Source organism: Lissotriton vulgaris, chromosome 6 (genome assembly GCF_964263255.1).
Source record: "Lissotriton vulgaris chromosome 6, aLisVul1.2, whole genome shotgun sequence".
Taxonomy (NCBI): Eukaryota; Metazoa; Chordata; class Amphibia; order Caudata; family Salamandridae; genus Lissotriton; species Lissotriton vulgaris.
In genome coordinates, this window is record NC_141694.1 from 280,507,721 (window position 1) to 280,579,809 (window position 72,089).

At 44.9% G+C, this 72,089-nt stretch overlaps 1 pseudogene; it reads right to left on the reverse strand.

The window, feature by feature from the left end:
• Window positions 1-10,045: 10,045 nt before the first annotated feature.
• LOC147707141 (uncharacterized) lies at window positions 10,046-33,764 on the reverse strand (annotated as a pseudogene).
• Between the last annotated feature and the right edge of the window lie 38,325 nt (window positions 33,765-72,089).

Sequence of the window (72,089 nt, forward strand, 5' to 3'; positions counted from 1 at the left end):
GTGTGTCTTTTCCCAACAGGACTGTCACATAAATTCTCTCACTTTGATGTAAGAGAAATACAAGTAAATGCCAAGCTCCCTTGGAAGACACAGCCTCTTCTTTGAATGTCTTTGTATGAACTCTAAATTAGACAAGATAAGAACAAGATTTAAAGGCCTGTTTACAGAAAGCGAGAACTTGAAAGGTGTTGGACCTGGCTTCTTTGCAGGGTCACCCCCCCCAACGTTTTTCCTTTCTTCCTCATGTTTCTTGCTGAATTCATTTTTGTTGGCCTTAGGACTCTGTACACTGTAACACTGCTAACCAGTACTAAAGTGCTTGTGTTTCCTCCATAAAACATGGTAGTATCATCTTACATCCTGGTAGGATAAGATAAAATAGCAATAAAAATGTCTTAGGGTATACCCAAGAGAATTTCCTTTATTGGTGGGCAATGGTCATTTTGGGAGATATGTAGATTTCAAATGCAGGCACAGCTACCTTGATGAATGTGTGACTACAGGAGCATGCCTCTCGTCTGACTGCCATGACTTCTGAATTAGCCATAATTAGGGCTTTCGCCAAGAGGGGTTTTAACAGAAGGTGAGAGCCGAAGGCCTCATTTCTATGCATGGTATGAATGAGTAGATAGGCAGCATGGTATGAATGAGTAGATAGGCAGGGATGTTAACAGCCCAGACGAAGGCCTCGGTCCAGGATGGACTTTAAAGGTTGGCTGAAACATGTTGGCTTACATTGGAGCAATCAAGTCATTGCTACTCAAATAACCTCCAGAACAAGTTTGTAATCCTGTCTAGGGCACTAGAACAATAAAGGAAATTCCCTTGGGTAACTAAGACATTGTTATTACTATTTTCTCTGTGTCCCTGCACCAAATCCACTAGTAATTTAAATAAGACCTCCTAACCTCCAGATACCTTCGGGCACGTATCGGGGGTCGTTCCTTCAGGTGCAAGCGGCAAAATTGTAGAACAATCTACCAGTGTTGTTCAGGAAATCTCTAAAAACTTGGTGGTTTCAGCAGTAATTTCCTGAGCTTAGCTTCCCCACCTGGCTTGGCCTTCATCCTGCTTCAGCGCCGGGACACCCAATTGAGTAGCTGTGCGCTCTACAAATAATCATTTAACATAAAGTAACATAACCTCGGTTGAGCCACCATGGCAGTATTATCCTACCAGGGTGTGGATAGGCACCGATGATGAAGCATGCCACTATACCTAGTGGGTAAGGCATCTCCTCGAAAATCTTTGGATTCTCTCCAGGACCCATCCTTAAAATCTAACCTAGTTGCATGAAGGTGTTTGAATTTGTGCTGTGGAGGACACAACTAGGTTTCCTACCCTCTCACTCTCTCTTTTTGAGCAAAGAATTGGCTTATATCCAATTGGCATATTTAATTTACTTGTAAGTTCCTAGTAAAGTAGTGCTACATGTTCCCAGGTACTACATGTGCCTAGTGGATCTGCAACAATTATTGGGCAACCTGCTCACGTAGCTCCTGTAAACAAGTCTCAGGCCTGGTACTGCAACCTGTGTGTGCAGTTTTAAACAGTAATTTCGACCTGGCACAATAAGCCTTTTTCCAGGCCCAAACCTTCCCTTTTTATATATATATAAGTCACCCCTAGGGTAGGCCCTGGACAGCCCAGAGGGCAGAGTGCAGTGTATTTAAAAGATCGGATATGTACTTTTAAGTTTTACATGTCACGGTAGTGAGAAACTCTTACATGCATTTTCCAGCACTCCAGGTAGTGAGAAACTCTTAAATTCATTTTCCATTACTGCAAGGCCTACCACTCCCATAGAGTAACATTGGGGTTAACTTATTACATTTAACAAGCTATAATTTCCAAATAGGAACAGGTACCAGTTCATGTTTGGTGTCTTGGAATTGTAACAAACAATCCTAATTTATGGTCAAGTCAGATTTTAAATTCCAATTTTAAAAATGCCACTTTTAGAAAGTTGTAAAAAGAATGCAAAAAGAACTGGGATGGCAAAGTGAGCTAAAGAACGATGATGGATTCAACCCAGATCTGTGACTGGGGGTGAGTGCCTGAAAAGTTTCCATTGCCACTCAGTCTCTGTGTTTTTTGAACACTTCTTGATGCTGCACAATACTGAAAGCAATATAATAACGTAAATAGTCTCACAACAATGCCAGATGTGACACCGCTGCAATAGCCCCAACATATCAACACCACTGAAGCTTCTTGGAGCAAACAACTAATTTCGGATGGGCAAAGGGCTAATGAAGGCTGGGCAACCAGGTCTTTAAGGGACCCGATTTTGAACTTGGTGGAAAGAGGCTGTAGCTTCCCTCCAACAAGTTTCCACCACCTGCCACAAAGCTGCTAATTACAAAGTGAGGGCTGACGCCAATCAGATGTCTGTATCCACACTTTCGCCACCTCTTACCATCTGTCACAGCCTTTCCAAATTACATTCAGTGGAGGTATTCATTGCCCGATTTTCAAATGGCCTGGCAGGAAGGAAGGATGATGGTGGAGTGGTGGAAAAGCATACCCAAATGTGCCTTGCCAGGGTTCATGAAAATAAGTGCTAGTGAGGAGAAGACTGTTCCTATCAACTCCACATGCCACTGCACAATGGTAAACCCTAGGATTACCTTCAATGTGGTATGCAATTATCACCACTGACAACATTAATGCCAGGGATGTGTTTGCTGAAACCATGTCCCTCATCTGCAGTGTGTTGGGAAATCATAGATTCCAAGGTCTCAGTTGTCTTCACCTGTTGAAGTTCCTGCAAGGCCACCATCTGGTTCCACTGTGCAGAGACAGTCAGAATATCTTTATTCGACTTATTAAAGTCATACAAAGAGAAAGACTGTGCAGAGACATCTGCAATACAATTACTACTGGCAGCTGTACCAGTGGAATTACAGGACTATGGCAGGGCGGGGCAGTGTCTCTGCGATGTCTACATTTGGCACTAGCTGCGCGTGAAAAGATCAGACCAGAGATGAGGTTCGCACAGGTATGTATGTATGTATCCATAGGATTTATAAAGTGCAAGAATCACCCCCGGAGGGGTATCTCCACGCTATCATAAAGGGAAAGTCAGACAAACATGTGCACACAGAAATTAAACTCTGAATAATGCAGTTCTCAGGAGTTTCCTGAAGCGTAGAAGATTGGAGCATTTGCGCAGGTACACAGGTAGGGTGTTCCAAAATTTTGAGGCCAGATGGACAACAGTTTTGCCGCCTGATCTAAGCTTCTTAAACCGGAGGACCACTAACAGCCTTTTCCCTTCTGATCTAAGATGACGATTCGGACAGTAGACTTTGAATTTATCTGCCTGGTAGCTTGGGCTTGTGCCATCAAGAGCTTTATGGGTGAGACAACCGAGCTTGAAATTAATTCTCGGGCGGATAGGAAGCCAGTGAAGCTGTTTTAATAATTGTCCTAAGGAGGTTTTTTAGGGCCAGGCGAATGGCCACATTTTGAACAATCTGCAGTCCGCTGAGAAGGGACTCATTAGCAGATGCCAGCAGAGCATTGCAGTAATCTAAGAGGCCAATAATCAATGCCTGAATCAGGGTTCTTCGCACAGAATGAGGCAGCCAGCAAAACACTCTTCACAGGAGGCTTAAGGTAAGGTAACAGGTCCCCGCCGTAGTCATAACTTGGTCCTTCATGCATAGTAAAACATCTACGCGAACCCCCAAGTTTTTTGCCACTGATGTTGGAGAGGTGGTCGGACCTAGTGTAGCAGGCCACCACCTAGGGGACCAGACGGCATGAGCTGTGCCAAACAACAAGATTTCCATCATAGACGCATTTAGCTGTAGACAATGGTCCGTCATCCACTCTGATATAGCTAACATACCCTTAGTAAACGCTGCTCAATGTCCTCAGAGTCCTTCTCAAAGGTCAGAAGCAGTTGGGTATCGTCAGTATAAGAGAAAGGAGCAAAACCGTGCTCCCTGATAAACTATTAAACAAAGTTGGGCTCAAAGAAGAGCCCTGGGGCACACCCTTAGTAAATTTCAAGGTTTGGGAACGGAATTGACCCAAGTTGATGGTCTGAGTGCGCTGGTCAAGGAAACTGTTGAGCCAGTTGATTGCCTGTCCCTGCAGGCCAGCCTCTCTCAGTTGAAAAATCAGTTTCTGATGAGAGTCTATGTCGAAGGCTGCTGTCAGGTCAAATAAGACCAGTATCACTGCTTTATTACCATCCAAAGCCATTTTGATATGACCCATGACCCCAATAACAAATTGTCTCTATGGAATGGTTGGGTCTAAACCCAGATTGTGAAGGATCCAGAATGGCGTGGTTATCAAGGTAGTCCATTAGCTGAGTATTAACATAGCTCTTCACCATTTTACTCATCAGCGGGAGGAGTGAAATGGGTAATTTGAGAGCGTATCAGCCAACAGCTGATCATTTTTCTTAATAGGAATCACTTGAGCGGACCAGTCCAATAGCAGAATACCTTCATGTAAAGAGGTGTTCAAAATCTCTGTGATAGGGGCGGCTAAAAGAGGGGCAAGCAGGGCATATTTGTATGCTGGCATAACATCTTGGGAGGAGCCTGATTTCACTGTACTAAGCATGGTTTCCACCTGAGAGATCTGGATAACTCTGAAACAATTCAGGCCCACATTTAAGTCCTTAACTACTCGAGAACTTAGGTCAGTGGGCTCAGCGTGATCAGAGTTTTGAGGAAATTCATTGTAAACCAGATTCATTTAAGGTACACAGCTATGCTGTCGCAAAGACTCTGAGAGGGGGTGATCAGTTGGACTGTAGGCTGTGGGCTTAGTGAAGGAGTTAAGAATTTTATATAATTCCTTTGTCGAGTTTCCTACCCGGTTCAGTTTTAATATAACATGATTCTTCCGTGCACTTTCTAAATTCTTGTGGTAAGCAGCGAGGGCCAGTTTAAAACTACGTTTTTCATTTTTAAACTGAGATTGCACCATATTTTTTCAAGCACCTTACATCTGGATTTTTCCCTGCGTAACTCTACAGTATAACAGTCATCATTTTTATTTCTAGATTTGTTCATACAGTGTTTCAACAGGGCCAGCGTGTCAACTATTGTGCTAACATTATCATTAAAGACCCTCAGCTTCATTGTACTGTCCATGTGTTCCTTGAATATCAGGGGCATATATACTTTGCTAAAAGAGTCATACGTGACTCTTTGCCATCGCCTTTGAAGGACAGTCTCAGCCCCTTCAGACGATTTCTGTCTGATGCAGCAAGTGACCCAGAAAGGGATCATGGAGTGATCCGACCACGTCAGTGGGCAGGGAGGATCAGCGCTTATGAGGGGGCAATTAGTGAATATAATGTCCAGAGTGTGTCCGGCCAAATGTGAGGGGCCATTATTAATCTTTCCCAGTTCCAGGGTGGCCATGTCAGCTAAGAAGCTAGCAGCCTCATTGTTCTCTTTATCCTCACAGTGGATATTGAAATCCCCTAGCAGCAAAAAGTGATTAGAGGTAACAATATGAGTGGCGACTTTCTCAATTAATTTTTAATTAAAATCTTTAAGTGGCCCCGGGGAGGCGATATATAAGTGCACTTTTTAAAATTTACTGCAATGATAACTCAATTTTAAATATACACATTTTCATTAGGCTACCAGAGACGGAGTCAGTAACTGTAAATTTCAGTGCCGTTTTGAAGATAATGGCAAATCCACCGCCCACTTTCCCTACTCTATCAAGTCCGAGAATTTAGTAGTTCTCAGGGAGAACAAGGAAAATATCAGGCGTGGAGGTCGCTTTTAGCCAGGTCTCTGTTAAGAAGCCAAGGTCAGGAGAGTCTGAACTAACCAGATCCCAGAGTTCAGCGGCATGTTTCGGCAAAGAGCGTATGTTTGCTAACAACCCCTTCCAGGTACACAACTGGTTCATAGTGTTAAGTCCAGCTGGGCTATGAATCCCACCGCCCACCCCTGTCACGTTCTCTCCGTGAAAGCCATGTGTGTTAGGTGTAATATCGCCGCAGTTATAGTGGCAACCCAAACAGGCAAACGGACCTTCAAGATTGTTAAAGGTACCACTATGAGAGCATGGTGTCACATCCATGCTGTAGAAGTTGTAAGGACGTGTAGGAGAGTCTAGACATGTTACCTGGTAGAAGTTGGGCAGAGTTCCTAGCTCCAGGCGATGGTCTGGCACAGGCGGGAACAGACGGGCTTGCCTTCGGCACGCCTGCTGCGCATCGGCACCACCTGATCCTGAAATAGGCAGGATCAGTTTCCAAGTGCTGAAGACTAGAGCGTCTCCTCGCAGAAATGGCCGCCCAATGTGTGCCACCGGAAGTGAGGATTTACTGACTATCCTCCCTTCAGCCCGTGGCTCCCTCCACACAAACAGCACAACCAGCTGTGGTGGAATGGGGAGTAAACGGGTGAAGTCTCTAAACAGGAGACGTGATCACGAAAAATGTCACGGAGGTAAGAGGAAGCAGGAGAAGGATTAGTTACTTACCTGTAATCCTGGTTCTCATCCAGGGGTATACTCATCAAAGTCATAAACTATGAATAATCCCTGCCCATGTGCGGGATCCCGGAGCATATAGAAAATACATATAAATGTATAAGTCTATATATGTGAAAACATATATTTGCAGCCCAACACATTTCCCAACTGGCAAAACTGCCGCAAAATTACATGAATTAGCATACACACAATAGTACTCTCCCAACCCCTAAGGAAGAGAGAAAGAGCAGTGAACATTTGCATACAACAATGCTTTAATGCCATTGGAAAAACCTGTAATTGCAGGCATTTACCAGTAGGCTGCAGCAGAGTATAAAGAAACAAAGAAAAACTCACACCTTGCCTTTAAGGCATTAGAGTAGGGGTACTGTGCCTTTAAGACCTGAAGGCGACCCCCTGCTCCCATGGTGCACCACAGGTGGCAGTTGGGTCAGTTATTTTTGGAGGTGCATAACACCTGAGTAGATCCACAGTAACATCTCATAACTTTATGAACATGCTCGTCCGGGGAGGTGAGCGGGAGCTTATGACTTTGATGAGTATTCCCCTGGATGAGAACTAGGTTTACAGGTAAGTAACTAATCCTTCTCATCCAGGGGATACTCATCAATAGTCATAATCTATGAATAGATTAGCAAGCTCATACTCAAAGTCTCGCGAACGAGCAAAAAAGTATACATAGAGACATTGAAAAATTGTACATTTCACATACAACGTATGCAAATAAATTCCTCAAAGAGGGCTGTCCCACTTGGGCACTTGGGCACTTGGCATCGGTCTGTGTATCTGAGTCTAGGCAATAATGGGGGGTAAAGGTATGCACAGACCGCTATGTAGTCGACATTAGACGGGACATTACGAAGGAGAGCAGTAGTAGAAGCTTTCCCTCTTGTAGAATGCGCATGAGGTCTACCCTGTAAAGCCTTGTTAGCTAATTGATAAGACAGAGCTATACAGGAGACTATCCAGCGAGAAATAGATCTTTTTGAGGCTGACAGACCGGTATTAGTGGTTCCATAATTAACAAAAAGCCGGTCAGATTTCCTAAGTGGAAGGGTTTTAGCCAGGTAAAACTTCAGAACCCTCTGGAGATCTAGAGAGTGTAAAGACCTCTCCAGGGGAGTGGTAGGTTGAGGAAAAAAGGTAGGTAGGGTGAAAGACTGGTTGATATGAAAATCTGAGACTACCTTAGTCAGAACACCTGGGTGTATCATCAGTACCACCCTGTTTGCGTGAAATACTGTGTACGGTTCCTTACAACACAGGGCCTGGATTTTGCTAACCCAATGGGCAGAGGTAATTGCGACTAAAAAGGCGGCTTTACAGGTCAAGTGCTGCAAAGAAGCCTTATGTATAGGCTCGAAAGGAGCACCCATCAGCTTAGTAAGTACGATGTTAAGCTCCCAGGGAGGAGAGGGGACCTCACTGGTGGAAACACTTTCTTAAGCCCCTCTAAGAAATCTTTGACCACAGGCATAAAGAAGAATGATGTCTGAGAAGGTGACTTCCTATAGGCTGTGATCGCCGCTAAGTGAACCCTGATGGAGGGGTACTTGAGGCCTGACCTTGCTAAATGCAACAGATAGGGTAGAATCACCTGCTCCTGACCGTGGATAGGGTCAAGAGAGTTGTCAAGATACCATATGAAAAACCTCTTCCACTTGAAAGCACATGACTTCCTAGTGGATAGTCTCTTGGCTTCTTTGAGAATGTTCATGCAGTCTGCTGGGAGGTCTAGGTGTCCATACTGTATGACCTCAGGAGCCATGCCGTCAAGCGAAGGGAAGGAAGGTTGGGATGAAACACCTTCCCCTGGTCCTTGGTCAACAAGTCTGGACGGCAAGGAAGTCGCTGGTGCGGGACTTCCGACAGCTGGAGGAGATACGGGTACCACCACTGGCGTGTCCACTCCGGCGCTATCAGGATCATCCTGGTGTTGGTCCTGTAGAATTTCTGAATCACTGCCGGGATCAGAGGCAGGGGAGGAAAAGCGTACAGCAATGTCTGCGACGAGCTGATCAAAAGTGTGTTCCCTGTTGGGGGAACCTGGACGCGGAGACGGGGCATTTTGCATTAGCGGCACCTGCAAACAAGTCTATGTCCGGTACGCCCCATAGATGAAAGACCTCCTGTGCAACTTCTTCGTTGAGCACCCAATCGTGCGCTTCTATGAAGTCTCTGCTTATGCAGTCCGCTTGGATATTTTGTATTCCTGGTAGATGAACTGGAAATGGAAAGACCTCTTGCCAGGAGCCAGTGCCAGATGGCTTGCGCTTCCAGGGATAGTACTCTTGACCTGGTGCCTCCCTGCTTGCTCAGATAGAACATAGTTGTCGAGTTGTCCGTCTGAACTTGGATGTAGTTGGTGTGCAGTGACGGGTAAAGAGATTTGAGCGCCAGATGAACTGCTCGAAGCTCGAGGAAGTTGATGTGGTAGCCTCGTTCTACTTAGGACCAGAGGCCTTGAACCTGAAGCTGGTCCATATGAGCACCCCAGCCTTGAAGAGAGGCATCCGTGATCACTGACTGCGATGGAGGAGGGCGATGGAATGGAACTCCCTGGAGAAGGTTGGAGCGTTTCATCCACCATTTGATTGAGTCTTTTGCACCTTGCGGAAGAGAGACACGGTCCTCCCCGTGACCTGACCTCTGAGACCATTGGTCCTCGAGAGCCTGCTGCAGAGGCCTCAGGTGAAGGCGTGCATTGGGCACGATGTAGATGCACGAAGCCCTCGATCCCAGGAGAGAGGACACTTGCCTGGCTGTGGGACTGTGATTGTCCAGTAGAAGATGACACTTCAGGAGCATGGATGACAATCTCTCCTCCGAAGGACACACGCTTGCTTGAACGAAGTCCAGGGAAGCGCCCAGGTAATTAATCTGTTGGGAAGGATTGAGTACTGATTTTTTGAAGTTGACCTGCAACCCCAATGAGTTCATCATGTTGAGACAGAACGAAAGATGGTCTTGAAGCAGAGCCGGAGTGGAGCTTTTCAGCAGCCAATCGTCTAGATAAGGATAGACGAAGATCTTCCGCCTGCGAAGAAAAGCAGCCACCACCGCCATGCACTTTGAGAATGTCCGTGGTGCGGATATGTGAAAGTAAGCGTTCTGCATGTCGATGGCACACATTCAGTCCCCCTGATGGAGATGGGGAAAGATCTGATGCAGGGCTAGCATGCGGAATTTTTCTTTCCGGATGAATCTGTTTAGTAGTCGTAGGTCTAGAATGGGCCTGTATTCTTTGACTACTCCTCTTTTTTGGACAAGAAAATAGCGGGTGTAGACGCCTTGATTCCTCTGCATGGAAGGAACCTCCTCTATAGCCTTCTTCTTGAGGAGGGCAGAGACTTCATCCTGCAGCAGCTGACTCTGGAAACGGGGAAGGAGCTTTACTTGAGGAAAGACTTGCAGAGGAGGTGACTTGAACCTCAGCAAGTAACCATAATGAACAATATTCAGCACCCATCTGTCCTTTGTTATGGATCTCCACTCTTTCAGATGATGAGAAACACTCCCTCCCACCGGAGTGGCGAACAGTTGCAGAGGAAGCAACAGCTCAGGGATTTGGAGGCTGTTCGGAGGCAGAGTGCTGCTTGTTATTGTTGCCTCTGCCAGGACGTCTCTGCTGAAATTAGGGTTTCTGTTGAGTTTGGGAAGACCATTGAGGGGTTTGAAACCTCTGCTGGTAAGGTCGCTTATCCCCCTGACGGAAGCGCTTCTTAAATTCCTTACGCTTTTCCAAACCCACAGCCTTCACAGTGTCCATTTCGGATTTCATTTTGGTCATCTCATCGTCAGCGTGTGAACCAAGGAGAGAAGAACCATTAAAGGGGAGGTTCAAGATTTTCTTTTGAGCATCCGGTTTGAGGCCCGTGAGGCGGAGCCACGCCGAATGTCATGAACACATTCCATGGGAGTAGCCATGGGCCGCGAGGTCAGAGGCGTCTGCTGCGGCACTAATGACCTGGTGGACTACGAGTCCTCCCTCCTGTAGGATTTCGTCAAAATCCTGTCGGTCTTCTTTTGGAAGCTTCTCTGTGAAGCGAGTAAGGGAGTCCCAGAGGGACCTATCGTAACTCCCAAGTAGAGCAGAAGCACTGGCCACCTTCATATATGAAGCAGAGGTGCTGCATACCTTCCTGCCAAACAAATCCATGAGTTTGCTATCTTTCTCTGGGGGAACCGAAGATGAGGTAGAAGCCAAATGAGACTTCATGGCAGCCGCCACGATAACTGAGTCAACCGGAGGATCTGATCTTAGGAACAAGGGGTCCTCTGTGGGCGCCTTGTACTTCTTGGCAAGCCTTGACGGAACAGAACCTACCACTGCAGGCGTGAGGAAGGTAGCCAGCGCCGGTTCAATGAAGCCGGGCACCAGAGGTAGCAGAGGTCTAGGCGCTGTCCGGTAATGAAGAGTGTAAAAAATTATAGAGGTAGGGACCACAGGAGTATGCAGAGAGATGTTCAGCTTCTTTGCTCCCCTGCCCAGCACATCTGTGAAGGTTGTGATGTCATCAATAGGTGAGACTCTTGAAGAAGGAGTGGAGGAGAAGGTCGGAGAATAGTCCCAGACCGTAGACCTCGTGGAAGAGGACCAAGTTGGAGATCTAGGGCCCGATTCACAGAACTAACTTAAGACAAAATCCTAAACTTACTACCATTTTCGTATTCACAGAAGGCACTTACTCATTTTGGTATTCACAGTAGACACTTATTCATTTCGGTATTCACAGAAGTTAGGACTCCTAACTTTAGGACTCCTAAATGCCTTCTGTGAATACCGAAAGTCATAAAATTAGGATTTTTCTCAATTTAGTAGTAGTAAAGTTAGGACTCCTAACTTTAGGACTCCTAAATGCCTTCTGTGAATACCGAAAGTCATAAAATTAGGATTTTTCTCAATTTAGTAGTAGTAAAGTTAGGACTCCTAACTTTAGGACTCCTAAATGCCTTCTGTGAATACCGAAAGTCTTAAAATTAGGATTTTTCTCAGTTTAGTAGTAGTAAAGTTGAGAAAAATCCTAATTTTAAGACTTTCGGTATCCACAGAAGGCATTTAGGAGTCCGAAAGTTAGGAGTCCTAACTTTGCTGCTACAAAATTGAGAAAAATCCTAATTTTAAGACTTTCGGTATTCACAGCAGGCATTTAGGAGTTCTAAAGTAAGGAGTCCCAACTTTACTACCACTAAACTGAGAAAAACCTTAATTTTAAGACTTTCGGTATTCACAGAATGCATTTAGGAGTCCTAAAGTTAGGAGTGCAGAGGGTTAATATGCCTGCTGCAAAAAATGTGTACTGTGCATATCAAAATACAGGGCCTCATTTATGAGCCCTTGCGTCACTTTTACGCCACCGGTGCGTCACTTTTTGTGACGCACCAGCAGCGTAAAAAATGTGCCTTGTTGCACCATATTTACAAAGTGACGCATCTAGGTAGATGCGTCACTTTGTAAACCCCCTGCGCTACATCATACCTACACCAGGTATAATGTATGCAGGGGGGGCGTTCTGATGCAAGAAAGGGTCATAGAAGTGACGCAGTGAAATCTATAAGATTTCACTGCACCACGTCTAGTACACAAATGCGTCAATTTCTTACGCCTGCCTCACAGCAGGCGTAAGACCGACGCAGGCCCTTTCACATGGGGCTTGCCCCATGTGAAAGGACACATTGCTGGAGTTGCGTCACTTTTGTGACACACTCCAGTAATGCGTCATTTTTGCGCCATACAGATACGTCAGAAATACTGACGTATCTGTAACTCCTTGCGCCATGATGCGTCATACTGTAAATATGACGCATCATTGGTGTCGCAAGGAGGGCGCAGTGAAAAGTGACGCATCGCTGTTTTCACGCAGCGATGCGTCACTTTTCATAAATGAGGCCCACAGTATTTTATTTACGCAGCTCACTGGGTTACTGCTTTTATTACAGAGATTCTTTAGTTATTGTGCAGTTCATAAATTACAATCATAATCTAGCACAGTGAGCTATGAACTGCCATCAAAGAGCAGCTTTGTATAGGTTAGAAAGTTATGGCTTCTTCCCAGTCTTTCATTAGCCCGATGTTGCTAACAAATGCATGTTTGGGTTGAAATAAATTCATATAATTAAAGTCAACCCTAACCACGATGTTATGTTCTGAATCCTGAGTTTGTGCTTCTACAGACCAAACACACTTAAAAAATGCCTACCGGTACGGGTGACATGTGCATCCTACACCTTGTAGTCTCCTTTGCCCTATGTAGCATTTTTTATACACTGATTTACACATGTATGATTATTTGTCTCTGTATGTGTGTGTGATGTAAAGTGCTCCGACACATTATACTGGTATGAGAAGGGCCATAAAACAAATTAAATGCATATGAGAGAGGGACTAAGAAGAGTTAGGAGGTAATGTTGGTGATAGTGAGGGAATCGCTGAAGAGCCCCAACAAAGATTGTCCTATCCTGGTGCACAGTAAGGTCATCATTTACTATGCTTTAGAAGATAATACAGTTGAATATCTAATGTCAAATGTGTTGTAGAATGCACCATGCATTCCCACATTTTCTTGGGGATGTGAAAACAAAGGCTGTAAGCTGTCAGTATTTTGTAACACTCAACAACCTTTGAATACCTGTAAATCAATTCATACAAATTAAACAGCAATTGTAAAGTGCAACACTGTCACCCCTAGGGGTGTATGGATGCTGTGTCTCAGTCGAAGAGCCAGGTCTTGAGTCTCATTCTGAAGTGTGCCAGCGAAGGGGCTGTACGGAGCTGGAGGAGAAGGTTGTTCCAGGTCTTGACAGCGATGTAGGAGAAGGAGAGGCTACTGCTGAGGCTGCAACGGATTTGAGGTGTGTGTACGAGGGAAGAGGAGCGCAGGTGTTTAGCAGGTTGGTGGAAGTTCAGTTGATGGTTGAGGTAGGCAGGTCGTCAGTCCTGGAGAGCTTTGCAGCTATGCGTGAGGATCTTGAACTGGCATCTTTTCTGGATGGGGAGCCAGTGGAGGTCGTATGCGAGGCGAGGCGAGGTAGCTTGTGGAGGTCCAGGATGACTCTGGCTTCCGCATTCTATATGGTTTGAAGCCTTATGAGAAACTGGTTGGAGATGCCGGCGTAGAGGGCGTTGCCATAGTTGAGGCGGCTGGTGACGAGGGCCTGAGTGATGGTCTTCCTGGTGTTGAATGGGATCGATCTAAAGATTCTGCTTGTCACACGTGTGTGGAGGCAGGAAGAGGCGACTGCATTGACTTGTCAGTTCATGGTGAATTGGCTGCCATGGATGATGGTGAGGTTGCGTACATGGTCGGTTGGTCGGTGTGGGCATGGGTCACAGTTCTCCAGGCCAACAGCTGTGGTCTAATGCGAAGGTGTTCATCCCGAAGACCGGTACTTCATTTGTATTGGAGTTAAGTTGGACGCAGTTGTCTCTCATCCATTTGGCTACGTTGGTCATGGCGTTGCAGAAGTTGGTTTTGGCATCGGAGGGGTGCTCGGTGATCGAGAGGATCAGTTGAGTGTCATCTGCGTAGGGGATTCTGTTGAGTCCGTGGAATCTGCAGACGTCTGTAATAGGGGTCATGTAGGTGTTGAACAGGGTGGGGCTGAGAGAGCATTCTTGTGGCACACCGCATATGATGTTTTTGGGTGCGGAGGTGAAGGGAGACAGTGGGATGCTCTGTTTGTGTCCTGTACGGAAGGAGGGGATTCACTTGAGGGCGCCTTGGCGTATGCCTGTGTTGTAGAGTCTGTTGATGAGGGTGCTGCGGGAGACTGTGTCGAAAGCTGCAGAGAGGTCGAGGAGGATCAGTGCCATGGTTTCTCCACGGTTGAGGAGTGCTCTGACGTTGTCTGTGGCGCCAATCAGTGAGGTCTCAGTGCTGTGGTTGGCACGGTATCCTGATTGAGAGGCGTCCAGTAAGTGGTTTTGTTCCAGGAATTCTGTGAACTGTTGGTTAATGGCTTTCTCAAGAACTTTGGCCAGGCAGGGAGCAGGAAGATTGGATGATAATTTTTGAGGTCGTTGTGGTCAGAGGGGTTTCTCTCGGAGGGGTTTGAGGTCTCTGGGTTTCCATCTGTCTGGGAAGATGGATGAGTTAAGGATGCTGGCGTGCTGAATGGGTTCATTGCCAGGTTCTAGAGGTGGTGGAGGCTGCAGTTGGTAGGCGTCCCTGAGTGGATGGTAGACAAGATGGTTGAGGTGGTCAGGGTGGTGAGCGGTGACCAGGTGGTGATGTTTTGGCTGGTTGGTTGAGGTCGTCATGGTTGAGGGTGGCAGGTTGGATGTTGAAATTGTTGTAGATGGTGGTCTTGCTGTGGAAGTAGTCTGAGAGGGGTGAATGGTCTTCATGGCTGTCGGTTTGGAGAATTCTTTGACTATTTTGAAGAGTTCCTTTGTGTGGTTGGCTGTGGAGTCAATGAACTGTGCAAATTTATCAAAACATGTCAACAGTTAGGAAACCACAAATGGACCACTTGTTTGTAATTCAGAAGTGTGCTCACAACAAAGTTTTAATAGGATAAAAACAATCAAGGCACTTTACTTGGTGATGTACAAATGATACATATTTTCTGAAACCACGTTTCCAAACATTATTATTTGGGCACTATATGGTTTTATCAGTAAAGCTGCATGTTGGCATTGTTCTTATATTTCAAAAGAAAATGTTCTGTATGTAAAAGAAAGTGTCTCCTGCTGACCTACAATAATGCCTCAACAACGTATACAGTTTGTAGTCTGTGCATTAGTGAGAATCTGCAGTTTAAACCTTACAGAAATGTAAGCCCAATCATATATTGGTAAAATAAGGAGGGCTAATATATGGCTAGCCAGGACATTAAATAGTAATGGCAACTACTATCTAATCGTTCTGGCCCACAATAATGCCATACCACTCAGTAGTGTGCAGCCTAACATAGCTCATGCAGGGTGGTTAATAACTCTGTTTTCCTGCTTCATGCTCTTACCCTCACATAAGACCTATGTGCTACAGGTCTTATCCATCACTCAGTACTGTACCAGCCCCATAACCAATTATCACCAGCTGAAGAGAAATGGAATACCTGACACGATCTGAGACATAATGCTGGCCACTCAGAGGACTGCATTCTAGTCCAGCACTGCAGATCCCAATTAGTTACATTCTATGCGTGCTGCTTTACATCTCACAATGGAACTCCGATATGAGATGCTGGTAACGAAGTCCATCCATCCAACCAGTTCTGTCACCAAACATGCCTTCTCAGGACCATGAACTGTAAACGAAATATCAGACTGGACAACCCAGCGCAGTAACCATATAAATAGATCATGATCATATGAAATACCACAAAAACACCTACCCAGTTGCTCAAAGCTGCACGAAAAACTGTGACATGCACAATTGTCTCAACCTAATATAAAAATATTTTGACTTGTACTTATGTTGGTTGTCTATTTCCTTATATATTATTGCGCTACCTCCTCTGATGTGTCTGTAAAATGTACCTTTTGTCCCAAAGTTTTGTCCTGAATTTTGACCTTCTGTCCTGAATTTTTGTCCTGAATTTTGACCCTTTGTCCTGAATGTTTACACTCCCCGTCCTGAATTTGCACCCATGCCAGTTGGTCACCCTACTTTCGAGTGCTGCAAAGGAAAAGAGATAATTAATTTAAAGGCAAATTTCCATTTCTGGGTAACACGCAGTGTGCCTAAACTTACAATTTCAATTTGATTTAATAACCTGACTGTTGTGAACTGGATACTTTGATCAGTTATGTGTAGATGATGGAAATAATTTCTGTTCAATGTCTTTAGTTCAAAGACTGAAAAAGTTTCATTTTGGGGTTATACTTTGAATCTATTAATGCCTGAATCATTGCAAATAGGTACTAAGAGGATTTAAAACAACCTAGGTTATATTCGTGTTATTTGAAATGTTAAAGTGGGGGCATTGTACTCATGATTGGGTGAATATATAATCCTCATGGCTGCAGATACTTTGGAGCCTGTAATCCTGTGGTATTCACTATAAAATAGGTATGTTATGGGTACACTAGTCGATAGTTAGGTTAGTGCTTAAAGACGTGTTTAAGGAATTTGGGAAAATATTTTAAAGTCCTCTCTTTACATTGCAGATACTTTTTAGTTTTCGAAGGGCCACCATATAGCTGGGAGAGTATCAGAATCATATAAATGGAGGAGGAGACATTAGGTATTTATATTATGTAATAACCCAAAATTAGTTTGTTTGTAAAGTCACTGGAACCACGTTTCCCTTAATCTAATTTGTATCTGGTTTCAGGAGGAGAGTGTGATAGACATTCAGGAAATTCCAAAGTGGTGACATTTAGAGGATTCCAGCCTTCCTACATCCCCTCTTCTGATGAGGCCAGGTTAGTCTTTTACAAGTTGGGACATCTTTGCCTCTAAGGAAGTTGGGGGTTTTCTTCACATTCTATTTTCACTCCTGCGAAAAGAGCACAGGTGAGATCCTGACACAGGTGAGATCCTGGCGCTCCATAATCCCCCCTCATGCCCTTCTCCTTATATAATGTGTTTTAGCAAGATATGCCTGCGTGCCAGTTGGGAAAACTGAAGCTTCCCCACCCCCTCAATCTTAATGACCAAGCTACAACCCTGCCAGTGACATGACGAGCTCCCAACCACGGTGTCCTCTTCATGTGCACCACCTCCCGTGTCTGATACCCCACCCTTCCAGATTTAATTTTCATCCAGTGTACCGTCTTATTTTTCAGTGCTGCAGAATCTTCACTATTTTTGTTTGACAGCACCAGATTTGTTTTATATAGTAATATAGGGGGTACACTTGGGGCAGTTGTGGATAACCCTTAGTGGCACTTTGGGCTTCCCATGGACTTTTGCTTGTTGCCCTAAGTTCTCATTTGCAGTCTAATTTGTTAAGCCTAATGGTTGGTTATATGTCTGGAGGGCTATGAGGGGTGAGGTGGCATATATTGTTTCTGTCTCCCTACCAAGCGCTATATAAATGCAAACCTTTTCCCTCTTCTATCCCTCCACTATCATTCTCAATCCAAATAACTGACTAACATATCCACCACCCAAATTACTTTCATATTTCACTATAATAAGTCACCACTAATCCTTTATGGGTTCCGGAGTAGCGTGCTACTCGCTGAAAAAGCGTTTAGAAGCCTTGTCAGGGGTAGTAAATGCAATTACAATACAATACAATACATGCGAGGTCCAGGGGACAGTTACTTGTTCGATTGTCTTGAACTTTCCTGTACTTTACAAGCAGTAGTGGTTAGATAAGAAGGGAATAATTTATTTTGGCTTAAAGCTCATCCTAATAAACTGAACTTGAAAAATGGATTTGTCAGCTGGACTGTACTGTATCGGTGTTCAAATCAATTCAGGCTTCTGCCATGCCAGGAGAGTGTTTTTAATAAGGCGAGATGGCGCATGAGTTGTATGTGGTGTATAAAAGGCTGCTTTAGTGAAACAAATCAAAGCTTGCGATAGACAAACACTTGGCAATGTGCCATACAGGCTAATTTACACTTGTGCATCAATAAACAACCTCAACCAGCCACCTTCCTCTCCACTAAAAAACCCTTAAACATGCCCTTGTAGAACAGCAAAATTCTCATCTCTCCAATCCTACCCCCATCCAGACATCATCACATATATTCCAAAAGTATTAACTTTCTCTTGACTTCAAAATTATTCCCCCTCCCCTCTCCAATTAACCTGGGTCTCAACACAAAACATCTTTCCTTTAACTCTTGACATCCAGTCCAAACACCCCCATACTGCACCCTCTCAACAGCGGCAACATAAATGTTTCATCCACTAACATCTAGCACCCTCTCTCGACAAAAAAGAATGTAGCTAACATCAAACAGAGAAAGAAGTAAAAAAAAAAACTTACAAACTACCAAATTAGGGTGGGAGAGAGGAAAATGTTAACTCTTTCCCTACTGACCCGCACGCTGTGATTCTAAAGAACAAAAGAGGGGTCAAAATTAATTTACCCCACCCTTGAAGTCCCTGTAGCAATCCCTCTAAGCTATCAACCAATGCCGCCCTTAGTGGTCCCTGGTCACCACCCCCTGCCACAAACAATTCTGGAGGCAAGGCTCAAAAATCAATCTCCCCCTCCAAACCTGGGGGAAGAAATGAAAAGGAACTGATAAAAATCGAAAATGCTCCTTTAGCTGGACTTTCCATCTGATGTGGTGACAGCATCTTTTTACACTATGAGCACTACTATAAGAAAGATCAATAGTGATACGCACCAGAGCAAAACATATGTCAGCTGCACCATTCATAGTCACACACCATGAGTGTGAGAAAACTCTTGCTTAAATCTGTAACAAATTAATAAATCAACTTGAGCTGCCACCAGAAAACGGCTTGAAATTAATTTTCACACATGAGATTGATCTAGGGACTTTCTCATTACAAGTGTGTCATCTCTCAGGGTTGGAAGATAACGCCTAGAAGCTCAAAGAGCACATCGAACAAACATAGAAACACTGTCAAACTACCAACAGGCAATTACAAAACAGACATTTGACCACAGACCATCTCGTTTTCCTTCAGCTATCACCACACTCTTACTTGTTTACCTAGTCATCATCATCCATCGTCACTCTCTCTTTCATCCATCCAACCTCCCAATATCACTCATTCTGCCATCCATCCTCAGTCTTATTGAAATATTTATTCATTCATCAATCCTCACAAAGCAACCTGCCTTCAAATCCCACATTTCTCTCCTAAACTCACACACTAACTCAGACCTAAAGCTCCCAAGGCATTGTCATCATCATGTGCCTGCCCTGTTGCAGTGGTGACACTAATATGCATGCTGTTCTTTGTCTTTTAATGCGGACAACTCATCCTTCAGCATGCAACGTCGAGTACTGCTTTTGGTGTCTCTTTTAAATGTGATCCATGATGGTGTTCATTACTGTGTGAAACACAATCAAGCCATATTCTAGTAACAGACAACAAAATTATCAAGAGAACGATACCATACTCGAAGCACTAGAACTGTTTACAGGCTATTTGTACTGCACTAGTATACTTTGGCTGAATTTGTCAGGAGACTGATGTTGTGCTAGACCCACAGGAAAAAATGATCAGTACCTGCCCATACATTTCACTTTATCTTTCTTTGCTGCATTCTACCTCAATAGAATAATGAGTTCCTATGATATGGGATTATTATTATGCATTTAAATGATAGCAATAGAGAATACTAAATGAATAGGAGTGATGTGGAAGCATTTCCCCAAAGCTATATTTTTGTGCAATAATTAATGATGAATAGAAAAGATTTTCATGTTGTATCCAGTACGCAAATGATGAGTTAACATAATTACAGTTGAAGCGTGTTTAATATGATGTTTGGAAGTGTGTGTTTTTTTAACCACTTAAGTGTGGGTGCCAGCCAATGGGCGACACATGCACACACCCACCCCCACCCCACCCTCCCCCAGTGTGTCAGTTGGCCATTGACTGACACTGGGGAGGGTTAAAAGGATCCTCCGGTGCAAGCACCAGAGGTTTCTTAAAAAAAAAAAAAATGCTGGGAAAGATGCAATTTCGCTTCCGTGTCTCTCCCGGCCTTCGTCTTGCCCATAGTTATACTTATGTTAAGAAACTATAACTTGTGTCCTATAGTTACTTTCGGTATCCTTATGTAAATTTTAAACGACAGCACTTGACTGGCATTCTTATGAGAATGTTTCGGCATTATCTATTGAACTTGAACCGAAGTCTCAAGTCCATATTGGACACACCAAAGTCCGTATTGGGAATACACCGCTCCTGGTCCCAGCTGTTGGCGCACCTTTGGTATGATCATTTAGGGCAGGTTTGCACACAGACACTTCCGTCTTTGTAATCTTGATTGACTTGAAACGCTCAGAGCAGATTTTTTTTTTTATTGCTTACAGCTTTAACTTTGCATCTGCACAAAATGTAATACTTGATGCTTTCAGCTCCGAACGCTTATATTAAAACTCATGCAGATCCATCAAGAAGAGGCAAAGGTTCAGATTTAGAATTTGATGGAGAGGGTACACGCAGCAGATTACCTTCTCCAACAAACCCTTGGTCCACCTCAATTAGAGACGTGCGGACTTTAGGCTTCCCATTGACGGAGTCCTCATTGGCCCAGTTGATGGAAAGCTTCCTCCGACAGCCCGACGGAATATGGTCAGCTGGAAGAAGGGTATTACAATGGCCACCCTATTTCGGGTGCATGATATAATGTCCTAAAAAGGTGAAGTGCCCTTTTTCCTCTCCATTATCACTAGGTAAAATCTAGGGGTGAGGGTTAAAAAACACAAATACCAAAGCCCACACCCTAGGATAAACTTCACAGGTGTTGGGGCCATTACTTTTTGTTTTTTCAAAAACAAACCCAGGCTTTGTAAGGTTGTTCCTGAAAAAAGAAATAAAAGTTTGGTGAACAATCTTCAAAACTGATGGTGGACGTCTAACAAACGTTTTATATCTTGAAAGTACCTGCTGTGATGGAACCTCCTTTCAAGGTACAGAGATGACTGCTCGGCAAGCAGCCATCTCTAAATTTGATGGGAGGAGTACTGTTGAAACGTCGAGTCGACAGAGATTATGCTCTCTGCCAACCACTACTCATTCTACCAAAGCCTAGATCAGGCCCAAAGTTCTTTAGGGTACTGTAAAAGTAGCATTTCCCATTTTATGTCCTATAAGAATGTTTGATCTCTGCTAAAACAAAAACTGCTATATTGAACTATAGAACAATTGTGAACAGGAATTTATGGATAGAAAAAGCCATTTTGTTGTTTTCTTTAAAGTTTTGGGCAGTTTTTGAAATATTTACATTACACAAAGGTGTCAGGTTGGCTTCACAGAGCAAATCTTTTATTTATTTAGAGAACTAGGTTCAACAACACTTGCAAACAAAAGCGATTGTGAAGTGGAAAACATATCTCATTAACGGAAGCAACTGTTCTTCCTAACGCGGGTTCGGTTCTCAAACATTTCCAAAATAACCTGTGACTTGTTGCTGTTATAGCTATTAAACAATGGGAGTGGTTGGACACCCGTCCTTTAAGTACTCCCATCATATATTGTGAAAAACATCGCTCAGTGGTGAATTGAGAGCACAGAGGGCACTCCTCAATTCCAGCAGGGGAATGACAAGATACCCCTGAGTAGTGGAAAATGCCCTGGAAATTAGGTAAAATGGGTTAAAGAAAGTGTGAAAAGAAATAGCTCCCAAAAGTTGTATTTCAGAACCCTGGGGCATGTTCAGAAGCTATCATCTGCATTGAAAGCCTGCAGTGAAAGCCTGCTGTTATATGGTCGAAGAAGACGTACAGTGAGATATTTGTGAGGAAGATAACTGGGTGCAAGGTGTGGGCGCAGATCATACATAGCACGTTTTAGGGGCATCCTGATTCAGTTCAAGGCATGGCCAGGCTCCAAAACCTGCATGGCAACTGTGGGAGGCACGATTGCTATGTGGAAGCTAAAGACAAAAGAAAATACAGAAAAAAGGAAAAGATAGAAGAACATCTAATTTGTCTGGATTTTTTTTAATGGCCCAGAAAACAATAACTTTGAACTTTTTTTTTTTTACAAAGAAAGTGTTTATAATAGAGGGAGGAGTAACCTTTTTAAAGGATTCTTTACAATAGATGGCATACTTTCTCAGGGTGTCATCACTTGCTTCTTGTATCCTGGCTTTGGCTAGGATAATTTGTCATCAACTTTGCATTCCACTGATCATGAGGTTGTGGGATCAAGTTCCATAATTTTACATTTCTTTTGTCTGAATAATACCAATGATCACTCCCAGGAGAGTTTAGGGACCAAATTAATTCTTAAAATAATTAGGAGGTCATTGTTGTTTCCAACTGTAAACCTGACTTTTTATGTGGCTTTTCATCTCTAACAGCCTGATTCATGAAGCAAAATTGCGCCCGCAATAGCTGCGAAAATGCTATCGCGGGCGCAATTCCCATAATCGGAATTCACCATTAAATATGCGAATTCGCAAATACAGATTTGCGAAATCGCAAAAATATTCGCAGAATGCCGGCAGGATACCAATTGCGATTCGGAAATAGCGAGAAAGCACGGATTCTGCGAAAATAATTGCGAAATCGCACATTACTCGCAATCGGTATTCATGAAAAATCGCTAATAGCGAAAAAGCCAAAAATCCCATTTTGCGAGGCGCAATTTAAGGACAACCCAAAGCAGGTGGTAACCATCAAACCCATAGGAATTTTTTTTTTGAAAAACCGTTGGCCAATCAGTAACTGGTGCAGGCCTGACCAAACACACTTAAGGGGAAGCAGCATCAGCAGAAGGAGTCTCACCATGCCAGGAATGTACATGGTGGTCAGGCGGCGAAGGCTACAGTGAACAGCAAGGAGGAGACGCAGAATCCAGGAGAGGATATTCCGCCAGCGGGTCACCCTGCTGGGCCAGACCAGAGAGCAAATATACGCAAAGTACCGGCTCAATGGGGCTATGATCATCAAGCTAATACAGGACCTTGACCCCCTGATGCAGCACCCAACAAGGCGGACCAATGCCATCCCAACACATGTCCAGGTATTGTGTAGCCTGCACCTCCTGGCCGCTGGGAGCTTCCAGGGGATAGTTGCGGTAGCTGGGGGGATATCCCAGCCCACCATGTCCCGCTGCCTACGTAGTTTCCTTGACGCAATGCTGACCCAGCTACACCACCACATCAAATTTCCCACCAGCCAACAGGAATTGGATGAGACCAAGCTACAATTCTACAATGTTGCCCGTTTCCCACATGTGATAGGATGCATTGACTGTACCCACGTCCACATTTGCCCACCTGCTGCAACGGAGTACATGTACCGCAATCGCAAGTCCTACCTTTCCCTCAACATCCAGATGGTCTGCAATGCAAAGACATACATCACGGACATAGTGGCACAGTACCCGGGGAGTACACATGACTCATTCATATTCCGGCACAGCGGCCTCCACACACGACTGGTCAGGGGAGACTTCGGGGAAGGACACCTACTTGGTAAGTACACTTTGCCCTCAATGACACATTGCGAATGACTAGCTGCGCTGCACAGGCACTCACCCTCTGCTCCTCTCATTCAGGTGACAGTGGGTACGCCCTGCTTGAATACCTCCTCACCCCATACCTCAACCCTGCTACACCACAGCAACGGCGTTACAACTTATCACACATACGCACAAGGAATTGCATAGAGAGAACTTTTGGCCTACTGAAGAGCAGATTCCGCATACTTCACAAGACAGGTGGGGCCATGTACTACAGTCCTGAAGTGTGCTGCCGCATTGTGGCTGTGTGTGCTATCCTACACAACATTGCTACCAAGCGCCGGATACCTGTCGACATCTCTGGCAGTGAATCGGAAGGGGACGACCGGCCACCTGCACATGCGCGCCATGCACGCGGGGAGAACCCAGCTGAAGGCCACAGACGTCGCAACCACATCACAATGAACAGTTTCTAGTGCACCCTCTACCCTCACCCCACAAATCACAAATGCATGCAAAATGTAATTATGACACAACGGCAATGTGTGCTGCAAAATTAAATATTATTGTTTCATTCACAATAATGGTATCAGTTTAAATGTTCACATTACTAACAGAATTTCAGCATATTGCTGTGTGAAAGGACAGGGCAGGCTTATACTCAGCCTGTGCCTGTAATAGTCCTATGAAGTCATGTGCGCCTCCTGCGCGTACCACCCAAGCGCCTCTGCGGCTCATCCTCATCCAAGGCACGTGTACCTGCAGTGGGCCTGGTGCTGCGCCTGAGTGCCCCTACGTGTGAGGCAGAGTGGCTGCTCACACTCGATGTCCCCTCACTGGCATCATCACCCCCAACAGTGGCAGGTAGTGCAGGAGGGTGTAGTGCTGTCACGGCAGTGGTCAGGTGCTCAAGGACCCTGGCCACATCCTCGTAGCACTGGATGAGCTGCTGCTGCTGTGCAAGGGACCACCGCGATAACTGTGAGGTGGCATTGCCTATAACATAATTGGACCTGGTGTAGGCCGTCAGCCGGGTCAATAGCTGACGGTGGCGGCGGCGTGCTGCGTTGCGCTGCGATGTAATTGCAGCAGTGTTGGCCTCCATGGCTGCAGTCATGCGAGCCATTCCCTCCCCCACACCTGCCATGGCTGCTTTCATGCGGTCCATCCGGTCCCCCACTCCGGCCACATTGCGCCCAATGTTGTACAGCTGTAGCTGTATGGCACCTTGCCGGCGTGCCTGCAGCTGATGTATACGGAGCATGCGTCTTCCACGCTCATTCTCGCCAGCCGCTGTCCATTCCCCCTCCTGCTGATAGGGGCATTGGTCTGCAGGCGAGACCTGCCACGCCTGCTCTGCTGGCCTGACACAGTGGGTGGCCGCTGTGTTGCCGCTGTCGCGGGCCCTGATGTTGAAGCACCAGCTGCTGGTGGTGTCACGGCAGGCGTTGCTGGTGCGGCAGGGGCTGAAGGCACACTGGTAGTGGGCCTGGCTGCAGCAGTAGTTGCTGCGGCAGAGGCTGGGGGCACACTAGTTGTGGGCCTGGCTGAGGCAGTAGTTGCTGCGCCAGAGGCTGGGGGCACACTAGTTGTGGGCCTGGCTGCGGGAGTAGTTGCTGCGCCAGATGCAGGAGGCACACTGGTGGTGGACCTGGCTGCAGGAGTTGTTGCTGCGGCAGGGGCTGGTGGCTGTGTATCTGGCGGCACCTCCTCCTCATCCTGTACCTCCTCATCTATTTGCAGCCTCTCGCTGTCGCTGCTGTCTGCGCCACCTGTGAGGGGAAGTGGACGTTCATTAGTTGCATGTATCTGTCACACGTGCAGTTGCTACATGCATGCTGGGTGACATTCCCTGACTGGCTATGGCTTTGCGTACTTTGGAACCTGTCTGGCTGCATTGTGGTACTTCTACATTGTGGCCACACTACATGTCCCACAATGCTTCAGGGCATTACCTGATGTGCAACGATGGCATGACTATGGAACATTATGGGAGGCTATATGGTCATGGACATTCATAGGGGACAGGGTCGCAGTCGCATGCCACTTACCTTGGATGTCTTGGGTGGGGCGGGATGAGTCCAGACGAGTCACTCCGATGCACGCCTCAGTCTCCAGCGTGTCTTCTACTTGGTCCTCCAAGGGGGTGTTTGGAGGGACTGTACGTCCTCCCCCTCCAGTGCCCGATGACTCTCCAAGCCTCTCAGCCACCTTCTCTTTGGCACGACCTCGGAGGTCGTACCAGCGTTTTTTTAGTTCGTCCAGTGACCTATCAGCCACACCCACAGAGTTCACCGCGGACGCTATACCCTGCCAGATCCTGCGTTTTTCCTCCTCCGGCACCCTCCTAGAGACCTTCCCAAACAGTTTGGAGTGGTTGGCCACCACCCCTTCTATTAAATGCTCCAGCTCCTGCTCGGAGAATTTTAACTTTCTCTTCCGCCCTGTGGTGTTGCTGGGCCCAGGAACTGCATCCTCAGACATTGCTGCACTGTAGTTTCAGAGTAGAAATCCAAACAGAATTGCAGGAGCTCTCCCAGTTGCTGACTCGAGGTCTGCCTCACTGTGGTGAATGGGGATGGGAACTGGCTGCTTCCTGGTTGTGATGTCATCACTGTGCTCGAAATGCAACTTCCTGTTTTCCCGATCTCGCGATTTTGCGATCTCGCTTTTTGCGATCTCGCAATTAGCGATATCGCTATTTGCGATATCGCAATTCCGACACGGATGTAGCCGGAAATTGCGATTTTTCTGCGATTATCGATAATCGCAAACGGCTTTTGTGGCCACGTGCAAATCGCTTTTTTTATGGCAAAACATCATGAATTCCGTTCTGCGATTTCTCAATTGCGATTCGCAGTTTTTCGCAAATTGAGAATCGCAGATTCCGTTTTTCATGAATCAGGCTGTAAGTGATTGTGGTGAAGCAATTGGGTATCAACAGTTTCATCATCTAGCCCATTAAACTCAATTTTTAAATAGCAAAATCTCCTATTTTTGTTAGCTCTAAAGGGTGCAGCAAAATTGGTCTTCACCGTTCATAATACTTCATAGTTCATAATACAAATACACAATTGTTTTTTGTTATTTTTCAAATTTATATATTCTTATGCAACTTTTTTTCTGTTTAGGTAACTAAAATAATTGTTTGCACTTCTTTAACTCACAAGTGCATTTAAGAATCAAGCACAAACTAATTTTGATCGAAAACTCTTCATTGCACTCTTTATGTGTATTAAAAAAATGCAGGAGCGCATTCATTCAGTTGTGTTCAAGAAGTGCTCTCTGATGAACCATTGCAATCGTAAGGTTCTCAAATGCTCATGCACATTCAAGACGTTTAGGGTTGCAATGAATTATGAATATTCATGAATGCAATTTGTGGAGAAGCAAAGATAGTTTTTATTAGTATTTGTGCATGCTTTACTCCTTTAGACCCTGATTATAACCGTGATGTTAATTCCATTTCAGATACAAGCTGGGCGCTAGGTGCATACGTGCTATCTACACCTGTGCTATTTGACCATTTACAATTCCTCACCCTGTGCTATTTGCCAAAAGGTCTTCAGCAAGCAGAGATATGTTGGCAAATAGTGCAAACATCCGGTTTCATCACCCAGGGATTGTTGTACTGATATGCATATCGATAGTTTGCACCAGAAACAGAATTCGCACCAAGGTTGTAATCAGGGCCTTTGTGTGTTCAGAGTACAGATTTACATATCCAAGCTCCAGATTTTACAATGGCTTCTTCTCCTTACAATAATACAAGATATTTACTATGAATACAGGATTCATTAGGACCTCTGTGCATCACAAGCTTCTGCTTTTCCAGGGCAAAATTCAGTGTATCAAAGCAAAACAGACTTACAATTTTAGTGGAGGAGGCGAGATTGAGCTACCACACTCAAAATCATCTAGAGTTTGGGGACCTCATTTATGAGGCCCTACTGGCACGTTTGCACCACCAGAGCATCACTTTTTTGATGTGGTGCAATGTGCCTCTGGCATATTTATAAGGCCACATAAAGCCACGTTACGTGGCTTTTTATGGCCTTATAAATAAGTGCCCCTTTCACGCAAAAAACTGTGTGAAAAGGGCGTTCCATGAGTGTTGCTGGGAGTGTTCCCAGCAGCATCCATGACTTTATGATACTGCCCCACATTTACGAAAAATTTAAGTCTGAGTCGGCACCAAAAACATAAGCCTCAGGAGGCACAAAGAGGAGAAATATCTTTATTTCTCCTTGTTTTTCCTCTTTTTATGGGTGCTGCATTCTGCAACACACATATAAATATGATAAAGCCTCTTGTGATTGTTTTTGTGCAGGAAAGTTTCCCTTCCTGCACAAAAATAATCATCCCCACGAAGCAGGCACCCTTGCACCATGGTGGAAAGGTGCCTGCGTTGCCCCATGGCAGACCAATGTGTGCCATCGCAGGGGAAAAGGGGGGTTTGGGAGGCAGCCGAGCACCGCGAGGTCTGCCCCCGGGCACTTTGAGACGGGAAGAGGCTAGACGGGAGAGGCCATTTTGTGGCTTTGGGCTACTTTGGGACTAGCCCAAATGTAGCCCGATTTTCGGTTAGTAGCCAAAGCTACTTAGGGGGTTTTCAGGCCTGCCTAGCCACCATTTTAGGTTTTGGTGACCTGGTGGCTGGGAGCGCAGTAGTGTTAGGAATTTTTGTCAGGCTTTGTGATGTTTTGTCAGGTGTTTAGGGCGGTATTGGAGGCATTTATTTCTGTTGTATTTCGAGCAGTGTGATTTGCTCGTTTTGGCTGGTGAAGACTACCGAGTCCTGGAGGCCATCCGCCTCCTCAGTGAGGCCGGTCGAATGGACCTTCTCCTGCCTGGGCCATTGACTGGGTGGCGCCCCGTGCCGCGCGCGTCCGCGGGTGAGGTGGCTGCCGTTCTGGCCTGCGCACCACCCCGCAAAGCCTCCAAAAAGCAGGTGAGCAAACAGGGCCGAGGGGATGTCAGGGGCGTGGCCCTGGAGGTGTGTCCGGTAGGGGCTAGGAGCGTTGGGAAGGTTGAGGCCTGGGGGGAGGTGGGAAGAAGGCCCAGCGGGGGAGCGCTCGTTGCGTCTTCCCCCCAGGGCCGCAATCGGGACATGGTCGCTCCTGTAAGAGGGGAGCGGCCGCGGAGGTGAGGGAGGTGGGGGCGGGGACCGGGGAGGAGAGCTTGGAGGCCCGGGCCCCATGGAAGGCTCTAAGAGGGCAAGGAGGATGGGGCGAAAGAGGAGAGGTGAGCCCCTGCCCATCCCATGTGAAAGCGGACAGGGGCCGCCCGCAAGTAAACAGGGAAGGGGGATCAGGTGAGTGGATGGCGGCGAGGTGGGCGGGGGCCTGGCTTCTGGCATGGTTTCGGCCTGGGAATGTGGGGGTATGGGGCTCCTGCAGGGGGGCGAGAGGTGGGGTGAGGGGCCACATGGGGGATTACGGCGGGGGTGGAGCATGGGGTGGGGGCTCGCAGTAAGGGGGCCAATGCGGCAGACAGGGTGGGGGTGCTGTACAGGGCTAGGGAGAACGGAGGCTAGCGGGCAGGTGGGGAGGGCAGTCGCCCAGTCATGGTGGATTCAGTTGACGTGTTTGACTCCTGGGCGTAGGGGGTAGAGGATGCTCAAGGCAAGGACGGGCGGGCAGGGCCCCTGGGAGGGAGGGTCACAGTTCCCCGCGCTTCTGAGAAAGGGGGTTTATGGCGAAAGGGGGGGTGTGAGGGGGTGGTAGGCAGGGGAGGTTGGGGTGAGGAGGGGGTTCTTCTGATGAGGGGGGTGGGGCTGGGGGAGCTGGTCTGAGGCGAGGGCAGGAGGACAGGGGAGGTTGATCTTGGCATGGTAGGTAGGGGGTGGGTGGCTAGTACGTTGGGGGTAGGGGTGAGGCAGAGTGGAATGCGTGTGGGGCAGTTAGTGGGGCCCAGCACACCACACCTTCCATTTGTTTTTCAGGAGGAGGAGCGTCGCGGGGCACCAGACTTGGCAGGGCTGAGGGTGGGTTGAGCTTCGGACGGTGTGCCCGATACCGGCGGGGATCCCGTCGAGGCCGGCAGAAGTAGACCCACAGCGGGCTCACTGGCCCCTACACCTACAGGGCTTCCATGGCCTGGGGACCCACATCGGAGGAGGAGCGCAGTGAAAGTTGTTTTTGATGTTGATAGGAGGGTGCAGTCTGCGCCGCCGGCCGGAAGAGCTGGTGGTTCTAGAGATGTTGACGTATTTTCTGAGGATGATAGTATGGAGGAAGGGGAGTTGAGAGATGAGGAGGGTGAAGGGGGCCGAGTAATGTTGTCCATAGTGTGTTGCAGGTATCACGGCGCAAGGCGGAGCCCACAAGTCGGACATTGCGCTGGGTGGACAGGTCGGACCCCTGGAGGGGAGGATAAGAGATCGACGAGCGGCTTTGTTGGCTCCAGGTAAAAGGGTGGCCGGTGCAGCCACTTTTATGGTATTGGTTGGGGTGGGGTGGAGGATGTGGGGGGCAGGTTGTGTAAAGATACGTACGTGGCTGACGTGGAGGTGGGAACGGATGAAGCGATGGAAGGGGAATGGGGGACGCAGGTAAAGCGCCTGGAGGGAAGGTTGTCCCAGGTCAAGGGCCCATGGATGCAGGAGATGGCCCGGGTAAGCGGCCTCGGGACAAGGAGAATACAGGGACCGGGGGTGACGTGAAAGGACGGGACACGACGGGGGAGTCAGGTGTCAAATTGAAAAGTAAGGAGTTGAAGATAAAGAAGTTACGGTATATGGATGTCACAAAGCCGTTAGGGGCGCATTTGATGTTGGCTACCAAGAGCGGATATGGAAGGGGGAGTATGTGGAGATACTGAAGCTCCTCCATAGCGAAGTGAGGGCTAAGGAAGGGTCTAAAGAGGAGGAGTATGAGTTGCAGAAGAGGCCAAAGGTGCCGCTTACGATAGAAAACTGGTCGGCGGCTTTCCTTATATGTGCCACCGTATATTGTGAGAAGTTCCCCGAAAGGTGGGTGGCCATGTTTAAATACATGAACGTTATAAGAAAGGCCCAAATTACTGGAGGGGGCTATGCCTGGGCCCAATACGATGAGGAGTTTAGGGCCCGCATGGCGTGGAACCCAGAGGCAAAATGGGGTGAGCTGGACACGGACTTGTGGCTGCATACCATGGGATTAGCAGGGTGAGGGAAGACTATAATTAGGGCCAGTGGGCTACCCATTGTGTATCAGCCCTTTCAGGGCTGCCCCACCCATGGAGGGGTGGGGAGCGTGGGTAGGGGACAGTCTGGATCCAAGGGGACCTGCTGGAATTATAATAAAAGATTGTGCATGCAGATATATTGCAGGTTCCGTCATGAATGCTCAGGCTATGGGAAGAGTGGACATGCCCTAGTTAAATACTGGGGAGGTCAGGGACAGCAGCAGGGGACCCAGCAGGGAAAGGCAGGGGGGTTTAGGTCGGCGAATCAGCAGCTGCCCACGGGCGGGAGAGGAGCCAAGGGTCCTGGGATGAAGGGCTCATACACTGGTTAAAGGGGACAGGTTGGTCGCAGCCCTGCGGGGATACCCAGAAGCAGGGGCTGCGGAAGGTCTGCGGGTACGTTTTTTAGAGGGATTTAGACTAGGGTACGATGGACCATGGATGAGACGTTTGGCTGACAATTTGAAGATAGCAAAGGAGCACCCTGAGGTGGTGCAGGAAAAGCTGGACAAGGAAGTCAGTGAGGGCCGCATGGTCGGACCCTTTGAGGATTGGCCTCTCGAAGATTTGATAGTGTCCCCAATTGGGGTGGTACCCAAAAAGGAGAAAGGGCAGTTTCGGCTCATACAACATTTGTTGTGGCCCAAAGGTGGCTCGGTAAACAATTTTATTGATGAGTGAGAGACCACGGTGTCATATTCATCGGTTGACGGAGCCATGTCGCTTGTGGTGACCGCTGGTGCAACGGCTATGATGGCAAAGTGCAACATAAAGTCGGCTTTCCGGCTGCTGCCGGTCCACCCAGACAATTGGGGCCTGCTGGGGATCCAGTTTAACGGCTGCTGGTACGTGGACAAAGCACTGCCGAACGGCTGCTCCATGTCTCGCGCACTGTTCGAGTGTTTCAGTACGTTCCTACATTGGTTGTTCACGGAACGGACGGGTCACCAAGGAGCAACGCACTACCTGGATGACTTCTTCTTTGTGGGCACCCCAGGCTCGGCGGACTGTCAGAATGCTCTGGACAGGTTTCAAGAGATCATGGTGGAGATGGGTGTGCCGTTGGGGCCATGTAAGGCACTGTCCTTTCTTGGAATTGAATTGGATTCAGTGGCAATGGAGGCTCGCTTGCCGGCTGATGAGCAGCAGCAAGTGTTGGGGCTGCTAGCAGCTTTGTTGGCACGACAGACAGTCACGGTGACAGAGATACAGGTGCTACTGGGTCACCAGAATTTTGCATGCAGAGTTGTGAGAGTGTAACTGACTTATTGTAGGCAACTTAGCAGGGCATTGGCCGGGCGGAGACCGCCGCATCATCATGTGCGGCTGTTAGCAGGGGTGAGGGAGGACTTGAGGATGTGGCAGTTCTTTTTATTGAATTTTAATGGTGTTCCAATGATGCGAGGCGAAGCCATGGTTTGGGACATGCAGATCTTTTCAGACGCAGCAGGGAGCGAGGGATTTGGTCTGTATTGGCAGGGCAAATGGTGCGCGGAGCTGTGGCCCCCGGAATGGAGAGGGGGCGAAGCATAGCTTTCCTGGAGTTTTTCCCACTGGTGGTGGCTGTTTCACTTAGGGGGGTCTTGCTGGCCCACAGGAGGGTGACGTTCAGGATAGACAACATGGCAGTGGTTGAAATTGTGAATCTGCAGTCTGCAAGGGATGCACAGGTTTTAAAGATGCTGCGAGTGTTTGTGCTGGGCTGTTTGCGGCATGATATTGCCTGTTGTGCAGTGCATGTGCCAGGGTGGACAATGACATAGCCGATGCTTTGTCTTGTTCACAGTGGGGGAGATTCTGGGGGCTAGCCAAGGACGCGGACGAGACCCCGACCAGCATGCCGCATTTGTGGTATGTAGGCAACACAGGATGTTGCAGCTGGTTCTAGGGTCACTGGCACAATCTATGAAGGTAGCATACATGTCGGCGTGGGAAGAGCTTTTAAGTTCAGGGCCAGGCTGAAAGGTTCAGTAGCGTGTCGGCAGGAAGATGTAATACAGTTGATACTGTCTTTAATCGAGAAAGGGCTCACGCGGGTCATGATAGTGGGTAAATTGGCAGGGATCGCATTCATGGGTAAGCTCCTGTGGGGTTATGCGCCGCCTGTGGGGGAAATCTGTTCGCTCATGTTGATAGGGTGGGCCCGGGAGTGCGGGCGGGGGTCTCGGGTCAGGCACCCCCTGTCATGGGATCTTTTGGAGAAAGTGCTGCAGGCATTGCCACAGGTATGCAGGGACAACTTAGAGCTTTGCCTATTTTCCACACTGATGTTGAGAATGTTCGTGGGGGCCTTCCGGGTGCCAGAACTATTGTGCACCAAATCGGATGAGGGTTTGTTATGCTCCGAGGTGTCCCTATGGGAGAACAGGGTCTGCCTGTAGCTGAGGAGGTGAAAAAAGGAGCAGAGGAGTGGCGGGCGATGGGTCTCTTTACAGGCAGCCGGCGATAGCTTGACCTGCCCGTACAGGTGGAGGTTGCGATGGAGGGCGTTGGCCTCAGACACGTTGGGTTTGGTGTTCAGGCATGCGATGGGCGGGCGACAAAAGGGTTGCATCTTTTGGCTATACTGAGGAAGGCCTTGACCCTCCTGGGCGTGGATGAGAAAGGTTTCAGGACACATTCTTTTCAGAGCGGGCGGCTTTAGAGGCAAACAATAGGGGTTGGGGGTGAGGGGACATTATGAGATTGGGCAGATGGTCATCGGATTGGTACCAGCATTATGTGTGCAGTGTTCCCAGCCATTTGTAGCGCGGTTATGTAGTTTTCCCTGTGTTCATTTATTTTTCTCGTTGCAGGTTCGGTGATGGGTCCTCTCGCCAGGGAAATGGCCATTTGGATCGTGGGCCATTCTTTTGTGAAGTGGGCTCAGGTCCAGGCCCGCTCCAGCTATTTCGGTGAGAACCTTGGTTTCAATAGTGAGCTGTTCAATGTTTCTTGGAAAGGGAAAGGGGGAATGCTCTGGAGAGAGCTTTTGGAGGTATTGAATAGGATGCTGGTGGCTGGTTGGTGCCCCGATGTCCTAGTTGTTCACCTGGGTGAAAACGACACGGTTAATGAGACGGGTTTGGCACTGATGAGAGCCATGAAGCGCGATTTGGTGGAGATTAAGCTACAGTGGTCAGGGTGCGCAGTGGTGCGGACAGAGTTTGTGCCGCCTACGGTTTGGAGGGGCGCTGTGAACCCTGGTGCTGTGGACAAGGCCAGGAGGAAGGTGAACGTGGAGATGGTTCGTTTTAGCCACCATTTAGGTTTTGCCAGGATCAGACACAAGGATATCAGATACGACACGCCAGAGTTTTTCAGGGGTGACGGGGTCCATTTGTCAAGGCTCGGCATAGACTTGTATTTGATGGAGCTGAGGGAAGTACTGGCCAGGTTGGTAGGTGTGGCCAGGGGCTGAACGGGGCATCTGGGTCTGGAGGGGTCGTAGGGGGCTAGTTTTCTTGGCAGGGGTTTAGAGGGCAGGGAGCTAGGGCTAAGGGGTAGGGGGCAGGAAAAGGGGGGAGGTGGCGTCTAAGCCTACTCTCCCGCCTTTTCCTGGGTGGCGAGTTTGTTTGAAAGTTGGCCAAGTTTGGCTCGAGTTTTGTAGTTTCTGCTTAAGTTTGGGGAGTTTGTGGACAGGAGCAGGGAAAGGTTAAACAGGCAGGAATGTTACATTAGAGGTTGGTCAGTTACAGTTTGTAATAACTTGCTGACGAGGATTATCTTGCGTATAAGACTTTATTAAGTTCCCACAGGAGCAACCGGCAAAGACGCCAAGCCGCGTCAGAAATCTCAGGGAATCCATAACATCAAACCAACCGTCAACTCATACGCCACTCGCACGCACACAAGCAGCGCGAGGCCAGCACAGAACAATGTCCACACGCAAGGCACACGATGGGCGAAACCATTACATATATCTCCTTTTCTCCAGAGAAGAGAGAGAGACAAAGAGAGAGAAAGGAGGGAACCAAAGAAAGAAGAAGAAGAAGAAGAGAAAGAAGCAGAAGAAAAGGAAGAAGAAGAAAAAACAAAGGAGAAGGAAACCAGAAAAGGGGCAGAAAGACAGAAAGAGCAAAGGGACACTAACGCCTGTATCTGGCTGCAATGCGGACCACTCTTGAGCTCCTTCTTTGAACAATGGGAGGATTACATGAATCATGAACCATACAATCCCCTAGAACAGAGTTGAATGAAACATCAGAATCACGACTTATATTTTGCACATCATTGTCCGTATCTTTAGTTTTTACAATCTTGTTCAAGTTCCACCAGTTGCGTCCATTGATGCGAACAGCACTGCCACACACTTTGTCTACAACCACAGGTTTGCTGAATTTTGAATCCCCCTTTTTCACAAAGCCCTGTTTCTTTATTTTAACAAGATCACCCACAGCAAATTCCCTGCTTGAGACCCTCTTCCTCACATCAGAGTATTCCTTTTGCTTGGATTGGGCTTCACTAACCTTGCGTCTGACCTTTTCATCCCGATCTTGGTTGGTAGTGTTGGTTTTGAAACGTTTGGACATCCAAGCAGGTCTAAATTCCGTGCACGGGTTTCTGCCTCTTAGTAGTTCGAAGGGAGAAATATCAGTGGATGAGTGTGGGGTTGTCCTGTAAAACCATAAATAGTTCTTACTGTGGCGGGTACCACCCTGTTATCTTCAATGACCCATTTCACACTATCTCCAATGACTCTGTTAAGCCTTTCAACTAACCCGTTAGTTTGGGGATGGTAAAGGGAGCTTCTAAGATGAGTGATGGAAGATTCTTTAAGAAATTTTCCACTTCTGATGACACAAATTGCACCCCATTATCTGAAACCATAGATTTGGGGAAGCCCTCTCTCATCAAAACCTCTTTCAAAAAGTCAAGAATCTCTTTAAAGGGGGAGGAGCTACAATAGCAAGCAAGATGGCTGCATAGTCTCCCGGCTCCGCTGACCTCCGTCCAAGATCCTGTCACTTATCCTGATTTCCTACCCCGGATCCGTGTGTGTGAATTAATCTGCACTGCGATGGTGTGATCCCGGGGTTTTTCTGACATTGTGGAGCTGAGTAACGTCGAGGACCGATTTGTGACTTAACCCAGTCTGGAAGCCGGGGTCTCGAGTGCTGGCTTAGCCGGGTCTGAGTTGAACAACAGCGGACTGTTGAGGGCGGCAGGGTCCGGTCTATGGAACTTTCAAAATTTTTGGATTGCTTTGCTACCATCTGCAGCCTGGTGTTGTGTTGGAGGTGAGTAGACGAGTGAAGCACGGTGCTGTGTTGCGGGGTCCCCTGCCTCGGAGGCCCGGCACTTGCATCGCCGGCGCACCTTGGGTTGGAGTCTCGTCGCGCACTAATGCATGCTGACGGTTGGCCACTCACGGCTCAGTCCTGCTCCGGCTGATATTACCCCGGAGAAGGCGCCTCTCCGTGGGGATCATTATGCCTGAGGAACTATGGAACCGGGCGGAGCAGGCCCAAGGTGGCCCGTCATTGCGGGAGGTGCTGGCGGCCCTAGAGGCACTTCAGGCGACTGTGGCAGCTTAGACCTGCGGCCTGTTGTCTGCGGCAGATGGACTTAAAGGACTGAGACCGGATCCTGACTCGATGCCCGAGACCCGGCATTCAGCTTGCCTTTTGATCGACGCCCCAGTGGCGCAATTAGACCCGGTGTCGGAAGCTGTGCCTGCCCCTACAGAAGTGGATCTACTTGAATGGGTTGTGATCGGTGACTTAACTAATTTTTTGGAATCCCCGGTTTTGCAGCTGTTGGAACATTCAACTGCTGTCCCTATCCTGGAACCTTTTAATTGGTACTGTGAACTGTTTTGGATTATGTCGAACCCCCTCCCCAGTCGTTCTATCAAGATGGCGGATGTGATAATGCCTGGCTTCGGAAACGGGGAGGGACATCGTCGGTACCAGCTGCTTACTTTGGGATCTACTGTTCTTTTTCCATCTACTGAACTATGTTCCAACCACCTCTGTGTATCTTTTGACATTTTGATGATGGGGCTTTATTCGTCTGAGGGACTCGGCGAATTCGATCGACGGGGCCAAGGCTGAGACTGTTGTTTGGGTTGTTCATTGTGGCTTTATCGGTAACGGGACTGCTTCATTAGCTTAACGGAGTCCGGGGCAGGGTTGGTGGTTCCCCCCGGGATGTTTTCTCAGTTTGGTCTATTCGGATGTGATAGTTCCGGGGGGACCCCTTTGTTAGGGTAGGGGGGAGAGACCGGGAGCACGTAGAAGATAGCCCTCCTCCATTTCCCCTCTTGGGTGGGGTTTAATTTCTTTCTGTCTTTCTCCTGGTCTTTCTATATTTCGGGTCTCAGTTCTTGGGCGACAGGCACGCTGCTAGGGGGGTAGGCCGTAGTCATCTGCAGGGGTGCAGGGTGGGGGGTTGGGGGATGGGTGTTTTGTTTTTCGTTTTATTTCTATGGCCTTTTTTCTTCTTATCTTTCTTTGCCCTTTTCTTTTTTTCCTTTCCGGGTCAGTGTAATGGGTTCATTTTTATGGCCATCTCTGCTGTTTCATATGTGCCTCAATTCTCGCGATGTTTCAGTGCTACGGGGCGGTCATTCAGCTGGCGCGAACTGTATTTGTACGCTCGCTTATCCTGAATAGTATGTTTTAACGCCGCTGACTTACACGAAGATGATTTAACTGTGGACATATGCTATTTCGCCCCCCCCCCCCTTTTTTCGTAACTTGAGATATGGTATGGCACCTGATCCTTCTATCTTATATTATAAAATGGAACCTTTTTATCCTGTTACCAACTTGATATGCTTTACAACCAGTACGTATGGTGGACGTGGCGAATCTGCTCCCCGGGAGGCTGGGTTTTGATTGTTTTCTTGTGTTGCAACTGCTTAGCGGCCGGCCCTAGGGGTTGTAGGCCCGTGTTTGTACTTGGTTGAAATGTCAAATAAAGGTTTTCCAAAAAAAAAAAAAGAATCTCTTTAGAATCAGCTCTAGGTACAAACCTAACTTCAGGCCTTTTAGTGTAATAATCCATCATTACAATGGCTAATTTGCACTGATGCGGCAAGGTATGAAAAGGTCCTAAAACACCAATGCCCAGTTTCTCCCACAGAGCTTCTGGGAGTGGTATAGGAGTGAGTGGAGGAATAGACGTCCTGAGACACTTATCACTGCTAGCACAAATGGTGCACTCCTGCACAAGGGTATAAATGTCCCTGTCCAGTTGTGGCCACCAAAAGTATTCTCGCACCCTGCGTTTGGTGAGTGTGGCTCCCAGGTGTCCATCATGTGCTTTATTAAGGATGGTGTTTCTAATGCTTGATGGGGTTATTAACTTATTCAATCTGAAAACTAGTCCATCCTCTAATGACAGCTCATCACTGCCCTTTACAAACGGTTGTAAAACCACATCCACATTTCTTTCTTTTGGCCAACCCTGGATTTTGTATTTCTTTTCAACTTTCAAGATTTCATCATTATCCAAAGCTGCAAACCAACTCTCTTCTACCACTGAACACACATTTTTTTAACTAAACACTTGCAATTATACAATCCTCTTTTTCATCATACTCAATTTCTTCATTACAATGAACGGAATCATTGGGTGCTGGAGGTAGGCGAGACAAAGCATCAGCCCTGACATTATTTCCTCCTGCAATGTGAGTGATTTCAAAGTTGAATTGTAACAGTTTTGATGCAAGACGAGCTATACGTGGTGTAACGCTGCGATTGTTGGTGTTTCCCAAGATAGCAACCAACGGTTTATGGTCAGTTTGTAAAGTGAACTTCTTGCCCCATAAATAGTTCTTGAACTTTTCAATGCCCCACCAACATGCCAAAAGTTCTTTTTCAATGACTGAGTAATGTGTTTCTGCATCCCTCAGTACCCTTGACGCAAAGCCAATCGTGTGTTTCTGATTCCCGACATCCTGTGTTAAGACTGCACTCAGCCCGTAGCTAATAGCATCGACAGTCAATGTGCATGGAACAGAGGGTTGAAACGGTTTCAATGCTCTGACCGTGCTCAGTTGTTCTTTGAGCCATGTAAATGCTTGTTCACATTCACTGTCCCACACAAACTCATTTCTTTCTTTCACCAATGGGACGTATTTTGGTGGCATAATCCTGAATGAAGCGAGCGTAAAACTCTGTCAGACCAAGCAAGGATTTGACCTCAGCTTTGTCTTTTGGAGCAGAAGCATCCAGGATGGCTTGTACAAGACTACACTTAGGTGTGACTCCAGCGCTGGAGATGGTGTGACCCAAATACTCCACCTTTTCTTTAGAGAATACGCACTTTTCACGTTTGAGAACAACACTGTGCTCTTGAAAAATGGAGAGTATTCTATTCAAGGTCACATCATGTTCAGTTTGGTCTTTAGCAAAAATTAAGACAAAGACATCATCCTGAAAGATCGCTACATTCTTTATGTCTTTGAGTAAGTTGACCATGACTCTTTGGAAAACTGAGGCTGCCGAAGCCAGGCCAAACGGCATACGACAGAATTGGAACATACCTGACGGGGAGTTGAAGGCTGTGAAATGACGAGAGTCCTTATCCAGCTCTATTTGGTGGTATGCAGAGGCCAAGTCTAACTTTGTGAAAACTGTGGCCCCTGCTACTACACCTAGCATTTCAGTTATGTTGGGTAAAGGGTGCGAGTCCACCCAAATCACCTTATTGAGACTGTGTAAGTCAATACAGATTCTCAGAGCATTATTTTCTTTTCTTGCTACCACTAAGGAGGATGACCAATCTGAGGACTCAATGGGTTCGATCACACCTCTTTTGTGTATGGACATAAGCTCCTTTTCCAAGTCTTCCCTTACGCTGAACGGTACCTTTATTTTACGTCTGAACCCTTTGATTTTTCCCAACTCACCAGAGAATACTTTAGGATATTTGTTGAGTAGATCTTCCACATGGTCGTGATCACGGATCGCTTAAAACCTGTTCTCTGGCACCTGGGCATAAAATCATGCTAAACAGACCTTGATGGAACCAACCTAATATGTTCAGGCCATGCACAGCCACATATATCTTCCCATATATGTGCCTATTTTTAATACCAAAACATCCTCAAAGTACCCTAGGAGGTCTATTTTGCGCCCTTCGTAGGATACAGGTTCACGATCCGGTGGTTGAAGAGGTCATTCCCCCCATTTCTCTCTGGAGAGAGATTCCGTAATCAAAGTGATCCACGCACCTGAGTCTACTAGGAGTCTCACACTATTGTAACCTACCTCAATCACAACATATGGATCAACACAATCATTAGGATCTCCTCTTTTAACCCCACCGTCGTTCACCACAAGCACCATGTCCTTTAATTCGCCCAGAGTGTCATCGTTGTCCCTGTCACTTGAGTCTTTGACACACCCTACGTGAACATTTCCTTTTTTCTGTGTCTGACACACTTTGTCAAAATGCCCTATCTTGCCACAAGAGTGACATACTGCATTTCTTGCAGGGCATGGTCTACCATTTCTTGTGTGAAAAGAATTTCCGCACCTAAAACATATATCAGTTCTCTTGAAAAAATTGTTATGTTGAAAGTCTTTCTTTTTCTTGAAATTCAAGAGACGTACAGGAGTGACCATTTCTATATTTTTGTTTTTCCAGTTCTTTGATGGATGTCTCCGAAGTTTCTATGCTTTTCGCAATGCGAATGGATTCATCAAGAGAAGGGTTTTCTAAAGAAAGTAATTTTTGTCTAATCAATTTGTCAATACATTTGCTTATGAATTGGTCACGAACCAGCTGTTCGCTGTAGTTCTCAAATTCGCACTCTGCCACCATTTTCCTGAGAGCAGTTACGTAGGTGTCAACATCCTCCTCCATCTTTTGAGCCCTTTTAAAAAATGTGTGTCTCAACACCACTACACTAAGTTGTTTATCATATCTTTTCGCTAATTTTTTCACTGTACTTTGGTATTCATCTAGATCCTCTTCTGCATCATTTTCAGCTTCTGGTAAATGCTTGAGAGTATCTCTTCCTTCAAACCCTATAGAGTGTAGTAATAAAAACTTTTTCCGTTCTGGTCTGAACCTATGCGCACCAATTGCCCCTAGATAATTTTCAAAGGCATCAAACCATGTCTTTTATATTCTGTGGCTTTTGGTCTAAAAATAAAGGTTTTACATGGCTAGTAGAGACAAGTACATTGCAAGAAGATTCAAGTACAACATTCGGAAATAACGCCTTTCCAAATTACAGAGATCACCTTAAACATTTTCTTCAAACAAACTCAAATTCCTAAATACCAAAAACAAATCTCTAAGTTCGCTTCCAGAAGTCTTGTAGGTTTTTTCTTGAATGAATAGTTCCAAAAATTGTTCCGGTAACCTTTCATGCGAAGGGCGCCTTAAACTAGAAAGTAATTACACTTATCTTATTTGTCATTGCAGGTTCCGATGCTGAAAGAAGATGCCAGGCTTTTATTCTGAAGAAGAAAGGAGTTCTTGGGATCGTAAATCAGGTAAGCAGCCGTCTTCTCAAGGATGGGAGCTCAACACGTCCTTTCACTGGAGCAGGCGGAAGGCAAAGCGCCTTCCAGAAGGTTGGGTACGGTTTAAATACCCAACCGCACCCAGCCGCACCCCACGTATGCGTGCGCTAGGCCAGATTTAGGCAGGGCGCACGCGAGAGAACAGCTTTGTTGCTTTCGTCCTGAAACAAGCTTGCATGATTGTAACCGAAGGGCAAGTTGAATGTCAGATATTAAAGGCATAACAAAACCAATCTAAAATATCAGGAGATACTTATTAATACAACAATCAGAGGCATCATGTTTCAATAAGCAATTAGTGTCACAATGATTACATTCTGCATTTTTACAAAACACACACCCTCATAATACATACTTATGGAGTGCAGGTGCACGGGAAAGGGGTGGGTTTTTTAAGGCAAATGTGCCAAGATAACATTGGAGCCACCCAATGGAGGCTTCATACGGAATCATGACAGTACTCCCTCCTCAAGATCCCCCCAAAGACTGTTGCAATAGGCTTTGGTTTGGAGGGGTTCTGCATATGAAATGTCCTTAGAACCCTTGGAGCATTTTGTAAATGAGCGATAGGTTCCCATGATCTTTCCTCAGGGCCATACCCCTTCCAATCTACCAAATAGAAGAGTTTGCCACGAATTCCTTTGGAATCCAGAACCTTCTTGACTTCAAATTCTGAATGACCATCAATTAAGACGGAAGATGGAGGTCGAATCAACCGAGTCTGAGGATCAAAAGGTTTGATTAAGGACACATGGAACACCAGATGAATCTGATATTTCTGAGGAAGGAGTAATTTTACACAAACTGGGTTGATGATCTTATCAATGGGAAATGGACCTATACACATGGGATTAAATTTCTTAGTTCCTTTTATGGCCAAATTCTTTGTGCTTAACCATACCTTGTCTCCAGGACTGTACTGGGGTTGTTCTCTTCTGTGTTTATTAGCAGCCCTCTTTTAGGATTCTTTTGCTTTAGCCAAATTGTACCGAGCTTCCTTATGAATAGAAGACAAACCAGAAATATAATCATGAATTGGTGGAACGGTATTATGAATCTTAATGTCTTCTGGAAAGCTTTTAAGGTGGAAGCCATAATTACAGAAAAAAGGAGACATGTTAGTGGAAGTATGGTCTGCATTATTGTATGCAAATTCCAGAGTGCTTAAGAGATCAGACCAATCTCCTGAAACGGTGGTCAACATGCAACGTAGGTACTCTTCGATATGTTTGGTTTGTGCGTTCAGTTAAACCATCAGTTTGGGGGTGGTAACTAGACGACAAATGAATTTCCATTTGGAGAAGAGAACTTAAATTCTTCCAAACATGAGATGTAAATTGAGACCCCCTGTCTGAAATTACTACTGATGGAATTCCGTGTAATTGAATGACATGTGTAATCAATAATTTTGCTAGTTCCATAGTTGTAGAAAGTCTTTTCAGCAGAATGAAATGTGCCATACATGAAAACTGATCCACTACAGTGAGAATTGTAGTGTCCCCTCTTTGTGTTGAAGGAAGTTCTACAATAAAATCTAAAGAGATAGAATGCCAAGGCTGAGGTGGTATAGGAAGAGATGTTAATAAACCACTAGGAGGCTGATGAGAGGGCTTATTTTGGATACAAACACTACATGTGGTTACATATAATTGAACATCTTTGAACATTGTAGGCCACCAAAATTGTCTTTTGATTAGTTCGTATGTTTTGGCAATTCCCGGATGAGCCGAGAGAGGGGTGTCATGAAGAAGGTGGATAATTGTCTCCTGAAGGGCTTTAGTAGGAACCATGACAAGATCATGTACATAAAGAAGCTTGTCTTTTTCTTGAAGATACAGGTACTATTTTTTCTATTCTTCAAGACTCTTTTTCTTTTGCTCCTTCGGTATCTCATCAGTAATGTTTTTGACTGATAAGCAAGCTTGAAAACAAGTAGTGGGTAACACAGGATGAACAACAGTTTCTTGTTCCAAACTACTTTCTCCTAAACAAGATAATGCGTCAGCTTTTAGATTTTCTTTTCAAGGTCGGTAAATTATTACAAAATTGTAGTCATTGAAGAACAGAGACCATCTTAACTGTCTAGCTGAATAGGCTTTTACCTTTTGTAAAGCTTGCAGGTTCCTATGGTCAGTATAGATAGTGATGGGGTGACGTGCCCCTAACAAGTAGTGACGCCACCCCTCGAAAACTGCTTTTATAGCTAATAATTCCTTATCAGCAATTGCGTAATTTAATTCTGAAGGGGACATTTTCCATGAGTAATAGGCAATGGGATGCATTTGACCAGTTTCCTAATTTCGTTGTGACAAAATCCCTCCTAAAGCAAACTGAGAAGCATCTGCATCGACAATGAATGGGTGTTTTGGATCTGGGTGACTCAAAATGGGAGCTGATGTAAACTTTTCTTTTAAGTCGTGAAAGGCCTTATCGGCGGATTCTGTCCAATAAAATGTTACTCCTTTTCGCAGCAATTTGGTAATGGGAGTTATAGTTTGTGAACAATTCTGAATGAATCGACGATAAAAATTTGCGAACCCTAGAAAACTTTGTATCTGTTTCACTGATGAGGGTCGAGGCCAAGAAGTCACGGCTTCTACTTTCTTAGGGTCCATTTCAATGCCAGAGGGACTAATAATGTATCCCAAAAAATCTACCTTAGACACATGAAAAAGACTTTTTTCTAATTTCACGTATAATGAATTGGAAAGCAGTTTTTGAAGAATGGCTCGAACTTGTTGTACATGTTCGTCCTCTGAATGAGAGTAAATCAAGATGTCGTCTATACAGACCACACAACAAATGTCAATAAATTGGTGCAATACTTCATTTATGAAAAATTGAAAAGCTGCAGGAGCGTTACAGAGTCCGAAAGGCATGACTTGATATTCATAAAGGCCAAATTTGGTACGAAATGCTGTTTTCCACTCATCACCTTTTCGGACTCTGACAAGATGGTAAGCTCCGCGCAAATCCAATTTAGTATAAATGGTTGCATTCTTTACCTGATCTAGAAGAGTTGGAATGAGAGGCAAAGGGTACCTGTTTTTAATTGTGACATTGTTTAAGGCTGTATAATCTATGCACGTTCTTAATACCCCTCCACGTTTCAGAATGAAAAAAAGAGAAGATGATACAGGAGACTTAGAGTGCCTAATGAAACCATTAGCGAGATATTCGTCCAGGTATTCTCGCAAGTGCTCGTTTTCTTTCTCTGTCAGAGCATAGATTCTACTGCATGGCAAGGTTGCCCCAGGCACGAGATCAATCCTGCAATCAAAATCACTATGGGGGGAAGAGTGTTAGCCTTTTTTTTTATCAAATATGTCAAGTAAATCTGAATATTCAGTAGGCACTCCTTCTAGGAGCAGGATACTAGAAGAATCTGTGGTAAAATCAAAACCTTTAATAATGCCTTCAGTCCTGTCTAACAAAAAACATTGACTCAAACAATGGTGAGATCTAAAAGTCATGGTTCTTGCCTGCCAATCAATATTTGGGTTGTGTAAAACAAGTCAAGGGAGTCCCAAAATTAGTTTAAATTGAGGAGCGTCAATAACATCAAAAACTATTCTTTCTCTGTGGATAGGAGAACTGTCCATAAGTAAGTCCTCGGTTTGCTTTTTTATAGGTCCAGAAGTCAGTTCCTTACCGTCAACTGCTCTTACAGTTTCTGGATGAGTTTTTAGAATGGAGTTGAACCCTAAATGTTTTAAAAATTGAGTGTCAATGAAATGTCCTGTAGCTCCTGAATCGATGATTGCTTCTACTTTACTAGGACTCCCTGAAATGGCTAAACTTTTCAATTCTACAATTACACAAAAGTGTCGACACCCCTTGGGTGGGACAGTTGAGGCCGAACTAGAACACACACTCGATAAACTGACCTCTTCCTTTACCGAGTGTTCTAGTTTTCCGTTTCTTCTGACGTTAAAGCTACATTTGCGGACTTAGGCTTCCCCTCATTAGGTTTAGAAGGACATTCTTTCACGAAATGTCCAGTCTTCCCACAATAAAGACATTGGTTTAATTTTCGTCTTTTTTCCTTTTCCTCTTTAGTTATAGGTCCTCGAATACACCCTATTTGCATGGGTTCTACTGAGTCTAATTTTTGGATTATATCTCAAGGAGTAAAGACTCTTTCTTTTTGAAACATTACCTTATGGTCCAATCTTCCTCTTTCTCCTTTTCTTTCAGACAGCCTATAATTTAATTTTACTACCAGATCTATGAATTCAATGATTTCTTCTGGAGGTTCTAGGACTTGGGTTACCATGTCCTTGAGCTCGTCCTTCAAGCCTCGATAGAATAAGGACACCCTTTTTTGATTTGGCCAATCGGCTTCTAGAACCAAGTGATTAAATATGGATATATAATGTAGTAAACAGACGAACCCTGTTTTAAATTTAAAAGCTCACTGTCAGCCAATTGAACAAAGACATGCTTTGCAAATATCTTTTTTAAAGACCGTTCAAAAGCTCTAAAATTATATAAAACCCGATCGTCTCTTTCTACCAAAGGGACAGACCACAAAGCTGCATCTCCTCCTAAGTAGGATAACATAAAAGCTACCTTGGAGGAATCATCTGGGAAAGCTGTGGTTTTGGCCAAAAAGTGTAAATGGCACTGATTGAGAAAGACGGTAAATTTGTTAGGGTCTCCATAAAACCTCTCAGGTTGAGCTAAGGGCGTTGGAACTGGTGTGATTACTTGAATCTGAGTTTGAGCTTCAGAAGAAGAAGAAGCTTCTCCCTGAAAAGTGGCTTGTTTTAAAATTGGCTTTTGTTGATGGACTGTATTGTGGAGAGAAACCATGGCCTAGATGTAGGTAATTTTATTTTACCACTTCTTAAATACCGAATTTTACCGATTCGGTATTTAAGAAGTGGTAAAATAGAGGGGGGGGGGTGTAGGTATTACAGAATTGGTAAATGCCGAATCGTTAAGATTCGGTATTTACCGATTCTGTAAATACCGATTCGGTAATGCCCATTGATTCCTATGGGCATTGAAGCCCATAGGAATCAATGGGCATTACCGAATCGGTATTTACAGAACCGGTAAATACCGATTCCAGCAAGGGTGCAGGGGGTGTCACTTTGACACCCTCTAGCACCCCAAATACAGGCATGTGTGTCATGTGGCACACAGACATGCCCTAAGGGCATGTCTGTCTGTCACATGGCATAGGTGTGCATGCACACATGTGCATGCACACCTGGATTCGGTATTTTACCACCCAATTGGATTGGGTGGTAAAATACCGAATCTGAAAGGCCTTTGGGACTCAGAAGAGTCCCACCTACATCTAGAAGTTACCGAATCGGTAAAAATACCGATTCGGTAAATTTACTGAATCGGTAAATTTACTGATTCGGTACAATTGGCCCCCTACATCCCAATAACCCATTTTCCGGACGGTAACGGCCGAAATCGGCCGTTACCGGACGGTAAATAGCCACCTACATCTGGCCCCATATCTCTACGCAAGGCTACATTTTCCTGTTTTAACTCAGTTAGCATGGCAGCTATATCCTGAAGAGAAACTTGGTCCATTGCGTCCAGGCGAATAATTTTACTTGGGCTTTGCCTTCTGTCAGAACTATTAATACGTCGTCCCTTACCTTGTCTTGATATGAGACGAGTAGTGAATTTGCAGGGACGCAAGGGACCAACCTCCCTAAAGACTAACCCCTTCCTGGAGGAAGTATTAAACACTACAAGATATGAGCTAGACTAAGGGGAGGAGGGCCGGTACTAGACTCGGTTGTTTTTGCTGTCGACCTGCGAAACAACAAGAGTCACTGATTTACTTCTTGTTCTAATCTTTTTTATAACTCTACTTCTGTGACTACTACTCTCTTTCTAGCTGTACAAACTCTCGCCTACCTGCGAACCGCTGTTGTCTCTCTTTCGTCCAGTATGTCTTTCTTGTCTTGTTGGTCAGTCTTGTCAGGTGATTTTCTGTTGTCCTGTCTTGTTGTGAATCCAAGCTTTTGGAGAAAATTCTGTAATAAACAAATAAAATGGTTAAAGTCCTTTTCTACCCTTCCTTTTGTCTTGAAACCCCCTTTTAACCTTAAGAAACAAAAGGCCTTTCTCCCTTCTTCACTTACTTAGACTATGATCTGTGTCTTTTATATTCTGTAGCTTTTGGTCTAAAAATAAAGGTTTTACATGGCAAGAAGAGACAAGTACATTGCAAGAAGAATCAAGTACAACATTCGGAAATAACGCCTTTCCAAATTACAGAGATCACCTTAAACCTTTTCTTCAAACAAACTCAAATTCCTAAATACCTAAAACAAATCTCTAAGTTTGCTTCCAGAAGTCCGGTAACCTTTCTTGCGAAGGGCGCCTTAAACTAGAAAGTAATTACACTTATTTTATTTGTCTTTGCAGGTTTTGATGCTGAAAGAAAATGCCAGGCTTTTATTCTGAAGAAGACAGGAGTTCTTGGGATCGTAAATCAGGTAAGCAGCCGTCTTCTCAAGGATGGGAGCTCAACACGTCCTTTCACTGGAGCAGGCGGAAGGCAAAGTGCCTTCCAGAAGGCTGGGTGCGGTTTAAATACCCGACCGCACCCAGCCGCACCCCACGTATGCGTGCACTCGGCCAGATTTAGGCAGGGGCGCACGCGAGAAAACAGCTTCATTGCTTTCTTCCTGAAACACGCTTGCATGATTGTAACCGAAGGGCAAGTTGAATGTCAGATATTAAAGGCATAACAAAACCAATAGAAAATATCACGAGATACTTAATAATACAACAATCAGAGGCATCATGTTTCAATAAGCAATTAGTGTCACAATGATTACATTCTGCATTTTACAAAACACACACCCTCATAATACATACTTATGGAGTGCAAGTCATGGGAAAGGGGTGGGTTTTTTAAGGCAAATTGTGCCAAGATAACATTGGAGCCACCCAATGGAGGCTTCATACAGAATCATGACATGCACGCCAAAAGTGGAGCTGAGAGATAATGGATACGAGGTACCTTTTGTACTAGTATCCTTCACACCATCTCATTTCCCACTAACATGTCAAAATACCTCAGAGTGTAAGTCCGTGCTCCTTCACTTTAAACACCTCACATGTAACCAACTTAGGGGTTAAGCCGGTCGACAGGAAGAAAGACGGGGCGGTTCAGTCAAACACGAACATCAACCCTCTTTGAATGCCTCATAGCGGGCGGGGAGATCTCTTCACAACGCTGAGAAACGTGACTGATGCACCGCTCCTCCCGTTCACATCATCGCGCAGACTCCCAGCATGGATTAACTTCTTCCGTCTTCCGCACCACGCTACAGCAACTTGTCACATTTACTCCGTGAGTAAACATTAATTGCCTTACTGTTTTGCTGCTTTTATCCTTTATTTTCTTCGTGGGTTCATTGTGGGAACTAGAGCAATCGACGTCGTCATAAATGAGTGTAATAACTCGCTGACGAGGATTATCTTGCGTATAAGACATTATTAAGTTCCCACAGGAGCAACCAGCAAAGACACCAAGCCGCGTCAGAAATCTCAGGGAATCCGTAACATCAAACCAACCGTCAACTCATATGCCACTCGCACGCATGCAAGCGGTGCGAGGCCAGCACAGAACAATGTCCACGCGCAAGGCACGCAATGGACGAAACCATTACACAGTTGCATAAAGGCAGGTAGGATTTTAGGTCTTGGAAGGTTAGGATTTATAAATGCGTTATTGTAAGATTGTGTAATATTATTGTATTGAAAGTAATTTATTGTATGTTGCAGGGTGGGGGTTTATGATGTGGGGATGATAGGGGTGGGGGTGGGAAACAAGGGGTCAGGAAATGTTTATGTATAGAGTGGTTTTAGTTTTGTAAGGCAATGAGCCAGTGTTAATAAAATTGTGATATGCACCTGTTTCAATAAAGCAGCCTTTTACACAGACAAATAGTTGTCGGTGTGGCTTGCCCCCCTCCCCTCCCAAGAGGGGTTTGGGGGGCAGTCGAGCACCGCGAGGTCTGCCCCCCAGAACTTTTTGGGAGTGGGAGGGGCTAGACGGGAGCGGCTGTTTTGTGGCTTTGGGCTACTTTGGGACTAGCCCAAATGTAGCCCAATTTTCGGTTAGTCGTCCAAGCTACTTAGGGGGTTTTCGCGCCTGCCCAGCCACCATTTTAAGTGTTAGGAATTTTTGGACCCGCCCTCCCTCCCTGTGATAAGGGTTTTTTGGGGAGGCGTTTTAGAGCAGGTTTTTTCTACAGGTGTTTTGTTGTGACAGGTGCCTAGGGGTTCAGATATTGTAGTTTTGTCGCTTGGAACAGGTGCTTGCGGGGTTGTTTGAAAGTTGGCCAAGTTTGGCTGGAGTTTTGTAGTTTCTGGTTAAGTTTGGGGAGCTTGTGGACAGGAGCAGGGAAAGGTTAAACAGGCAGGAAGGTTACATTACAGGTTCGTTAGTTACAGTTGAATAAAGGCAGGTAGGATTTTAGGTCTTGGGAGGTTAGGATTTATAAATGCGTTATTGTAAGATTGTGTAATATTATTGTATTGAAAGTTATTTATTGTATGTTGCAGGATGGGGGTTTATGATGTGGGGATCGTAGGGGTGGGGATGGGAAACAAGGGGTCAGGAAATGTTGACGTATAGAGAGGTTTTAGTTTTGTAAGGCAATGAGACAGTGTTAATAAAATGGTGATATGCACCCATTTCAAATAAAGCGGCCTTTTACACACACAAATGGTTGTCGGTGTGGCTTGCCCCCCCCCCCTCCCTTCCCAAGGACAGGAATGCATTGTATCTAATAGATACAGTGCATTCCTGATCTTTCCTTTTGCACTAGGGCAGTGCAACAGCAAGGCCTGCTGCTCTGCCCTACGGCAAATGAAAACATAAATGAGGACCTGGATTTTTTCCCATCCTCCGGGAAAGCCACTAAGTTTAATTCCTAGACTTGAACATATGCATTTTGCCACCAAGTGCTTTCTCGTGTCAAATGTGTGAAACAGTGCTCTTTCAGCCCAACCACCTAGGACAGACAGATTTAGGATTAGTATCCACACACAATCCATGATTTCCGGAGGAAGTGTGTCACCCAGAAGAGATCATTTGCATTTAGATTGAAAAAGCTATCTACAGCAGTGGTGTAATACAAAATGGCGAGGCCACCTTGTGGAATGTGGAAATCGTTCCTCGAGTCTCCCATATCTCACAGACATTCACTTGCCTGGGGCTGAGTGGGGCCCCTTGAAGGGTTGGGACCCCCGGAAACTGTGGGACCCCCCTGCACATTAGGGACTGCAGAGGGCGTTGTTACACCCCTTATCGACAGCTCACCAATTCACTGTGAATGGCAGAGTTTCTTTTCAGTGAAACAAAGCATTAAACACAACTGCCCTGTTATCAATAATTTGCGTTAGTATTCAGCAGGCTGGTCAGAGAGCGCTACTTAACCCAATTTTAGAATTCTAATGGACAAGCATTTGGAGACTTTCCATGTTACCTTATTCTTTTCAGCTTTCTTTTTTTCTTTCCAATTCTTAGATAATAGCTAGTAGATGGCTAATTTGTATTTTTTTCAATATTTATTTTAGTTTTCACTTACATTGCCCCTTTTCGTTTTTGAAATTAGTGTCCTGTTTTATACTATTTAATTGCTAACAGAAGGCAGTTTGCAAATTCTCAGGGTGCAACTTGATCCTCCTGGGCCCGGGATGTGCTGGATTGCCCGACCTGGGGCTTAATCTACTAAATGGTTTTCCAATTGCAAAGCTTGCAGTTTTCAAAATCACAAGCTTTGTGAACGTCCAACCTCACGTTGCAAAGTACCAACCATTGGGAGTCTGAAATGTCATGTGACACGTTGTGATTCTAAGGAAGGAGTGGGCATGAAATGGGCATCCCCCTCCTTAAGAACTATAATGATATGTCAGCGCTTTGCTGCAACAATTGCAGCTGCAGTCATAAAGCATTGATTCCATACCGGCTCCTTAAATCAATGGAAACTCCATGACGAGTTACCCTTGTCATTAGCGGCGAAGAGGTTAAAGGACACAGTACTGAGTTTAAAATGCTGTTGCTGCTCATGAGGCGCAGACAGTGCTTAATTTGTGAAAAAATAAGTGCCAAGGCCCTCTTCAGGAGACAACCACAGCCTGCAACACCCTTTGCCACTGCCATGGCTGCCAATGACGGTGCCTACACAACTACTAATCGTCACTCTGCTAGGAGTTTGACATTTCAGACTATTCAAGGCACCCCAAAGCTATAAGAATGGCTTGGGCGGCTGGTATTAGTTGTTTATAATCTACATTGAATTAAAAAACAGCTATTGTTCTGCACTTCTTTTAATTGCACAAACAGCACCACCTTGTGGTAGCTGTCATAAGTGCCGGTGCTAACAATTAAGTGCCATTACTTAGCACACCAGCTCAAATTAAGCACTGGGAATAGATTTCTCCTTGTGAGGGTGGTCTCAAAATTGGGGGAAGCATACAGAAGTCCAAGGGACCACTGTATTCTCCCCCCAAAGTCCATTCACCAAAAGTTTACTTTAGTTTATCGCTGCAGCCTGGTCGCGATGATGGGCCACCTCTTTAAAGGAATGTAGAACTACTGCAGACATTGCAGAGAAGAGCCACCACTGTTGTGGCAGGTCAAGCACGAGAGACCAGCTCACATAGATTGCAATATTGCCATTGCTTCTTCACACACATTTAGAAAAACCAACAAATTGTTATTACTGATTTTGCACTGGTCACTCAGTGTAAATATAGTTTTTACATCAGGTGGAGCAAATCTTGGTGCACAATTGGACCAGCACAATCTTGTCACACTATGAAGAGATTAACAAAGTGTGCAAACGCTCAAAGAAAGTGGACTCTTTAATAAACATCACTGCAGAACAGGGTAGTACAATTTATCATTATTAAGTACATGTATCACTAGGAGCTGCTTTATTGCAATAGACATCAGGCAAAAAAAAGAGATGTAACGTGGGTGTGATTCGTCTGAAGGATATCTTGAAATAGCTGCTGCTTTGAGAACAGTACCTGTGATATGAACGTGAATAGCATTAAAAAAAATACATGATCAAAATGTCTTTCTATTGAAGTACTTAGGGATTCTCTTTCCTGTTGCTGCCTGAAAACCCTCTCCACAGTCCATCGGTTAGTGATGTTCACACTATCTGAGGTGGAGGAGCGTTGCCCCACTGCCTTTCACGACGGCAAAAAAGGACAAATAAAATGATAAGAATGCGCTGTTATTATCATTTTATTTTTCCGTGCTGAGGCAGTTTTGTGGGGTGGGGCTGGGCAGCGCAGGGGGGAAGGAGCCGTGGGCACCCTCCTAAGTGAGCATGAATGTTTGGTCGGCCATCTCTGGACAGTCATGCGCACTTTACATGTTCTCCACCCAGGCTGCATTACAACCTGGGTGGAGAACATGCCCAGACTCCCCTTCCTCATTAGAGAATTGAACCACAGCTCTAAGACCAATCACAATGCTGCAGCAGGTTGTGATTGCCTTAGGGTAGCCTGGGTGCTTCCAGCTTCCTGTTCGAACAGAAGGATGTTGGTGTATTAACCCCTCCCATGCTCATGATGGCGCCGCTCCGTCATGAGCATTGGCTGAGCGTTCCATTGAGAGGGCGCGTTCGTGACGGAACCGCTCCGTCACGAGCACAGCTCAACCGCGGCTCCGTCACGAGCATGCGAGCGCTGCTCGACCCCCTCGCCCCCTTAGCGCTGCGGCGGAATTCCTGCCGCAGCGAAGGGGTTAATGACCCATTGCCTATATACTTGCTCTGTGCCCTGTTATTCATGCCTTGATTATGCTACAATTACGAGGCACACTATTTGTATTTCCCCTGTAAATAATACACATGTATTAAATATCTTGAATTAACACCGTAGAATTGCTATGGAATGACATTGTCTTCTGTTTTTAAATATGTTAGAATACACAGTAACCTTGACACATGTGTTTTCTACATAACATGTTATATATGTATTGCCTAACTCCCAGGACACCCATGACAGCTATGCACCTCACTTGAAGATGTCCATGCCAGGGGGAAAAACACAGCATCAACTTAGCTTAGAAAGGAAGCTGTGAAGGAATTCACACCACCATCAGAGTGACATTATTTATGGGATGCTGCAGTGCAAAGGCAATTTCAGTCCCATAAAATGTGTTCAAGAACAGAGCAGTTTTTTATGTGCTGCCTTCACACTGGCAGATCACACGGTGCGCTGAAATCAGTGAAGTTCAAAGACAATACTGCAACGGTACATTGATTCTTGCACCAGGAGCGAAGGTTTATTTTAAGGCTTTATAGCTCTTGTGATTTTTATATCATTCTTTCCATAAAGTGTCGGTCAGACCTCTTTCTAGTACATGCAGCTGAGAATATTTGTTTTTGTTCTTATCCCTAAAATGGGAACAGACCTTTATCAATGGATGTGTTCACGTGGCAGGTGGGATTTGGGTAACATTTTTGTTTTCTTCTCCTAATGCACATACTGTTTGGAAACAACTATGAGGACTATTTTTTAGAAGTGTGTGCCCGCCTGTTTAAGATTACCTTTGTAAAAACTGTACAAAAGTGACAAAAAGACACAAAAGGAAAGTTAATATGAAACCTAGCACAAATTTCAAGTGGGAGCTTAACCTGTTTGTGTTAAATTGTGTTTGGGAGTCTCCTTAGCACTAGCTTGTGAAAATTGTGTATTGGGCCAGTCTGAAACTAAGGTATGCGATGTGAACAGCAACACCCTTGCCTCTCAGCATACCAGTTGCAGGCTAAGTAATTGCGCTGGGCCCAGAGGTACCTGGGCCCTTATTTATGAGGCCTTGCGTCAGTTTTGCGCCGCCGGTGCATCACTTTTTGTGATGCACCAGCGGCGTAAAAAATGCGGCTTCTTGCGCCAGATTTAAAAAGTGACGCATCTAGGTAGATGTGTCACTTTTTAAACCCCTGCGCCACATTATACCTGCGTCAGGTATAATGTATGCAGAGGGGGCATTCCCCCGCAAAAAGCCTCGTAATTGTGATGCAGTGAAATCTATGAGATTTCACTGCGTCACTTTTAGGATGCTGTTGCGTCAAAATCTTGCGCCTGCCTCACAGCAGGCGTAAGACTGACGCAAGCCCTTTCACATGGGGCTTTCCCCATGTGAAAGGACGCATTGCTGGAGTTGCGTCACTTTTGTGACACAATCCAGCAATGCGTCAATTTTGCGCTTACAGATACGTCAGAAATACTGACGTATCTGTAAGTCCTTGCGACATGATGCGTCATACATTAAATATGACGCATCATTGGTGTCGCAAGAAGTGCGCAGTGAAAAGTGACACATCGCTGTTTTCACGCAGCGATGCGTCACTTTTCATAAATGAGGCCCCTGGAGAGACCTATCTCCCCCTCGTCCTCCCTGCATAGCTCCTTTAGTTTAGGTAAGGCAACCTCAAGGTAGTCATCTTGATTTGGCACCCTCCAGCTTCTGTGATCCCTGAGCAGTTCAGAAAGCCTTACATTTCCCTTAACCCTGGCAATGGAGGTGTGCCAGCCTGTGGGCTGCACCCAGGAAATGTTAGTTTATTTTTGATTTATTTTGAGTTTTATATAGTGCTAGCTAGACCCAAAGGTATCAGAGCGCTTTACAACAGTAAATGTTCAGATCAAAGATAACAAATCTATACAGAACATCTGAGTCAAAACACTTTACAACAGTAAATATTCACAATATATTTAGAGGTGGAAGTTTCCAATTGTAAATGTCTGCACAGGGGTAGAGACTTTGGGAAGAGAGAATGTGTTACTTAAAATACATTTCATTTTGCTTAAATGAAGGTCTTTGAATTCATTTATTCTTGAGTCATCTTAACTTTGTCTAAAAAGACTGAACTATTCCATAATTTGACAAGGAATTATAGGTTGTTAATAAATAAGTGATGACTCAGGATAATGAATGGAGGGTCAGCCCAAACCTTTTCCCTTCCTTCTCCTCTTTTTACTGAACTCTTTTTGTTGGCTTTAGGGCACTGTGCACTTTAGTACTGCTAACCAGTGCTAAAGTGCATGTGCTTCTCCCTTTACCATGGTATAATTGGTTTATACCTGATTAGCATTTTGTTGTACTGATAAGTCCCTTGTAAAGTGGTATACCATATACCCAAGGCCTGTACTTCAAATGCTACTAGTGGGCTGCAGCACTGATTGTGCCACCCACAGAAGTAGCTTTTCAAACCTGTTTCAGGCCTGCAACTCTAGTGCTTGTGTGTGCAGGTAATTGCCACATTGACTTGGCATTTACACCTACTTGCCAAGCCTTAAACTCCCCTTTTATTACAAAAGTCACACCTAATGTAGGCCCTAAGTAACCCTAAGGGCAGGGTGCCATGTATGTAAAAGGTAGAACATGTCCTGGTAGTGACAAACAGCCTATCTAGTTTTTCATAACTGTGAGGTCTACCACTCTTGTTGGTCAGCATTTTGAATTCCTTAATATACTTTTATGCTGTTATTCCTCATCATAGAGGAGTAGCTTTTTCATGTTTAATATGTTTGGAATGGTAATGTCATGGTTACGGGCTGTGGCTCTAGGGGTAGGGTCAAATGCTCACACAAACTCTGTGGTAAGATACATCTCATATGTCCTTTAGCACGCTTTTGGTGGCAATGCTTTCATTCCTAAAATGCTCATTATCAATATGGTTCTGTGTTTCTCATGTCATGACCAGTCATTGTTATAATGTGTGCCACTTTATAATACCTTCATGTCCTTTGCCATTATGTCATTATTTTATCATGTGCTACCATGTCCTTTCACCAAAATGTATCCTTACATGCTGCTATTACCAGGTTTTGTTTATGTCTTTTTACTCCTTTAATCACCTTTATGCCCTTAAAACTGAGATTCCATTTAAAACCTCTCTGAGGCAAGACATCGCTCACACGCGGTATTACAATAATGAGCCACGCCCAACTAAAGCGTCACTCCATCACCTCGAACGGAACAAACTGCCGTAATCATCAGGGCGGATCCCTTCTATAAAAGGGGACCACACCCGTGTAGCCAGTGCTTCCCATTCCTTGCTGTCTTCTAGGAGCCTCGGTCGGGGGAACAGGTGCAGAGTTTTTCGTGGCGTTTCCCTGCAGCCGGTCTCAGGATCGCCGGTCTCAAGGAAGGGGAAAGATCGAATCCTGACAAGCATGAAGAGGAAAGCCAGAATATTTTCGCTCGGCCGATCGCCGTAAGCCCTTGAACTTGAGTTTGATTCACAGGAAGGTCATGCTTGCCTTTTAAGTTTAAAGCTTCATTTTTTGACTAGGAAAAGAGCTCTTTTCAGTAAATTAGAACATGAATGCAAGGAATTCATGTCAAAGAATTGCCTGAGAACAATGGAACATTTTTTGGACATATTATTTCAAAGGAAATAATTGGAACAATTGAGCAGCCTTTAGGACGCAATATTTCACAGAAAGTAATTGGAACTAATAAACAGTTTTGCGTGGCAGGTCCAGCAGAACCTTTTGGAACTTATAAATCTTATTAATCAGGAACCCCCTTTTAAGAACTAAAAGAAAGACGCAAAGGTAGGTGTCATTATAAGCCTTTCATAGATACCAAGTTGTCAAAGAATAGAGAAAAGTTACTTTGTTTTCTTTAAGTAACTAACAGATTATTGCTGCTCTGTTCCAGAAACCTCTAAAAGCCTCTTTGCTTAAGCAGTAGGGATGTTCAGGTGAATATCAGTTACATGTAATAGAATAGATACTTCAGATACACCTTATTTGCTAACTTGGATGTAAATGCTTTGATATTTTATCTTTCAGATCTCCTTCCCCAATGTCCCTTTCCTCCCTTCCCCCGCCTGGCCATTCTAATACTCTGTGTCAAACCGACAAGTCAGAGTTGGAACTGCCTGGAGGTGGACCCCTTTATCATCGAACAAGTCCAGAGGAATAACATCCTGACAGAATAGAGAGCCAACAATTTATATTCCTCTTGGCTTGCTCGATCATAAAATGGCTACCTTAGACGATAATATGAAGGTATTGGAGCGAGTACAACAAGAGTTAGTTGATTCCAAAGCATGTACAACTGCTTTAGCTGAGAATGTTTCTTTGTTGCAACAGAGATTGGACAGTAGAGAAAAGACTGAACGCAATCCTTTTGATGTTCTCTTTGGGAAATTTCCAAGTGCACTTCACCCAGTGAGTCAGGGAGCTTTTGGTGGGGGTTCAAATCCTACTAATATCTCAGTAACTGTTCCAACCCCAGTGCCCTTAGCAGTACCAGAACGGTTTTCCAGGGATCCAGCCAAAATCCAGATCTTCCTAACCCAGGTTGAACTGCATTTTAGTTGTAAACCAGCCATTTTCCCAGCTGCCCAATCCAGAGTAGCGTTCTTAATTTCTTATCTAGCAGGGAATGCAGCTTCTTGGGCAGTTCCTTTGGTGCGTGAAGATAATCCCATCTTGTATAACTGGTAATCTTTTGTTAAAGAATTTGAAAGGGTGTTTGATCGAAGAGCAGCCACGTTGTCTGCTGACAAAGAGCTGTTAGAACTACGACAAGGAAACCGAGACTTAGTCACATACCTTACTCATTTCAATCGTTTGGTGTCTGAAACCAAGTGCCAGAAGAAAAAAGGGCCGCAATTTACTGTCATGGGTTAAGAGACAAATTAAAAGACGTTCTGGCACAAATCGATCCACAACCCAAGGGATGTACAGACTTAATAAACTTGACCTTAAGGTTAGATCATAGAATATCAGAACGGAAAGACCGAAGACCAGATCGTAACAATTCTCGATTTGACAGAACCAAACCAGTAATGAATATTCCACCTTCAGACATTCATAAAGAACCTATGGAGATTGGGTCAGTACATCCTTCCCTAACTAAAGACGAAAAAGAAGCACGCCGTAAAAATGGATTGTGTTTATACTGCGGAAAGAAAGGACACTTTGTGAAGGATTGTCCTACTAAGCACAAGAACCAATCCTTCATTCCACCCAGTAAAACTGTGAACACTGTAACTAATCCAACGGAAAACTAGAAGTCTCAAAAGAAAAAGAAGGGGATCTTTTGAGTGTCTGGCAAATCCCTTCGGCTAATCTATCCAACAATGAACAAGTTGCTCATTTTACTGTGGAAAAGTTTTTAGAAATAACACCAGAAAGGAAGAAATACGTAATTATAGTATTCATAGATTCCGGAGCAACTGGAAATTTTGTTGATGCAACTTTAGCTCATCGGTTGTCACTACCTTGTGAACCTAAGAAAAAAACAGAATTGGTGCAAATAGTGGATGGAAGAATGTTAACTTCTGGTCCCATTACTAAGAAGACTCTCACAATGCAACTGGAATGTATTATAACCAATTAAAGACATGTGGAAAAATGTTCCTTCAATCTAATCAATGCCCCTCAATATGGGTTCATTCTAGGCATGCCATGGTTGCAAACTCACAATCCAGATAGATTGCATCCAAAGAAAAATGACAGGCTTATCAACATCCTGTCAGCAGCATTGCATACCAAACCTATCCAAAGAACCAGATATAAAACATTTTGTAACCACGGCAGAAGAGAAAGACACTGTGTTATCACCACAATATGAAAGGTTCTGAGAGGTGTTTAACGAAGGTAAAGCTGAAACCCTACCACCAACCAGGACATATGATTGTCAAATAGATCTTGTACCTGGAGCAGTAATTCCTAATTGTCAAATTTATGCCTTAGCTGAAAAAGAGAACGAACATTTGAGAGACTATCTGGATAAATATCTAGCAAATGGATTTATCAGACCCTCCAAATCCCCGGCAGCCTCTCCATTGTACTTGGTGCCGAAGGCCAAGGGCGAACTCCGCGTGTGTATCTATTACAGGGCCTTGAACAAAGTAACAGTTAAAAATAAGTATCCACTTCCTCTCATCCCGGTCTTGTTAGACCAAGTCAAATCAGCAGGTGTTTACACGAAATTAGACTTAAAGGGTGCCTACCATCTAGTTAGAATGAGACCCGGGGATGAGTGGAAGATGGCATTTAAAACCAGATATGGCCTTTTGGAATATACAGTGATGCCTTTTGGACTCTGTAATGCCCCCGCGGCATTTTAATGCTTTTTGAATTATATTCTGCGAGAGTTCTTAGAAAGATTTGTCATAGTATATATCGACGACATTCTCATTTACTCTAACTCTGATGACGTCCATACACAACATGTTTCCACAGTTCTGAGTGTATTACAAGAACATGGTTTATACTGTAAATTAAACAAATGTGACTTTCATACAACTGAGGGGAAATTTCTTGGTGGAATTCTTACCCTAGGGGAATTCCAAATGGCGGAAAGAAAAATACAAGCAGTACTTAATTGGCCTAACCCAAAAACAGTTAGTGATGTACAATGTTTCTTAGGCTTTGCAAATTTCTACAGACGTTTTATCAATCATTGTTCTCAACTCATTGCCCCTGTGTCTCGTCTATTACGTAAAAATGTTCCTTTCCAGTGGAATACAGAAGCTCAGACAGCTTTCGATGAGTTCAAAAAGGCTTTCACTTCAGCTCCTATCCATGTTCATCCTAATCCAGAACAGCCTTTCATAGTGTAGTGGAAGCCGATGCCTCAGATATTGCAGCTGGGGCAATTTTATCTCAAAGAAACGAAAAAAACGGCCAATTACATCCTGTGGCATTCATGTCTAAAAAACGACCTCCTGCCGAAAGGAACTATAGCATTGCAGAGAAGGAACTATTGGCAATTAGAGATGCCTTTAAAGAATGGAGGCATCATCTACTAGGAGCAAGATATACCAACAGAGTTTTCACAGACCATCGAAATTTACAATTTATGAAAACAGCTCGATCTTTAACTCCCCGTCAGATGCGATGGATGTTGTTCTTCTCAGAGTATGACTTTATAGTGACTTTTCACCCAGGTATTGACAACAGAAAGCAGATGTCGACAAGATTCAACATTACTCCCAAAATTAGAAAAACCTCAAGCCATAATCAATTCAGATAAAGTTCTTTGTCTAATTTCCACAGAAGATTTCTTAGACTCAGTGCGAGATAACTTTCCAGTGCAAAAATGGAGCAAGTGGCTAAAGGAAGAGGCAAATCGACAAATCATTCAGGAGTTACCATTCAATGAAAATGCCTTACTTGTACCGATTGAATAACTACAAAGACAAGTGTTTGAATGGTTGCGTGCACATCTTAATTCAGGTCATCCCGGGAGGCGGAAAACGACTGAAGCCATTTGTCGAAATTTTCGGTGGCCAAACCTAAGCCGTGATGTAATCAAATGAGTGTCTGAGTGTGAAACATGTGCTCGGAATAAAAGTGAACATGGAAAATACAAGGGTTTTTTAATGCCGCTGCAAACTCCTCAAAGACCTTGGGAACATTGTTCTGTGGACTTTATTGTTGATCTGCCAAATGACCAAGGTTTTATTTGCATATTGGTGATCGTGGATAGTTTTTCCAATATGGGACATTTTGTAGCTTGTAGGAAAATACCTACATCAAGTGAATTAGCAAATCTCTTGTTATTTAATGTTGTCAGACTTCATGGAATTCCAAAGAAAATTATCTCAGACCGAGGGACCCAATTCACAGCAACCTTCTGGTCTCAGTGTTGTAAATCTTTACAAATACCATCAGCTCTTTCCACAAGTCATCACTCTCAAACCGATGGTCAAACGGAAAGACTTAACCAAACATTAAAACAATATCTCCGTTGTTATATATCATCCACAAAGAACTCTTGGGTGAACTTACTGTGGTTGGCAGAGATTGCTTATAATTCAGCTCATCATACTTCTTTACGGACCTCACCATTTTATTCTACATATGGTTTCCATCCGGCTTACTTACCAGTGATGCTTACTGACAACCAACAATCAGTTCCTTTTATGACAGCTGGAATAAAACACATCCAGGCAGTGCATTCGTAGATAAAGAGACAGTTGGAATCAACTAAACAAAGGTACAAAGCTGTAGCAGATCGTCACCGAGTACTAGGCCCTCAATATTCCGTTGGAGATAAAGTTTGGCTGTCTACAAAGAACATACTATTCAAACAAAAAAAGGCCTTTCCTCCTAAATTCATTGGACCTTATGTAGTCCTAAAGCAGGTAAATCCAGTAACATATAAATTGCAATTACCATCTCAAATGAAGATACATCCTGTGTTTCACACTTCTTTATTAAAACCAGCTCCTCAACTCTGTTCCACTCAACCAGCTCCTGTACTTGTGAATGGGTAGGAAGAGTTTGAAGTACGTCGGATTTTGGATTCTCGCAGGCGGGGTTCTCATTTGTGGTACTTAATTTCCTGGAAGGGTTATGGCCCTGAACATGATTCCTGGGAAACAGCTGTTCATGTGCATGCACCTCGTTTGGTACGTCAATTCCATGACTCCCATCCCTCGAATCCTGCCCCTAGAGACCGCTTGGGAGGGGGGAGTACTGTCATGGTTACGGGCTGCGGCTCTAGGGGTAGGGTCAAATGCTCATGCAAACTATGTGGTTAGATACATTTCATATGTCCTTTAGCACGCTTTTGGTGGCAATGCTTTCATTCCTAAAGTGTTCATTATCAATATGGTTCTGTGTTTCTCATGTCATGACCAGTCATTGCTATAATGTTTGCCACTTTATAATACCTTCATGTCCTTTGCCATTATGTTATTCTTTTATCATGTGCTACCATGTCCTTTCACCAAAATGTATCCTTGCATGCTGCTATTCCCAGCTTTTGTTTATGTCTTTTTACTCCTTTAATCGCCTTTATGCCCTTAAAACTGAGATTCCATTTAAAACCTCTCTGAGGCAAGACATCGCTCATACGCGGTATTGCAATAATGAGCCACGCCCATCTAAAGCGTTACTCCATCACCTCGAACGGAACAAACTGCCGTAATCATCAGGGTGGAAACCTTCTATAAAAGGGGACCACGCCCGTGTAGCCAGTGCTCGCTTTCCCTTGCTGTCTTCTCGGAGCCTCGGCCCGGGGAACAGGTGCAGTGTTTTTCGTGGCGTTTCCCTGCATTCAGTCTCAGGATCTCTGGTGTCATGGAAGGGCAAAGATCGAATCCTGACAAGCATGAAGCGGAAAGCCAGAATATTTTCGCTTGGCAGAATCGTGGTAAGCCGCCACGAGACTGCATACTGAATCCAAGCACCCGACCACAGGTGCTCGGTGGTCATTACTACGACCACCGCGTTATTCCACGGACCTCCACAGCTTCAATTTATGTCTGTACCGGAGTTGGACATTAGAAATAGAAGAAAGCAACTTTCCTTGCGAAAATTAGATTCTCTGACGAACGTTCATACCACCTTGAATAATCGTGACACTTGGGCCTCCAATATTCAGAACTCTGCTGGATACAGCATTTGAATACTCACTGGGCCTACCCACTCGTTTCCAGTTTGAACACCATCGCTGAATATAAGAAGGTTACATGCCTTGAAATCCCAGTGCTAGTTGCTGTCTAATCCACATTTGGGTGTTTAAATAGATTGACAAAAACTCCGAAATTAAATCAATTCGCCCTGACGAAGTTCCACAAGGCTAATGGAACGAAACGCGTTGGCTGTGCCTGTTTTTGAAAAAAACTGTTAAATAAAGAAGAAGATACATAATACACTATCCTTCCTTTGGACTCTGATTGTGTGCACCTTCCATTTTATGTTTTTGTATCCTTGACCTGAACACCTATTGGTAGCAGGTGTAGGAAGAAGTTTGCACCACCCGAAATTTAGAAATATAGAACCAGTAGTGCTGGACCTAGGTCTGCTGCCTTGACCCTTTTGGAATTCTGCTGATTGCAATAATGAGCCACGCCCATCTAAAGCGTTACTCCATCACCTCGAACGGAACAAACTGCCGTAATCATCAGGGTGGAAACCTTCTATAAAAGGGGACCACGCCCGTGTAGCCAGTGCTCGCTTTCCCTTGCTGTCTTCTCGGAGCCTCGGCCCGGGGAACAGGTGCAGTGTTTTTCGTGGCGTTTCCCTGCAGTCAGTCTCAGGATCTCTGGTGTCATGGAAGGGCAAAGATCGAATCCTGACAAGCATGAAGCGGAAAGCCAGAATATTTTCGCTCGGCAGAATCGTGGTAAGCCCTTGAACTTGAGATTGATTCACAGGAAGGTCATGCTTGCCTTTTAAGTTTAAAGCTTCAGTTTTTTGACTAGGAAAATAACTCTTTTCAGTAAATTAGAACATGAATGAAAGGAATTTATGTCAAAGAATTGCCTGAGAACAATGGAACATTTTTTGGACTTATTATTTCAAAGGAAATAATTGGAACAATTGAGCTGCCTTTAGGACACAGTATTTCAAAGAAAATAATTGGAAGTAATAAACAGTTTTGCGTGGCAGGTCCAGCAGAACCTTTTGAAACTTACAAGTCTTAATAATCAAGAACCCCCTTTTAAGAACTAAAGGAAAGGCGCAAAGGTAGGTGTCATTATAAGCCTTTCATAGATACCAAGTTGTCAAAGAATAGAGAAAACGTTTCTTTGTTTTCTTTAAGTAACTAACAGATTATTGTTGCTCTATTCCAGAAACCTCTAAAAGCCTATTTGATTAAGCAGTAGGGAAGTTCAGGTGATTATAAGTTACATGTAATAGAATAGATAATTCAGATAAAACTTATTTGCTAACTTGGATGTAAATGCTGTGATGTTTTATCTTTCAGATCTCCTTCCCGCTGTTCCTTTCCTCCCTTCCCTCGCCTGGCCATTCTAATACTCTGTGTCATAATGACAAGTCAGATTTGGAACTGCTTGGAGGTGGACCCCTTTATCATTGAACAAGTCCAGAGGAATAACATCCTGACAGGTAATGATAAAATCCTCCTGAATGGTGAAATTGGAGTTAACATTACCGTTTTAGAAACGTCACTTTTAGAAAGTAGACATTTCTCTGTACTTACCGCTCGCTGTGCCTGACAGCCTGCCCCCAATACACGTCTGGGTTTGGGTGACAGCTACACTTTGTACATTCCCTCTCAATAGCCACAAACACAGGATACTCAGCTGCATCTGCATTAATATGCATACCGATTAGTCTTCCTGAGCAGAAGGAGGGGAGGGACTGACACGCACACTTCAATAGGTAGTGTCCTGCCCTCACACAAAGGGTTAGCCTGGCAGGCAGAACTGGGCTGAAAGGGGACCTGTGTACTTCAAAGACTTTGATTTGAAGTCACCTACGCTTTAAAGGCACTTTTGGTTATAAGTGCTGGGTCTGTGACCCATTCTTATCAGACACTTTTCTGGACCTGTAATCAGACATTGATGTCTCTACATCTGCACATTGCCAGAATGAACTGCTCTGCTGCCTTTTCCTGACCGTGTTCAGATGTAAAATCGTCGTGAACCTGTACAAGTAGACGTGGTTGTTTCACCGTTGCGGCATGGATGGTCCCAAGCTACTCGTACAGGTTCACAACGACTTTACATCTGAACACGGTCAGAAAAAGGAAGTGACCTAACTTCCTGGAATATTTTAAAAGAATTTCTCAACACCGGAAACGTGAAAATTTATGTGGGGAAGATTATATTGCCCCTCACTACAGACTAACATATGAACCACTAGATGGGCAGGCACAAGGGACACTAACTGGGAACAAGAAGGATCCAACCCTACGTTTCCGGAGAAATACTTATTTGCCCTGAAGAAACTCCCTGGAAGGGAGTGAAACGCGTTGACTGATCTTTTTTGTAAAATGCCTGGTGATTTGTATTTTAAAAACGGATAAAAATAAATAAAGAACTTTTCTATATACATGAGCAATACTCTCCTTGGACTTCTATTTGGTGCGCCCCCCGCCAACAATTCAGCAAAATATCCTTTTGATCTGGAAAGCACAGCAACGTCAAACGGCAGCTGACGTTGGGGTTGGCAGCACAAAGCTTGAAAAAGACTTATTTAGGAACTGGATTTTAGGTGCGGCGCCGTAGGGTCCGCTGCTGCATTTTTTGTGATCTTCATTTACTGCTGTGCTTGATTTAAGTGTTCTCCAAGAGCTTGTTGGCTTGCCCCCTGTTTTTGAATCTCAGAGCCATCAAAGATTGTGCTACACCTTTGCTGCCATGGGACTCTAAATGAGTCCGGCAGCTCAAACAACTGCGAACTAAGCACTCTCTGCTTCCCGAGGTAAGCGATCTGGCCTGTTAGGCCCAGTGCGGTGCTCGGCAACTCGCTGAAGCCCTTGGTCGCCCTTCATGTCATCACTGGTGTAGAGCTGTAGACAAGAGCGGCGCTGCGGCTTAGTGTCGGAAGAAAGAGCTGCACCCCTTGTTGACGTGTTGCCTGGGCAATGTGTGGTGCCATGATGACATCAGCCCTGACCCTACCACCTCAGAGTAAGCCGGAGGCCATGCTTACCTCTTGCTGCAGCCGCGATTAGTGGAGCCCGGCAGGAAGAAAAGATCACCGCTTCACCGTCTCTTCCCGGGCCATACAACTGCCAGGACTGTCTCCCCTTGAACGAGGACAGTCCAACACCGCCCGCCTAATGTACTGTGTGGTGAAGATCGGAACCCCAAGTTCCCAGCTGCAGAACCGGCCCATCTTGATCGGGTTCCTCCGCTTCCAAGCGACGACCATTGTTTTATCCACACATCGAGAGGAAATAGCACACCTGTGTAACACCCCTAGTTGTAGTTCTCCAAGCACGGAGATTGCCAATGTGTTTCTATTCAATAAGTGGGCAACTTGCATTTAATGCTACATCTTTAAATTGAATGTGATTCTTTTCAATAAGTGGGCAACTTGCATTTAATGCTACATCTTTAAATTGAATGTGATTCTTTTCAATAGGTGGGCAACTTGCATTTAATGCTACATCTTTAAATTGAATGTGATTCTTTTCAATAAGTGGGCAAATTGCATTTAATGGGACATCTTTAAAACGTGCATAACTGGAAAAGTGTGCATTCTATTTTTATTTTCTTGTTCTAGTTTATACTAAGCTATATTTCTAAACATGTGTGGAGTAATTTTGTGGTGCGTTCATTGTATTACTGTGTCAGTTTATTGCACAAATACTTTGCACATTGCCTCTGTTGATACGCCTGTCTGCTCTGCAGCAAGCAACCAGAGGGTGAGCACAGGTTATCTTCTATGTGTATCATGCTTGCCCTGACTAGATTGGTGGATCCGGCCTGGCCAGGGTGTATAACTTATCCAACCAGACACCCCATTTCTAAAAATGATGAGGTAGATCCAGGCATATAAGAGATAGGCAAATCATACTGTACAAAGAAAATTGCCCATCTAGCATCTTGACTAATCCTGAATTGAAGATTTAGCAAATATTGCAAATTCTGATGATCAGTTAAAATTTCAAATATTTCTCTACTGCCCACCAAAAGATATCTCCAATTAGTAAAGATCATCTTCCTTGCTAATAGTTCTCTTATAAGAACTGAGCGATTCCGGTCAGACTGTGACAAAACGTGATTAGAAGAGGCAATAATGTCAAAAGATAACATTTCAGTATAGTCTTTAAATGAAATTAAATGGAATATAGTGGGTCAATTCCAATCAATGAACATTCACAAGCACCACTATCCAAGAAGGCAGAGGAAAGAACACATTTTCATTCATCTGTTCTCATAGAAGTCAGTTCAAAGAACTAATGATTATCAGAATTATTCATAGAATAGCCAATATAAGGAAACCAACTCACCCTTGTTTCTCTTTCTAAGGAGATGATTAAAATGACTTTGTTAGAACCTTCTTCTTCCTTTTCGCCTATCTTGCAATCAGTGTTTAATCAAGAGCATTAAATAAATAAGCTTGGAAAATGATGTAGAAGATTCCAAACAGACCAACTCATACTTAATTTCTTCCTTCATATTTTATCAAAATGTATTATCTGAGTTCTTTCAAATAAGGGAATTTCAGCGGCCAATTAACAAAAATGAGTAGCATAAATCAATTCATCCTTTTTACCTTGATGAATATTGCATATTGCTTCCTCAGCAAAATACTGTTAGCCAGAGTGTTCAAACATCTTAAATGCTACTCCGAAAGTACCATATGTCTCTAAACATCTGAATTTTTACCAAAGAATTGCTAAAGCTAATATAGATCTAGTCTGGCAACCAACTGAATCGCCCAGCTTTGCCACATCTTAACTAAACTATGCAGGGTGAAAACCAAAACCAAAAATTGTGCTGTGAAAGAAGCTAACAATTGTCTTAACTTTACTGGATTTGTTTGACACAGAATTCTCAGATGTAATTTTGATCAGTCTTATGCTAAGTCCTGGGAAGGATGCATAGTGTAATCAAAGTTAAAGAGTTATTGGTGTTGTAATCTATCCCTGACAGACACTGAGAGGGTGTGCTGAATTTCTTTCTCCATTACTTGAGAAAAGGTTGATTCCTTCAAGCAGCCACGGTGCCATCTGCACTTAATAGTACACCCAAAGGTGTTACATGTCTGCTAAAGAGGGCCTCTGATAGGAGGAAAACATACACAAAGCGTCCAAATCCTCCTTCACAATCTTATAGTTCTTGATGGAAGATAAAGATGTATATAGGAGTTATTAGCAAGGCTAGAAGCTCATCAAGACAACAGGGAAGAAGAAGGTGCCATGCAAGAATATCCAGAAATACATCCAGTAAAATTTCCAACTTCAAGAAGCAAAAATCAGGGGCAGAAATACTAGCAAGGAGGGCGAAGAACACAATAAAAAATAAGGGAACAAAAGGTTGTGATGCACGATTAACTTGTAAAGCTTTCATATACAGGAATTAAACAGGAACTGACATAAATAGGAAAAGACTCAACTTCATCTTGGATTGGAAACTGCAGAAAGAATTCTCTGAATAGACCACATCATGAAAAAGATAGTTTATGAAGAATGGCCATGCCATTTTTTTGAAAATAATAGGATTGGCTTAGCACAGGAAAATGAAGTCCAGGTTTTACATCCTTTGCCCAGAGTTGAATTCTGTAGTCCCACTAGCGCTCATCTGGCCTAACTCTCTATGCGCCTCATGGAACACTCTTCCAAGTGACCATACATGCTGAAACACCGAAGTGGTCTAGGGGACAAAGATTCTTAACCACACACTGAGTGTGATGTCTAGGAGCATGCTGTGTGACTGCATGAGCAGCTCACCTTCTTCTCCTAAACACATGCAATCTCTGGTAAACTCCTTGCACAGGTGTAACAGAATTGGAAATAATCTTTTGGGAGAAGAAGTGAAAATAACAGAAACCAGTTTTTCATACATATATAAATTACTCAAAATGTGGTCATGCTGATAATGATGAATACCAAACACAGAGCTATTACTAAGAAAGGGTACTCATGTTTCACTGGTTGTGCTGCCCTGACCTTCCTCGGGTGGGCAGCTTGACTCCTGACATATCTTCGGTTTGGCTGCAGCTTTATACTTAGGAGCCAGTGCAGCCTATTGCCTACTCCCACAATGGAGCCTCCGGACTTGCACCTGGGCTCCGGTGCGCACAGCGGAGATCCGAGTGATGACCGGATGGGAGAGCAGCCTGGCCCATGGTCGCTCCACAGACCTTCTAGGAGGACTGCCCGGATTCTCGGCATGGTGGTTCACGGAGTGAGCCCTGCGGACATTACGGAGCACTCAAGGGCAGGTGAGGAGTGTGAATAAGGACTGGGAAGGCGACTCTGATTCCCGGCGTGTACACCCCCTTATAAATCAGAGTGGTACAAGCTGATGTTGCAACCCGGGGCCTGGTGGTTACTTCACTTGGAGCCTGTCTGCTTGTTGGTTTCTGTGAGCACCCCCAAAATAATCCTTCATGGTGTACCACAGGCCCAGATATCTTGCCATCTCAAGAGGAGAGACCGGGGGTGATTAGACTTTCTCCTCCTCCTTTTCTCCTGGCTATCATACTGATGTGGGAGTAGAGGGGCTCTTCCCTGTCTACTCCTGTTGGACTAGGCCCTTTTTGCAGGGTCATCCCTGAATATTTTGTCTTCCTCCTAGTCTTTTTTCTTACCTGGTGTTGGCTTTAGGACTCTCTGCACTTTAGCACTGCTGTCCAGTCACCCGCCGGGGCGTTCTGCCCTGCCCCGAGAGGAACCCTGGCTCTTGCTGCTGAGTGCCATCCCCCCGTGCTGGATGGACCCCCCCCTCCTCCCCTGAATGCTGCCTTGCGAAATGGAGGATTGTGGCATCGCTCTTTGTCTCCTTGCTGGAGCTTGACGTGACCCGCTTGCAGCAGACAGTGTCCCGCGTTTCGGGGGTTCGGAGCCGGCTGATATGTGGTGATTTGGCATCGCTCGGATGCACTGAGCATAATGCATGGGACCACCGGTTGGATAGTTGAGACGGCTATCACATCGTATGCAACCGAGGGGGCGCTCGGATGGTGCACAAGATGGCGGCTTGGGTGAGGGCTCCGGCAGCACTTATGCCGTGGGCCCCGTTTGGTGGCGTCGTCCCCACGGAGCCGCGTCCACCCGTGCTGATGGCGATGCGCATCTCAAGAGGAGCGTGGGGATCGGATGCCCCCCCAGTGTTATGGCAGCACAATGTGTAGATTTGAGTTTGCATGGAAATCAGACCCCGGCACTTATGGAGATTTGAGTGCACATGATGCTGGCATTTTTCCAAGTGACTTTGGTTCAGTGACTCCCTCTTCAATCCTTGGTAAGGCCCGGATGGGTGTTTTTGCACGTCCCTATACGTTGCTGGCAGGTGTGAGTTGGTGCGTGAGGCCTCCTTGATCGCTACAGAGGGATTCTTCGGAATGGTGCCTGATTCATGGGCACATGGAGTCGTCAGGAATTACATTGGATGTGAGGCATGGGGTGACTCTTATGTTGCCCTTTTACCGATGGCTGATGTCGTCATGCTGCTCAAACCACGTTGACTGACTACTTTTACTGATCTGGACTTTGTCTAGCTGAGCGGGAGGCTGTCGTGGGCGGCGAACGGCTTTTGGAATGTGTTGTGTTCTAGTGTACTGCAAGATCTCCTGCCTTTCTCTGGACATCCCTTATTACTGTACTTTTGGCACCTTGATTACAGGGCTACGGAATGTGCGGACTGGGACACAGCTTCGGTTTTGGCCGGGTGGGTCGGGGCTTCAGTGGGACGATCGTTTTCCTAGACTGCTAAGAGGGAGGGCTATCATCGAGGTTGGGTTATTGGGTGATCTGGCGTGGCGATTGCTGCTCTGTTTCGGTGGGTGTCCTGAATATTCTGCAACAGCGCTGTTATAACTGTATGCTATGCGGGGGGGCCGGGGGCCTGTACTGGGGACCCCCCATTACATCTTTCTTTTTTATACTTCCCTTCTCTCCTATATTTCGGGTTCATACATTGGGCGACAGGAACGCTGCTAAGGGGGAGGCCGTAGCCGGAGGCAGGGGTGCAGGGTGGGGGATTAGGGGGGGGGGGTAATATTGTTTTTCCTTTTTCTGTTTCTAGGGCCTCTTTTTTCTCCTCTGTTTCTTTCAGCTTTCTCTTCACTTTTCTTTGTTTTCGCTTCTGTTGGGAACCGAGTAACGGGCTACTCTCCGTACGTTCTGGTGATGCGAATTACAAGGGTGGATGTCTCTATAAAGTTTTGCGTTACGGCGGGCATATGCTGTATTGGTGGGCGGAATGTATAGCTTATTGTTTATCCTGATAATTGTGGGCTGGTGCCACCGTCCTGCCTGCAGTAGTCCTGACCGTGAATATCCTGACCTTTGCTAACCCCTTGCTTTTGTATTATTTGATTGTGCGGCAACAGATCCTGTTTTTCTTAAAACTCTAAAAAGAAACCTCTCTAATCCTGGTACCAATTGGTACGGACATTATCCTGAGCTACAACGGGGCATTTGGGAGGTGGACTGTTGCTATTCTTATGGCTTGATTGTTTTGCTTGGACCGCCTCTGATCTACTGGCCGACTGTGATGGTTTTATGCTTGTGATTGTAACTGCTTTACGTAAAATAAAGGTTTACCAAAAATTAAAAAAAAAAATATATTCCAGCAGTGCTAAGTTAGTAGATTGTGCATATTATTTTGGCGTCGACGCATTTCGATGGATCATTAAAACATTTTTTCCATCTTTATCAAGACTAGTTCATATCTCTCTCAAGTTGAATTAAAATTGATCACAAGTAAACACCTATAAAACATAAACACTATTAGGACTAAATCATAACAGATTTTACACAGTAGCATACATGATGCAGGGTTTACTATAATGTTTAATTTTATCTCATGATTTGTCATATTCTAGATATCACGCTATTGAAAAGACCTATTTGCATTGCTTCTTCTTTTAGACAATTGCCTACCCGCTTACCCATGTTAAAAAAAACAATATTTGACATTATGAATAGTATATTAATTGGGTGCCATCAGGGCCCTCCCTCCTTCAGGTGGAAATGACCTTCCACCCATTTCTGGGTGACAACTGTTACACTGTCCCCTTATATATGGCTCAATCATCAGTCATACCCAATATTACTTTTATACTATGACAACATGTTCCACGCTTTTCACTGTCAGCTCTCTTATTATCATCCATCTCTCATTCCTTATGTCCTATTAGTCTTTGAGTCAAGACCAAACCACATGAATCAGTGATTGTTGTTAGTCCTCACCTTAAATATTATAGCAGCATTCCTATTCTTATTTGGTACGTCTGTATGTTCTGAATGGATTATCGCGGACAATCCTCTGCAGCATATTCACATGACTGGCAGATATGGGCAAAGACATGAAACCATATTGGTATTGGCCATATTGCATGTAATTCCCTTATTGATCACGTACTTTAAAATTGAACGAAATCTCACCTGACTTAATGTTCCATTACTGATACTTGTATAATCGCTTCTTGATCCTTGGGGATTTTTATAATATTTGCAAGGAATATGATGTTTCAAACAATTGTAGAGGGATGGTTTATTCCATAGTATTGGGAACGA